The 60,948-nt window shown below is 39.3% G+C and overlaps 3 protein-coding genes across 3 annotated transcripts; 1 reads left to right on the top strand and 2 right to left on the bottom strand.

The window, feature by feature from the left end:
- Positions 1–2,579: 2,579 nt before the first annotated feature.
- On the top strand, positions 2,580–4,315 carry LOC149816285 (putative methyltransferase At1g29790). Its single transcript, XM_089987368.1, has one exon. The coding sequence runs from the start codon at positions 2,613–2,615 to the stop codon at positions 3,900–3,902; it is 1,290 nt and encodes a 429-aa protein (XP_089843494.1). The 5' UTR covers positions 2,580–2,612; the 3' UTR covers positions 3,903–4,315.
- A 21,068-nt stretch (positions 4,316–25,383) lies between these two features.
- On the bottom strand, positions 25,384–28,221 carry LOC149816284 (G-type lectin S-receptor-like serine/threonine-protein kinase At5g24080). Its single transcript, XM_089986864.1, has one exon. The coding sequence runs from the start codon at positions 28,219–28,221 to the stop codon at positions 25,801–25,803; it is 2,421 nt and encodes an 806-aa protein (XP_089842990.1). The 3' UTR covers positions 25,384–25,800.
- Positions 28,222–41,514: 13,293 nt separating this feature from the next.
- LOC149816283 (G-type lectin S-receptor-like serine/threonine-protein kinase At5g24080) lies at positions 41,515–44,162 on the bottom strand. The gene has a single exon (XM_089987187.1). The coding sequence runs from the start codon at positions 44,128–44,130 to the stop codon at positions 41,671–41,673; it is 2,460 nt and encodes an 819-aa protein (XP_089843313.1). The 5' UTR covers positions 44,131–44,162; the 3' UTR covers positions 41,515–41,670.
- Positions 44,163–60,948: the final 16,786 nt, after the last annotated feature.

Genomic DNA, 60,948 nt, shown 5'->3' with positions numbered 1-60,948 from the left:
TATAGGGTCAGATTGGTGGTGGCGAAGGTCACAAAGCTTTCATATTTGAGAGGAAGACTATTCAAAGTTATTTGAACTAACTCTTTATCTTCTACGGGGTGATTGGAGGCGGCAAGAGAATTGGCTAGGAACTTTATGTAGTCTAGATATGACAACATATCCATACTTTCTTTCTTAATAAAAGTCAGGTCTTTTTTTAGAATCATGAGTCTTAAAAGAGATTGAGATCCATATGTTTTTTCCAAGACAAGCCAAGCTTCAAGGGTTGTTTTTGTTCTCAAGATTTGACCAAGAACAGTTTCAGAAAGAGTAGCTTTGATCCAGCTGCTCAGAACGAACTCAAATAAGATAATTCAGATTCTCTATCTTACGTTTGTCTGTCACGACAATAAAGAGATCTGGTTGAAGAGAAGAGTTGTCGACAAACATGAGAAGATCCTGACTAATCATGACCAATTTGAGCTGAGATCTCCACAAAAAGTAGTTGTCTCGATTTAATTTTATCGAGACATGGCTGGTGATAGCATTCCACTGGGTCATAAGAAAAGAAATAGATGATGAGAAAGTCATAATAAAATCGTTTGAGCTTGATAGCTTTAATACCATGAAAGAGAAATGAATACAATGATAAACTTAATTTTCACTCTCTTGTCCACCAAGAGAATTGAGTATTCTATTTATAAGTATAACAATGTTTAGAATACACAGTTCTAGAGTACCGACTTACACGGTTAAATATGATAACAAACAACTAACAAATGATAGTAGTTATCATTTTTGATAACTCTATAAAAAATGATAATATCGGATACATGGTTGGCTCATGATACTCCTGATTGAATCCGACTTCTTGTAACTTCATTTGACTTATCTTTCTAAACTTCATTTGATTTATCCAAAACCTGTTTGGTGCATTTGGTTTTTGAGAAACCGTTATCGTCGGGAGACATAACCGTATGAGCATTATTCTTATCATGATTTACATAGAATGTCTCATCTCTAAAAGAAAATTTTAATATTTGAATCATGTTGATGGGTTGATTATTTTTATGTAATAAAATTGGTCCACCATGATGTTTTGGGCCATTTTTAAACCAAATCTCATTTTCATCAATTGTGAGCCCTCTTGAAAACTTAATCTTATGATGTGTTAGAGATGATTAAACCTACTACGATGAATAAATCATGCTGAAAGCATTTGTGCTGCTAGATCCAACATTTAGTGTATGCAAACTTAGGTCATAGTGATACCCTACTTAGGGTTTGTGTCCGTGGGCGAATGAATCACTTGGACACATATGTACATTGTTTTTAATATCTTTAAATATATGTTGATAAAAATATATTTTTATAAATTAAAATATCAAAAAAACAGTTTTTGTATTGGTTAAAAATAAAAATATCCATGTCCTTTTGTCCTATTTTTTTTAAAAAATACTGAACTTGTTTGCTGCATCTAATTAAATCATAAACAAAAGCACAACCACAATAGACTCTCTCTCACATACACATGTATACCTATATATATTGGCTACTAAAGATTTCTTCAAAATTTTTCAAGTTTTTGTAGATCAAATGTTACAGATGTGATCTATATGATTTGTTTAGTAGGAAACTTGTTATTAATCATGTGATTATGACAAGTAATTAAGTTTTCAATGGAGTGCAAAAATCAATGGTTCATAATGTATCAAAATTTCATAACTCAAAAGATCACATTTTTACGTCAGAAAAGCACCATCCATAGCAAACAACCCATGTTGAACACATCTCTGTGGTTAAATTGAATCGATATAACTTGCACCTATGACTTTTAGTTCATTAGTTTCTTACCTTCATTAGTAGCATATATATATATACACAGGAAAACCCATATCATCAAAGGGGTTTTGTCAAAGTTAGGTCAGGCTTGCATCTGTGCCCTGCACGTTAAAAAAAATTTGATTTTTTGAAATGCCGCTAAATGTGACAAAGCACACATATAGCATGTGCTGCTGATCACGTGCACGATCAGTGGTGCACACTGGTTCGACGTTCAGGGTTACTTGTTAACTACTGTAAATATGAGAACTAACGTGTGAACACAATTTTTATGAAATTTTTTACTTTTCTCTTGAATTTAATCGTACGATGTGATCTGCATGCTTGGTTTCATGAGAGCATGCCCTTGAATCATCTGACTTTGATGCATAAATGAGAATTCAATGGCTCATATTCCTCATAAATATTTAAACATTTAAAAATCATATTTTTTCATAAAAATACACAAAATAAGTGTTGACCTTTATTTTCCGTTCTCATATTCTAGTGATTATATATATGAGAGAGAGTATTTAGCTGGCAACTAAAGTCCATTTACCATGTTTCATTTGGCATTTAGCATGTTTTATTTAGCATGTCTCACAAGAAAGATGGTCAAACGTCTTCCTTTCTACACACACAAAAAACACACGGAAAGATGCTCGCAAAGGAATGTGCCCAACTCCCGGATGGCGTCCACCCTTTCGACTTTGGAAGAAGCACCATTCCACCACCACACCAATATATAAACCATCCTCACCCCATCCCCACAAGAAACTCTCAGAAGAGAGAAAATCTAGAGAGAGAGAGAGATGGGGGGAGCAATGGACGCTGCCCCACGATCCTTCCTCAACAATCTCTGCTTCCTACTGCTCTGTATCCTCGTCTCCAACCTCATCACCCTCTCCCTCTTCTCCTCCGACAGCCCCTTCCGCCAGAGCTCCTCCCTCAGCCTCACCGTCTCCCTCTCCCGAGCCGAGGACGAGATCGCCCGCCTCCGTAACGAGATCCGGTCCGCCAGATCCGTCTCGGGGGTCCTCCTGCAGCAGCTCTCCCAGCTCTCCGCCATCCTCCCCAGCGGCACCGAGAAGGCGGTGGCGGAGGAGGCCGCCGATTCCCTCCCCATGGAGTACCTCGAGTTCGTCTCGCCCCACAAGCTCCCCTTCGGTCACAACCCCAACTTCGGCTCCGATCACATCCTCCCCCCCGCCGGCCGCGCCTGCGACCGGTTCCCCGACGACCTCGCCCGATACATGAGCTACGACGTTGGCGGGACCTGCCCGGACGACGAGCTCCTCGCCCAGCGGCTCCTCCTCAAGGGCTGCGAGCCCCTCCCCCGTCGCCGCTGCCGCTCGCCGTCCCAGTTCCCTGCTCGATTCGTCGAGCCGGCTCCGTTACCCGACTCTCTATGGTCGATCCCCGACGACTCGTCCGTCGTCTGGACGGCCTACTCCTGCAAGAACTACACCTGCCTCGTCAACCGCAGGCACCAGAAGGGGTTCGACGACTGCAAGGACTGCTTCGACCTCGCCGGCCGGGAGATGCACCGGTGGATCGGCCCCCCGCCCCCGGAGGGCTCGCTGGACTATGCAATAGATGACGTGCTGGCCCGAAAGAAGGGTACGATACGGATAGGCCTGGACATCGGAGGAGGGACGGCGACGTTCGCGGTGCGGATGCGGGAACGGAACGTGACGATCGTGACGACGTCGATGAACTTCAACGGGCCGTTCAATAACTTCATCGCGTCGCGCGGGGTGGTGCCGCTCTACATGTCCGTATCCCAACGTCTCCCCTTCTTTGACAGCACGCTCGACATCGTGCACTCCATGCACGTCCTCAGCAACTGGATTCCCACCAAGCTGCTGCAGTTCATACTGTTTGACATCTACAGAGTGCTCAGGCCCGGCGGGGTATTCTGGCTCGACCATTTCTTCTGCTTGGAGGACCAGATGCAATCAGTCTACGTGCCCATAATAGAGGGGATCGGGTTCAAGAAGGTCAAGTGGACCACCGGTAGGAAGCTAGACAGAGGCCCCTCGATACGTGAGATCTACATATCTGCTATCTTGGAGAAGCCCATGACTAGTGGGGATCAGTGAGATTTTGGAAGGCAGGAAGCCCTTAGCCCCTTAGTGCTCCCCAAGACATTGAATGCTTGGTGCCCGATTTGGGCAGATTGGGTAGTTTTTTGTGATTTGGGCTCTTGGTTTGATCAAGATAAGGGTGGGAATAAGGTTTTGGGTGGTGAAAGAGTGAAAGGGAGGAGCGTTATATTTAGACATTGGTTTTTTTTTATTGGCCTATTTTGGTTTCCTTTTGGAGATAAGAGATGCTCCTTTAGTTGAAATTTCACTTTGGTAGGCAGTGAATTTTGTTCTGTGCTGCAATAGATTTGAATGGGAGATCGAGATGTAAAAGCTGGGGAAGAAAATGTTTCGGGGATTGTGATGATGATTACATGGTCCCAGGTGATTATGTATCTTTTCGGATGAATCTATAATCTCACTTTTTAAACTTGATTGTCCTTGATGCTTTATCTTTTCTTATGCCATGCCTCTACAAAGAGTTTCAGGGTTTTTGGGGTTTCAAAATTGAGGGTGCAGAGTCTCTCTCTCTCTCTCTCTCTCTCTCTCTCTCTATATATATATATATATATATATATATATATATATATATATATATATATATATATATATATATATATATATATATATATATAAGTTGGGCCATTGGGATTCGAACTTGCATCGTCACAAGACAAGGTAACGTGCACTAACTGCTCCTGCCAGACAAGATAGCCCCGATGGTTCTAGGTTCTCTCTTTTTTTTTTCTTAATGACTAAGAAACCTGTTCAGGTAGGCCGAGCATCCCGGGTAAAACTTTTTGCTCATTAGTAAGATGCTTTCAACACTTTAATATTAATGCACACACAAAAGCAAACAGTCAGAAATTATCCTATCCTCGAAGCAGATCCCGTGTTAGGGGCCAAAACAAAACAAGGTGTGTGCCCAACCTCTCCTAACCTTGTGAGCAGGCTCACAGTGGGACGAGTGGAAGTTACATGTTAGCACTTAATTAGAAACATGATTGACATAACCAAAGTTAGGTTGCTTAACAGGGGACTTGAGTTGGGCAAGAGGTGAATTGATTCGAGCTAGCTCAGGTGTTTCTTGTAGCTAGAGTTAGAGCGAGGGAGGATTAGGTGCAATGTGATTGCATACTTTCAAATTCAATGTGCTGATACATCTGATCATTCACCATCTTTGGGATACAATCTGTCAACTGTGGGGCTAACAGCAGATGCAGGTGATCAGGTGCGGCAGCGCCCTGAAAATGTGCCGTCCGCTAGAGTGGGTCTCAGCTGCAAATGGACTGATGAGGAATACCATCAACCCCATAAGCTGCTGTGTGTATCATAATCAGCTTGAACGTTGGTTTTGAAAAAAAAAAAACAATTTGAAATGCACCTTGCGGATACGACTTGTGAGCAAGTTCCTGAACTGCAATAAATATTCATTAGAATTCAGGAACTTGGTCACATTCTTACGCATACCCTACTTCAATCGTCAAAGCAAAGGGATAGCCCACTGATAACAGGACTCGTCTCTGCTAATATTCTGGAACTGTGCTGCGTCAATGCAATCAGACGTGTGCACCAAGATGGGCTCGGTGTGGCAACCACGTCTTCTTTTATGAAAAGCGTGTGGGTCCTCTCAGCCATTGACTGTGTCGAGACTCGAGTCGTTGACCCCTCCCTACAAATAATAAGCCAAAAAATAAAAATTATTGGACTCCGCCTGGACAATTACCGAGAGGGAGGAGAATGGAAGCAGAGTCAGAGTTGCAGGAGAAGGGATCCAAGGAGCGGCTATGTGCCATGACAGCATTTTACGTGGGGTCTGCACTCTGTAACCGTGGACCCTATGCAATGCTGAATGCTGTCTTGTGATTAGCTATGGCACTTAGCCATGTCAATTAACCGCTCCTTTGATGCGGAACTGAGCCTAGCTGGCCTCCAACTAGTAGAGACGTGCCCCCGATCTGATCAAGAGAACGAATGACACACCATTGCCATCCGGGAATGCCCCTTCGTTTGGAGGTTCAGTCCACCGTTCTCATTTCGGTTAAGGTTGGTAGATCATCACTGTCCCACCGTTCTCATTTCTGCTACTTGACCGACAGCTTCGGTATTCGATCGTCGGTGTCATTAGAGCCGCTTCCCCTGTTACAGTTCTTTTTTCTGAACAGCAGGGAAAATCCGACCATGAGTCATCGACCGAATAAGGCTGCCCTGGTCGGCAGAACAACATCCTCGTTTGGTCGCCGATTGTGATAGAAATCCCTATCGACAAACATAAAACAAAAAATCATATCTAGGGACTATTACCTGTCGATGGCTCGCCGTCTGCTTTCGCCGGAGAGGGGGCTGATGAAAAACCAACGGCCTCACAGGCGCCGCTGGCTACATCATGCGCTTGTCGGTATGTAGCCGGACACCGAAACCCCAAAAACCTTCTTCGATTAGGGTTTCTTCCAGAGGGGTTCCGACCATGAGTTTACGTCGGCTGCCGTCGCCACACACGACATCAGGGGTTTGATTTTTGCCGATGGCATGGATCCACGACGAACTCTGGCTGCCGTCACTGGGGAGCCGGCGATGGCCAATGTCACCGGGCATCTCCTGGCGCCGCCGGCCAGCGTTTTTTTTTTTGTTGCTTCTGTGCGAAAGGGTTTTCCCCCTTTTGGTTAGGGTTTTTCTCAGAAACCGCAAGCAGAAAACGAACCCCTTTGTTGGTAGGGGTACTTGCTGAGTTTCCGGCCATAAACAGTCCTCAGGGAGCCGGCGAAGGCTTGTGTCGCCGGGCATCGCCTGGCGTCGCTGTTTCACCGACGGTTTTGCTGCAACTAAGAGAGAGGCGAGAGGGCATTTGCGATTTCTGAGAAACTGAGACGGTTTCTGAGAAACCGAGATGATTTCTCAGAAGCTGAAAACCGTTTTTCTTATGTTTTTGGTAACATGGGCCAGACCGGGTATTCTGACTTAGTGGAGGACCCGATCCAGACCCATTTTAGGTGGATGGGGGTCTGCTGAAATATCGGATCGGTCATGACCCAGGACCAGACCCGGACCTATTAGGGATCCGAGTCTGGGTCTGATTTGATGAGTTTAATCTAGAGTGCTCGGGTTCGGTGGGTCAGACCCGAGTCATTTTTGGACAAGGTCAGACTCGGGTCCTATTTAGATTGGGTCCTATATGGATCAGACCCAAACCCATTAGAGATCCGGGTTTGGGTCTGATCTATAGGACCCAGATCTTGTTTGGATCAGGTCCATCCCAAATCTTGTTTCGATCGGGTTCGTCCTGGGTCTAGTTTGGATTGGGTCAGACCCATGTTTCTGTTCGGACCAGATCAGACTCGGATCCTATTTAGACCAAATTGGATCCATTATAGGATCCACTACTATTTGAAACTGGATCGGATCTATGACCAATACGACCCTGTTCGAGACCGATTTGGAGTCATTTTTTACCGACTCCTTGCATTTTTTCATCGGATCTGAGATGTAGAGACTCTATTTTTATACTATTTTTATGGATCTATAAAAATACATAGATTTTCTCGTTCGGTTATAGGGTTTTATGAGCTTTTGTTCATGTTTTTATACCAGTTCATTAGGTTCAGAACCGGTTCAGATCCTTGAATGACCGGTTTAGAGCTGTTTCAGACTGGTTCTAGCTTGAGGACCCCGGGTTTTACCCATATGGGTTTATTTTTGTTATTTTTCATGTTTTATAAGTATTCATTGTTAAGAAAGCATGACTTATGCATATTAATTTATGTGTTTTATGTTGGTTAAGTTATGCATGATGTTTTAAGCATGAATTATAACTAAATTCATGACATTTTATCATCAAAGTTAGTTTATGCATATAAGTTGAAGCATAAACTTGTATTTTGATGGTATAAAGTATATTTTGTCATGAATATACATACATTAACATGTGTGCATGGTCATGCTCCATAATATATGTTTTTGAAAAAAGATCTTGATTGACCGATTTGTGTAATCACCAAAGTAATCTGAGTTGTGTTGATTGGGGATTCTTTGGACCATATGAAGATTTGTTATTATGATTGTGTGTAAGTTTATGAAACAATGATTCTACCCAAAGGTAGGTAGTTGTGTTTCAAATTTACACAGGCGGTTATAGTAGATATGTATTGCAGCCCATGAAACATGTTCATACCCAAAGGTACAGTGCTGAATCATCTCTAATTACATGATATGCTAGTTTCACCAACTGAAGTCAATTCTTTATGAATTGAAGAGATAGAGCAATTAAGAGTATTATCGTTTTCACCAAAGTGGAACGATACTGACTCAACTATGCTTGTCTCAGAAAATGTGAAAATAAAGGGTTTCACTTTTACCTTTTCATCACAAGTCTCGTCTGAGCAATAATAAAATTTTATCTTTCATTCCTTGTTGTATCAGGTTCTTTTTTTATCGACGATTCTAGTAACATTCTCCTTTTAGACGGATCTAACTTTTCAGATTAAAAAAAATAGTGTTGTTCACTCTGGGTTATATAGACCTCGATTTGACACTTAGAACTGAGGAACCTCTCGCTCTTACAGAGCAGAGCACAGCCAAATAGAAGGCTGCCTCTGAGAAGTGGGAGCGTTCGAATAAACTTAGCTTGTACCTTTTGTAATCAAGAGTAGATAAAAATATTTGAGGCATTATTCCTCACTATAGGACAATGAAGGAATTTCTGGGAGCCATTGAGGCTCAATTTGTCAGTTCTAATAAGGCTAGGGCCAGTACATTGATGTCCAAGCTAGTATCTATGAAATATATCGGTGACAGTCACATTCGACATACATTCTGGAAATGAGGAATATTGTATCTCAATTAAATGACATGAAGTTTGTCATTTCTGATTCTTTCTTGGTCCATCTAATTTTGACTTTGTTGCCAACTGAATATGGATTCTTTAAAATCTCTTACAACACACATAACAATGAATAGTCTCTTAATGACCTATTATCGAAGTGTGTTGAAGAAGAGGAGATACTGGAGGGAGAGAGAGTGCCTAGTGCACAAATGACTTCTCATAAGAAAAAACAGAGGTCGAGGTTAAAGAAAATCTCCTTCAAGAGAAAGAATCAAAAGAAAGTCATTGGAGAGAGTTCAAACTCTCAGGCAAAAGCTAAATCCTAGTCAGGAGGCTCTTTTATAAAGTGTTTCTTCTGCAAGACGAAGGAGCATAATAAGGTGAACTGCTTGAAGTATAAGAAATGACTAAAAAATAAATGTAATAAGTCATTTGTTTCCCATGAGTGCAATTTGATTCATGTTCCATTGCATAGTTGGTGGATTGATTCTAGTGCCACGATGTACATTGTCAACTCCTTACAGGCATTTCTGAACAAAAGGGAACCAACAAAGCATGAAAGAAGCATCTTCTCAGGAAATAAGATGCGTTCACATGTCAAAAACATTGGGACCTGCAGAGTAGTGTTAGAATCAGGATTCATTTCAGATTTGGTTGATACATTTTATGTTTCATCTTATGGTCGAAACCTGATTTCAATTTCAAAACTTGATAAATTTGGTTTCAGTTTTAAATTTAAAAATTCTAAGCTTGCTATTATAAATTTTTTTGTTAATGTGGGTTCTGCATATGTGTGATGGTTTGTATCGATTAAAAATTGAATTTCAAATTTAGGAATCCCATTCTATTGAGAATACATTGATTGACAATAAACGTGGCTTAAAAGAAAATGAATCTTATTTGCTTTGACATTGGAGGTTAAGACACATCTCGAAAGAGAGAGTTCAAGACTCGTGAAAGAGAAAATCCTTGGATCCCTTGATTTCACGAATATAAAGCCATGTGTTGACTGCATAAATGCTAAGCAGTCAAATACGCATAAGAAGGATGCTAAAGGCAACAATGGAAAGTTGAAGATAGTGCATACGAATGTGTGCGACCCTTTTTCAACGTGTTATATGGGTGAAAAATATTTTCACATTTATAAATGATTACTCATAGTATATGTATCTCTACTTATTATTTAAAAAACCAGAAGTCTTTCAGGTTTTTAAGGACTTCAAGAAAGAAGTATAAAAATAAACTGTGACGTTATTAAGGTTGTCAGGTCTGATAGAGGTGGTGAATATTATGATCGTTTCACTAAGATTGAACATGAGGAAGGGCCATTAACACGATTTCTAAAAGATTGACGATCCTTTTAGTTTTTCGATGGATTGTAAATCCAACAAGTTCATAAAAAAATTCACAGCTTCATAACCCACGTTGTGCAAGATGAGTTTTCTTCTCCAAGAGTGCAGTCTAACCATCATCCATAATTTTTAGAAAAGGGGCAAAAGCCCTTTCCTGATTTTGGGCATTCCCTTTAAAGAGAAGTAATGAATGCACATGGGCTCTCATTAGACACCAATGAGAGACCCAAATTAGAATTTAGACTCTTCATTGGACCTCTTGATTGCCCAAACACAAGAGGACATGAGTGTTTTCAAATCAAAATGAATCCAGATCTAGATCCAAAAATCAAAATCTACCCAATTATCCTAATACACCCTCTAGTACCACAAAACAAATCCTACTGAACATTAGAACTATTCGGATCCATAGGATCTGACTCCTAAAAAAATAAATAAAATAAGATAAAAAATACAAATGTTTTTATGTATGTGTCCAAAAATTACAAAATTGAAACCATACATCAAAATGAGTTTTCTGAGATGCATAAAACAAAAATCTTAGAAAATAAATATGTATGAAGTGATGCTTTTACTCTTGAAATTTGTTTGGACCCAAATGGATCATCTTGGATCTTCTTGAGTAAGTTTTCTCGTAATAGGCTATCAAAGGCGGATCATCCTCTAGCTCGTCGTATATGTTGGGTCCAGATGCTCTGTATCAGTTTGGCTGTTGGCTATATTGAAGTCACCTCTTTGGAATGTGATAATATTAAGAATATGTTGAGATGAAAACCAATATGAATGAGTATTTGATATGGCCAGCAAAATTTTTAGTATATGTTGTCTATTGATTATGAGATTTTTTCTCCTGTCTCAACTAAGGAATCATTGAGGATAATCATGACCCTTGTAGCTCATTTTGATTTAAAGCTACATCAAATATATGTGAAAACTGCCTTCCTGAATGGGGATCTGGAAGATGAGGTATACATGCAACAATTTCCTGGTTTTAATGTAGATGACTCGAATCATTTGGTTTGCAAATTGAAGAAGTCAATTTATAAACTTAAATAGGCTATTCGCCAGTAGTATAATTAAGAAGTTCAATAAGGTAATTATGAACTTTGAATTCACTGAAAACAATGTTGATTAGTGCATTTATGTTAAGACTAGTGGGAGTAAGTTCATAATTTTGGTTTTATATGTTGACGATATTCTTCTTGCAACTAATGATTTGAGTCTATTACATGAGACAAAAAATTTCCTTTCTTCTCATTTTGATATGAAGGACATGGATGCGGCCACATATGTCTTTGAAATTGAGATCCGGCGTGATATAACTAAGGGTGTCCTTAGCCTCTCTAAAAAATCATATATCCTTAAGGTTCTTAAAAGATATGAGATGGAGAATTGTTCTCATGGTTCGACACTCAGTGAAAGAGGATAAAATGAACCTAAAGGACTGTCCTCAGGATGATAATGAAAAATCTTATATGACAACTGTCTGTATGCTTCAGTGGTTAAGAGTTTGCAATACGCGCAGACCTGCACACAACCTGATATAACATTTGCTGTGGGAATGCTTGGTAGATATCAGTCAAATCCAGGCATTGTGCACTGGAAGGCCATGAAAAAGGTCATCCGCTATTTACAAGGAACGAAAGACTACATGTTGACCTATAAAAAAGCTGACCACTTAGAGGTTATTCCATAAAATATTAAATTTTTTTATTTGGGGTACCGCCTAGTCCGCCTAAGCCGTACCTAGGCCTCACCTAGTCTTTTTAGGGACTCACCGCCTAAACTCCACCTAGCGCCTTTGATAACTAAGCTTTCAACTAAAAAACAATGTATTTTTTCGGTAAACAAGCCAGCTCGAACTTTATCTCATTTAACTTAGACTCATTATGAGCTCGAACTTGTATTGACTCGCCACAAGAATGAGCCAAGCTTGAACACTTCGAGCTCGGCTCGATTACCGACCTTATTGCTGAAAAACTGATTTTATAGGAATGGACTTATGTTGTGAACTTGTGATGCATGTGGCTGTATATAGCTGTTGGAACTTCTTTTTGAAATTCAATTGTTTAGTCTCTGACCTATGTCACCTGGGTATAGGTGTGGGTGCGGGTGGCACGACAATTCCAAAAAATGTGGGTACGGGAACGCTGCTCTCTCTCTCTCTCTATCTATCTATCTATATATATATATACATATACATATTAAATATCACATAAATACAAAATAAACTGACTATAATTTAAATACATATGCTATATCAAAAATATATAATATATACTGAAAATATATATAAAGTTATAAACTAAAAATATAATTATAAATTATAAATTAAATACAAACTTGTATGTACGGAGGATAAAATGGCGTGTGTCTGAGTGTCGATGCATGTCGACAAGGGGGATGCACTTGTCAACACAACACAGGTACATGGAGGAAAAAATGGAGTCTCCAGGTACCATAGTCACAGACTTATTTTCTTTAGAATACACTAGCTTACTATGAGTAATTACAATTTTAGGTGATGCTAAAGAAGGTTCTACCTCTATTAGTTTAGAAGCGTTAAAATGCATTCACCCAAGGGAGTAGCCTAACACAAATTGTCTTGCTATATGAGGGTTGATTTCATGTATAAATCATATCTTCTCTTTAGAGCTGCTTTGTCTGCTTGTATTTGTAGCTTGTTGAGCGTAAGACTTCTGGCGATGTACTATTCTATATGTTGCTCCAGATTGGATAAGTTTAACCACTGCAAGGTAAGAGAGTGGCATTTATCCGATATTCTATTATCTAAGGTGTCATGGTTCATCCAGTTAGACTTTCAAGCTACCACTGTTACATGGGAATTTAAAATTACTGCTATTTACTCTTTCTACCCTATGATGAAAAGGATAGCCACTGATTTTTATCATGCACATCAACCATGCAATTTGACAGAGGAGAGGAATTATCATATCCAGTATTCACTGACCAGCTTTTGTGGCATTCAAAATTTGAAAGCTGTCCAATAATTTATGAAATTTCGCTTCTTTTCTATGTTCTTTACTTCTAAAATTGTGTCTATAAGGGAGAAACAAAAAAGCAAAAAGGAAAAATCTCGAATTGCAAGTGGAATGAAAAATAGCCAAACTGCAAACTTGAACCCATGGAGGTTTTGTTAAGCATGTCAAGCTTTTTCGTTATATTTTGCTGGCTCATAGGAGGAAAAGAAAAAAAGAAGAAAAAAAGGGGGGAAAAGAAAAGATGAAGAAAGGGTAAGAAGATGAGGTTTTGCAATAATTTTGCATGTGCAGCTGTGTAATTACATCTTCCGAATTCCCTAGTTCCACTTCTCTCAAGTATCATCTCCTTAACTCTGTGCAAAGCCAAAACCCGGGATCTGATTCTTTTGTCTTTCCTTGTAAGATATACACGAAGAACTCTTTATGTCTTTGAGTTTTGGACATTATTACCCATTTTCCTTCGTTTTCTAAGGTTTTTGGTTCTTAGGCTTAGGCTTATTTATTTAGGTTTTCATGTCTTTTCTTTAGCCTTTTTATGGTTTCATGTCTAGTTTTTTTTTTGGTGCTTTTTTTTTTTTGAAAATTAGTTATGTGCTTATGTATATTTTCATGCTATTCTTTGTAAAATGCTCTATAGACATCTTAATATAGCTTACAGATCATTGATGTCTATTTAGTCTTTTTCTTCCCTTGCTTCAAGTTACTTCTTACATGAATCCTGTTTCACTTTCCAAATGGTTCCTCACATGTTTCCTTTTTCTTCTCAGCTTCCTAAATTCTCTTAAAATTTAAACATTTTTATTTCCCTTTGTGTTTCCTGCATTGCTTCCTACTTTTTCTTGCTTTTTTGGCAACCGTAGTTCAACCATAACTTGAAGAGGCCTTCTTTGTCTGAAAGTTGTAACGACCATCATATTTTTAGTCTTGTTTACTTAGGGGATTTAAGGATCAAATTAAACTGATCTAATCATCGACACTTGTATGCTTTTTGTTAGAGTTTTTCACTTGACCTGATTTTGGTGTTTCTCTTGGCAAATAAGGTGGTTCCCTTGCTGCTTTCTTTGCTTTGGATTTCATGATTCCACTGAGTCAGTATTTCTTTTTCTATTTTTTTTTTCTGATCATCATGCTTCTAGTTTTTTATCATATCCGTGCAACTTTAAGAGATTCCTTGCTTTTCATAACATGTAATTCTATTAACCTTGTTGTACCCCACATGTAGCTGTGGAAGGTTGGAATGTTTTGGTTACTGGGGTTCGTGAAGAGGCTCAAGAAGATGACCTACATGCAAAATTTGGAGAGTGCGGAGAGATTAAGAACTTGCACCTCAATCTTGACCGCTACGTGACTACGATTCTTCTTTTCTTTTGCTTGTCACAATGTACTTACATAATGAAAAGAAGTTGTTATTGGATCTTGGATCCAAGTTGGGTCTGTACAGTACCAGACCCGACTTCTATACTAGATCCAATTTCTGTACCAAATCGGATCAGGACCCAAATGTAAAATATTGTATTTCTCCTTGTTAGAGGGTATTTTTGTACCCTAAAAAATTGTATTAGTTATATACTTATAACCTAATACTATGAAAAACACGCTGAGACTTTCATACGTGAAATCTTGCAGTCCTTTCTTCTATGTTGTGCTTTTTTCTTTTTGCGCAGGTGAACGTGGAGGTCATTGCGTTTTAACATGGTATCAGAGCAACATTAAAATTGGGGCCTGAGACTGTTTTCCAAAAGGAATGACCAAGGAGATGATCTGAGCCTTCAAGTCAAGAAAATTCATTCTTCTTCAAATCTCGATTTCTGCATCTTCTTCCTTCTTTTCTGATTTTTGTTCTGGTAAGGACGTCAACATCTCATCTGTCTCCTTTCTCAAATCTGATCCTCTTCTTTAGGATCAGATTTCTTTTCTTCTCTCTAAAAGTTTAGAATCGGTTGATTGATTCTAAGAGGCTGTCGTCAATCTAAAACCTCTTTCGTTAACCCAAAAAGGATTCTCGTCTATGTCACATGGGTGTGGGTATAGGTATGGGTGCGACACGGGTGCAAAGCAATTTAAAAAATTTTGGACACGGGGACATGGCTATATATATATATATATATATATATAAAATAAGATCTGACCCTGATACTGTCTTGGATCCGGGCCGAGTCCGAATCTGGAACCGACCCGAGTCCAAATTAATTTTAATAAATAGACAAAAATAGACTCGGTCAAAGTTGACCGAGTCCAAAAATGTGAACGGACTTAGCCCTGGTGTGTTGACCGAGTCTGACACTTAGTTAACCATGTCCGCCCCGTACGTGTTCGAAGCCACACCCGTGTCCGCATCGGTGTCGGGGCGTGTTGACGCGGGTGCGTCGAACTTTTAGTCGAGTCTGTGTGACTTAGATTCTCATTTTTTTTTGTTTCTTGACGTGAAAAGACATCAATCTCTTCTCTATTGTCGATCTGAATAATCTGTTCTCCAGAATTAATTCTTGTGCTGTCTCAATTTACACAGAATTAATTATTGTGTTGTCTCAATTTACAAAATCGTTCATCTCGAAATATTCATATCTTTGTTTCACGTTTTTGCTTAATCTGGAATGAATTTTGCGTTGATTCAGTTTTTGATCAGATTTTTTCTTAATGCTTTATGATGACTCCCGAATATAATATTTCTGTCATAATTTCTTGAAAAAAAGGACAGAATATTCGAGTGACTGATTTCTTTGTGAGCAAAATTTTTGGTTCAGAATTTTTTTTCTTCTTTTGAATGGATTCATCTTTTCCATATTTAGGCCTTTCTTCTAATTTTCTTAGTCAATTGGTCTCCGAAAAGCTAAATAATTCTAACTTCTTGACCTGGCAAAGACAGATCGTTTCTTTTATAAGGAGCCAAGACAGAACTACTATTAGCAGCCTTGGTAGGGTTGAATATGAAGCAAAATGATAAAGGCATTTGGTACGCCGACTCTGGAGCAGCGACCCACGTCACAGGTGATGTGGGTAAGCTCTTGAATCTTACTCCTTATATTGGTAAAAATAGCATAGTCACAGGAGATGACTCTCATCACTCCATCTCACACATTGGAAATGTCATTATACCCATGTCTAAGTCTCCTCTTAATCTTTCAAATGTTTTTCATGCTCCTAATATTCAGAAGAACATCATATCTGTCTCAAAACTGTTGATGATGTTAATGCCTCAGTTGAATTTACTCTCTCTTCTGTTTATGTCAAGGATCTTCACACGAGGGAGACATTCGCTGAGGGAAAGAGAAGAGGCAACATGTACATCTTCCAAGAAGATCCATCTTCCTCTTCTCATTCTGCATGTTTGTCCTTGAAGCCTCATCAGTGTTCATCATTGGTCTCTTCCGAACATGTGTTTGTTGTCTCTGAATGTACTAAGCCAACTCTTTGACACAATCGTTTGGGCCATTATGGTCGTCATTTTATTAAAAAACTTGTCTTGAATAATTTCATTCCTAAGTCCAGACTAGAGTTACCGAAAGCTTCTTAGGTAGGTGGGAAGCTCACTTCGAAAGCACGATACTCCTCGCTTTTGAAACTTCATGGGAAGCTCAATTCTTCACGCTTCTTCTATGCTTCTCATACACATGGTCTATGCATACTATATACTTTTCTCATGTTTCTTTTCATCTTTTTCATGTATTTTCTCTCACGTTTTCACTCACTTTCCATGTACTTTCTTTAAATTGGTAACCATCATTGTTAGATTTTAACAAAAAATTTAACTCTTTTACAGAAAAATCATGAAATATAAGAATGATCAATTTTATTTTAGTTTTTATTTGTTTCTTATTTGATTCCATATTGCTTCATTTTCTATTCATATTTTGTTTTTAAATTGAAACTTCGCTTCCCGCTTCGTATAAATTTTAAAATGCCTCGCTTCCGCTTTCCGTATCGTTTCCCGCTTCCGCTTCCTAGTTTGGCAACCTTGGTCTAGACTGAGTTCAGAACCAAGTGATATAAAGTGTCCTAGTTGTCATTTATGTAAGAGTCACATTCTGCCTTTTAATTCAATTAATAAGAGAGCTTCAAGGCCCTTTAAGGTCATATGTTCTGATGTTTGGGGTCCTGCCCCAATTGCTTCTATTTTTGATAGTAGATACTACCTTATTTTCATTGACAGTTATTCACACTATACTTGAATATTTTTTTTGAAACACAAATCAGAAGTTTTTGGGTTGTTTAAAAAATTTCATTCTTTTGTCAAAAATCATTTCTCTACAAACATTCTTAATTTCCAATGTGATGGAGGAGGAGAATTCTCTTCTAGTGACTTTGTTAATTTCCTTCAACATAATGGAATAAAGAGAAGAGTGTCTTGTCCACATACACCTCAACAAAATGGGATTGCTGGGCAGAAGCATCGACATATTGTTGAGAGTGCAATGAGCATGATGCACGACAATAATCTTCCTATCACTCTATGGACAGAAGCTTTTCATTTCACCATCAATGTGATAAATCGGCTGCCCATGGCCATTTAAAAAATAGGTCACCATATTTCTCTCTATTTGGTATACATCCCAATTATCACGAATTGCGTGTGTTTGGATCTGTTTGCTATGTTCACATTGATAGCTCATTGAGACATAAGTTTCAGGATAAAGCCTTGAAGTGTAGGTTTGTGGGATATGCCGAAGACTACAAGGGTTATAGGTGCTATGATCTATTGAACAAACGAGTCAAAATATCGAGAAATACTGTTTTTGATGAGATGGATTTTGATAACCAGCCTGCTAATCCAAGTCCCAATGTTACTAATCAAAGTCCCAATGTTGAGGTGTACTATCCATGGTTAAATTCAGAACTCTTCTCCAATAGTAGCGATGGTTGCCCCATAGATTGCAGTATGAGACGTGAGGAATCAACAGATGCACTTCAACCAGACGAGGTTACTACTCAAAATTTGGAATCAGGAAGGTATAAGGGTGTTGTCTACACTCGGTGAGAGAAGGAACCTCCATCTATTCCTTACACAGACATTGGTTCTCCTACCTCTGTTCCACAGACGTTGGACATTAGAAGATCTACTCGGACCCGAAATCCACTTGAAAGGTGGGTGAGCTATAAAAAATTTTCTTTGGATTTTCAACTATTCCTAACATTCGTAAATAAAGAGGATGAGCCTCTCACATTTTATCAAGTTGCAAACTCTAGAAAATGGATTGAAGTGATGAATGAGGAAATGAAAGCCTTATATAAATGTGGTACATGAGAAGTTGTGCCTAGACCACTAAATAAAAATGTGGTTGGGTTAAAGTGGGTGTACAAGATAAAATATAAACCAGATGAGAGCATCGAAATGTACAAATCGAGACTTGTAGCCAAAGGGTTAACACAAGAATAAGGACATGACTTTGATGAAACCTTCAACCCTGTTGTTAAGATGAGGACCATTCATATTGTATTGAGTCTAGCCATTGAACATAGATGGACATTAAGCCAGCTAGATGTCAAAAATGCCTTTTTGCATGGGGACCTAAAAGAAGAAGTTTATATGGAACAACCCACTGGATATGCAGAACAAGATGCCAATCGGTATGTATGCAAGTTGAAAAGAGCACTCTATGGATTGAAGCAAGCTTCTCGGTCTTGGTTCGAGAGTTTTTTGTTAGAGATACAGAAGCATGGTTTCTCTCAATCTCTTCTAGATCACTCATTATTCATCTACAAGGAACGATATGTCACTACTCTTCTATTGATATACGTATATGACATTATTATCACAGGGCACTATAGCGACCATATTGAGAAAATAAAGAAGTTATTAAATCAGAGATTCAAAATGAAAGATCTGGGAGATCTGCGCTATTTTCTTAGAGGTTATTCCATAAAATATTAAAAAAAAATTATTTGGGGTACCGCCTAGTCCGCCTAGACCCTACCTAGGCCTCACCTAGTCTTTTTAGGGGCTCACCGCCTAAGCTCTACCTAGCGCCTTTGACAACTAAGCTTTCAATTAAAAAACAATGTATTTTTTCTGTACACAAGCCGGCTCAAACTTGGGCTCATTTAACTTAGACTCATTATGACCTCGAACTTGTATTGGCTCGCCACAAGAATGAGCCAAGCTTGAACACTATGAGCTCGAATGAAACTTTGGCTCATTTTACTTCTAAAATTGTGTCTATAAGGGAGAAACAAAAAAGCAAAAAGGAAAAATCTCGAATTACAAGTGGAATGAAAAAAAATCCTAATTTTGTTTAGCCAAACTGCAAACTTGAACCCATGGAGGTTTTGTTCAGCATGTCAAGCTTTTCGTTATATTTTGCTGGCTCATAGGAGGAAAAGAAAAAAGAAGAAAAAAAGGAAAAAAAAAGGGGGAAAAAGAAAAGAGGAAGAAAGGGTAAGAAGATGAGGTTTTGCAATAATTTGGAATGTGCAGCTGTGTAATTACATCTTCCGAATTCCCCAGTTCCACTTCTCTCAAGTATCAACTCCTTAACTTTGTGCAAAGCCAAAACCCAGGATCTGATTCTTTTATCTTTCTTTGTAAGATATACACGGAGAAATCTTGATGTCTTTTAGTTTTGGACATTATTACCCATTTTCCTTCATTTTCTAAGGGTTTTGGTTCTTAGGCTTAGGCTTATTTATTTAGGTTTTCCTGTCTTTTCTTTAGCCTTTTTATGGTTTCATGTCTAATTTTTTTTTGGTGCCTTTTTTTGGAAATTAGTTATGTGCTTATGTATATTTTCATGCTATTCTTTGTAAAACACTTTATAGACATCTTAATATAGCTTACGGATCATTGATGTCTATTTAGTCTTCCTTTTTCTTCCCTTGCTTCCCAGTTACTTCTCACATGAATTCTGTTTCACTTTCCAAATGGTTCCTCACATGCTTCCTTTTTCTTCTTAGCTTCCTGAATTCGCTTAAAATTTAAACATTTTTTTTTCCTTTATGGTTCCTGCATTGCTTCCTACTTTTTCGTGCTTTTCTGGCAATCATAGTTCATCCATAACTTGAAGTGGCCTTCTTTGTCTGAAAGTTGTAATGTCCATCATATTTTTACTCTTGTTTACTTAGGGGATTTAAGGATCAAATTAAACTGATCTAATCATCGACAATTGTATACTTTTTGATGTGGACTCGGTGAACACTGTTCTAAGATTCAAGATCCAAACGGATCTTAACACACACAGAAGCTTTCACGAAGATGAGTCTGAACATGACTCAGGAAAATAGGGTTTTCAGAACCCGTGTTCTTTGTTTTGATAGAGGTGGTCCAAAGGAAAGTTGTGCATGACTCACATGTCTTTCCAACAAATTTGAAATCACTAGATTCGGATCAGAGGTGTCTGTTCCATAGGCTCGAGACTGGAACGGATAGACACGTCTATGACAGACTTCTGGACTCTGTGGATAGTCTGTTTTAAGAGTTTTTTGACATGCCAGACAATAGAGTTTGCAAAAACCACCAACTGAGAAAATGTAGGTCAGATCTAGACCTTTCCAACGAACTAAGATATTGATTTTCTGAGTTTGCTATGAGTCACTACGAATTTTTGAATTCTGGAAATGGTATGAGATATTGACTATTGAATTAAGTTTCCAACTATTCGACCGCAACAATAAAAATTGATATTTTCGAGATACCTAAACTAAGATTCAACTAGGTCTTTGAACACAAAAGTTTTAGATATAAATTTTGGCTTTCCACAGAATCAAACAAATTGATTTTTCATGCAGAGAATCTTAAGATAATTGAAAAATACCGAACACCACCAGGTATGTTCTGAACCAAACCGGTGATAGTGAAATCCTATCAGACTGAGACTTTGTCAGCACTTTTCAAGGGTTCAGAAGACCGATTCATGCAATGACTTCAACTACAAAGTTGTATATAATTGTCTTAGATTTTCTGAAAGCTAAAGAACCCCAAAAACCGATCAGTATCGAGGCCAATTCGACCATTTCTTTTGAGTTTTTCCAGACAACTCAGGATTCGGGAATCCGGGTTTTGACAGGAAACCAAATTATGTAATATCACAACAAACTGGAATTTCTTGTGAACAATAGAATCAATCAACATAAATATTTTAAAATATTCATTCCAAACATTCAGCAAATAATCGACTTGCAACTACAAGCAACAATCAACAAGAAACATAGAAAAATAACAATGGACTCTAACTAATGAACAAGTGATTTAGTTATCCGGATCAAAGTAGCAATGGATGTCATTGGGAAGCAATCGACACCAAACTGAAATACCGCGAACTGCAGCCTGAACACCCAGCAATGACGAACCCAAGTGCTTACATAGCAACACATCAAGGTCAATCTTCACCAAAAGGATTTTTGAAAAAAAAACTCACAAACTCGAGCTTTCCACCTGTAAAAGGGCTTGATGCTGTTAGCAAAAAACTTGCTAGGGATTTTAGTGGCTTAACCGAGCTGAATCACACAAAATGGTAAACAGTAAAGTTGTAGGATACGATCTTAGTTTTCCAATAAGCTAAAGATCATGCAATTTAGACCAATATCTAGGGATATACGGTCAAAATGTTGAGACTGTTTTCACCCTTCAAAACACTTCTTTTCCACCTAGAAAATTTTGAAATTTTTAGAATAGAAGCCCCCTTCCCTTGGTCGACCTCTATTGATTAATAAGCTTGAGAAAGAGCCACATTAAAGAGGAAAATGACCTTCCTAAGCATAGCACAACCCATGATTTTGACTAGGCTATTTTTGGCCAAAGGTCATTAAGTGACCAACAACCATATTGACTTGGACTAGTCAAGGCTGAAATTTGAATGAGGACCAAAATGATTCACTCCAAATGGCGCCAACTAGGGATCCATTGAAATGGATTGAGATCCAGATCCAGATTGAGCGGCGAATTAGATCCTCCAAAAAAATGCATTAGAAAAATATAATTACGAAAAATAAAAAACTACCTGCGATCCCCATACACCCTCTAGTGCCACAAAAGAATCCTATAGAGTACCAGAACTATCCAGATTCATAAAATCCGACAACTAAAAAAAAATAAAAAAAATAAAATTTTAATTTAATTCCGTAACATGACAAAATAAAATTGAAATAGAAAATTATAATATCTGAGAAAGATACAAAATATCTCAGATATTGCAACACGATATTAAAATGGATCTCAGACAAAAGGTTTTCTTTCCTCTCATTTTGATATAAAGGACATGGGTGAGGCCACATATGTTCTTGGAATTGAGATCCGTCGTGATAGAACTAAGGGTGTTCTTGGCCTCTCTCAGAAATCCTATATTCTTAAGGTTCTTAAAAGATATGAGATGGAGAATTATTCTTCTAGTTCGACACTCATAGTAAAAAGAGATAAAACGAGCCTAAAGGTTTGTCCTCAGGATGATAATAAAAATGCTCATATGGCAATTGTCTTATATGCTTTAGTGGTTGGAAGTTTGCAGTACACGCAGACATGTATACGACTTGATATAGCATTTGTTGTGGGAATGCTTGGTAGATATCAGTCAAATCCAAGCATTGCATACTGAAAGGCAACAAAGAAGGTCATGCATTATTTATAAAGAACGAAGGACTACACGTTGACCTACAAAAAAGTTGACCACCTAGAGGTCATTGGATACTCTGATGCGGACTTAGGAGGATGTCTCGACAGTAGAAAATTCACTACTAGATACATCTTCCTACTAGCAGGTGATATCATTTCATAGAGAAGTATAAAACAGTCTACAACTGTTGTTCATACCATGAAGACAGAATTTATTGCTCTATACGAGACTTCGTCTCAGGCCATTTTGATAAAAAACTTCATTATGGGTCTTGGTATTGTGGACTCTATTGATAGACCACTAAAGATCTTTTGTGATAATGAAGTAGTTGTGTCCTTCTCAAATAACAATAAGAGCTCAACCTCGTGTCGACACGTGGAGTTAAAATATTTTGTTGTTAAAGAAATGACTGAAAATCATCTGATATGTATTGATACAATTGAAACGAAGAAAATGACTGTAGATCCCCTTACTAAAGGGTTGACGCCAAGATTGTATTCTCAACATGTAAAGGGGATGGGTCTTTTTTTATTCCTTCTGATATATGATAATACATTATATGTGATTATATTTGTTAAAATGAATCAATTCTCTATTGCTTTGTATATTCTTGATTGTGTATAAAGGATCTCTCATTTGATTAGAGAGAATAGTAGAATAACAATATTAAAGGACCAATAGAATGAGTTAGAGACCAACCTATTCATAAAGGTAATCATAACATGCTAAAATACTAATAATGAATTGTATTTTAGTATATGAAAATATGACATTTCATAAAAAGGTGTTCATTTTTATGATTCATATGATTCATTCTTGTGATACAAGATGGCACGTGAATCCATTAAATTGAGATAACAGTATAAACCTCGATTTATAACACTTTTAGTGTCTATGGGTCAAGTGGAAGAATGTTGGATATTTTGAGTTTGTGTCTAACCCATATGTGACCCGGTTTGACACATTGAAAGTGATGAGTTAATGGCTAATAGTGAGGAGTTATTAGTTTTAAGTGAGTGGAGGTTACGTGAATGTGGAGAGACCACATTCATGTAACTGCCCACTGCTCCCTTTATAAAAGAGAGAAGGGAACTGTATGTTTGATGAGAGCAATCAACCCCTTAGCCCCATACAATGCCCACATTCTGGTATTTACTCGGTTTTGCTCACCGTTGACCTAAGGCGTGAGCTCATTGTGAGCATCAACCGGCTGAGGAAAACACCGAGCACCCGTACGTCATTTTAATGGCATCTAGGGGTACACATTTACATTTCGGTTCTGTTTATACGAATACGCCAACAAAGATATCCCCACGTTCACATTAAGTTTCCTCTTGTTGTTTCTCTGTCTTCGTAGATCATTCCTTTTAAAAAGTTTGTTTTTTGTTTTTTTCCTCCCACGATATGTGGGATCCTACTGTAATAGTTTATAAATAGGAGAGTTGTGAATACAAATCATTAAGTTCTCATATTCAGCCATCGTCTTTCCTTATCTCCATATTCACAAAGAATAAGCCAATTTTTTTTTAAATTCACTTGTGGCATTTTTTCAAAATTTCTAAAGCTCACGTAAGTTTAAAATCCAGTTTGTCTCGGGCCTATTCACCTAAACAGTACAACATGGATTCCTGTTTTCTCATCTCTCTCCTCCTCTTCAGCTCATGCTTCCTCCAGCAACATCTCATCCCCAAACCTTTTCCTGACTTTACATGCCAGGAAACAAAGACCACAAGTGAGCCCTTGTCTTCATTAGTTGCACTTTTGCTGAGGGTGTCTGCTCTTTTCAGGGTTCCGGATCACCGAAAAAACCTGTATACGGGTCCGATTCTGGTGATCCAAAAGCAGGTTTCCACTAAACAAAACCAATAGTTCACATCTATGGTGTTAGATGTGAGAAAAAATACAAAGAAAACGCGATTTTGAGAGGGCAGAAGGGGGGCAAAATGAGAAAGTGGGCAGCATCAACACATTACTCTCTCTCTCTCTCTCTCTCTCTCTATATATATATATATATATATATATATATATATATATATATATATACCCTTTTGAATAAACGGACCCCTGCCATTTTCGTCTCTCTCTCTCTCTCTTGTCACGCGCACACACACACAGACAAACCCACACATGCACTTCCATGTCTTTAACTCAACCAATCTTTGCAACTTCTCACCATTAAACTACAATCTTTCTTGTTGGAGCTCACCACCATTTTCTGTGCCAGTACCTGGAAACTCACAAAATCTCACTGTCTCAAACTCGTCATCTTTCATTCTCACTGCTGCTTTGTTTTTGTATTAAAATGGGATTTTGTGCTGATCTGTTAAAACTATTTTTTACCTCTTCTCAAAGGCCGGGAAAATCTTTTTGATTGTCTGTATATTGGTTCTTTTCCACAACACTTACCATATTAATAATTATGTTTAATGACATACATTTTGCTTGAATGTGATATCAGTAAAATTGTTTTTCAAACAGGGTTATGCATTGGTTGAGTATGAGAACATAGATGAAGCCTGCGCTGCCATAGAGAACCTGAATGGGACTGAACTCACACAAACCATCTCTGTTGATTGGGCTTTCAGAAATGGACCCTTCAGGTGCAGGAACATGAGGAGGAGGTTGCTGCCCTAATGCATACTCTTTCTTTTGTAGCTACTTGTTATAGTTCAAGCTGAACAGCACCTTCCCTGTGTAGCTTTCGTTCATTATGAACCTTGTATTCACCTCTACAGGTCACCACGTGGTCATCGTTCTAGGACCCCTCCCAGGAGAAGATTCTGAGGCAGCTCTTTCTTTGTGAATCAATGAAAGTCTTGGTCGGATGTTGGGTGCATGTGCTAATTGGGTAATCGCATTTTCTTTGCATGAGTGTAGACCTTGGTGTGTTACTACCATTTCATTTTTATTGCGAGTTTGATCATCATGGTTTTCTCATGCTTTGCTTTGTGTGGTGCCAGATCATACTCTGTATTTTGGAATGTGTGTAATTGGTTCCCTAGTGTTCTCCATCTAAACTGAAAACTGCGTTGAAATGAAAAATATGAAAGAAATGATATGATATATTCGAATATGGAATCAGTTATTTCATGATTATTCTTTCCATTGAATGTCATGGTCTTGGAACAATAGCCTATTAAAAACGGGTTTTGTGTTGGAATCTCACAAATGCAATTCCCTGGAAATGAAAAAAGGGAATAGTTATATACCCATTTTTTGTGGGGTTTTCATGCCCGATTGATCTTCAGAATCGGCTAAGTAGAAAATGGTGGGTCTTCCTGGTTCTGTGATCTCTACTGTCCCTTCCAGCATCTTGGCAACCTTTCCCATTGAAGGCCTCAGTTCGGGCCGGTCTTGCAGGCACCACATTGCTGTTTTAACCATTCTGTCAATCATCACAAGGTGCTGCCGGTTGTCATATGTCTGCAGAAGCTTCGGATCCAGAATGTCCTCAATATTCCTCTCTTTGTACACCTTGTCGAACACCCACTGTGGAAGGAACCAGTCATCACTTGCTATCGAATGTCGCGGCGGCTTGAAGTTCCGAATCCCGGTCACTATCTCGAGCAGCACCATCCCAAAGCTGTAGACATCTGCTTTCACTGTGATTGGTTCTCGTCCAATCCATTCTGGGGCCATGTATCCACGTGTCCCACGCATCCCGGACATGCTCAAGATTTCTTCTTTGTTGGTGAGCTTGGCTAATCCAAAGTCTGATACTTTTGGACAAAAATCGTGCTCTAGGAGAATATTTTCTGGCTTGATATCACAGTGAAGCACCCACTCAAGGCATTCTTCATGAAGGTAGGCAATTGCCCTTGCTACACCCACTGCAATCCGGTAACGTATGCTACAGTCAAGCATTGGCTTCTGGGGGCTCGAAGCTGTCTGGTTTTGATGCCTGACTTCAGCAGGGAACATGTGCTTGTCCAGGGAGCCATTGGGGACGTACTCAAAGACCATCAGCCTTTGCTCCTTCTCTGTACAAAATCCCCACAAACGAACAAGGTTGAGGTGATGCATTCGGCCGATGATTGCAACTTCTGCCCAGAACTCAGCCTCATTGCGAGGGGATGTCTTCAGGCGTTTCACAGCCACCATCCGTTGGTCTGAGAGCTGGCCTTTGTAAACAGTGCCGAATCCGCCTTCACCGATCTTGTCAGAGAAGTTGTTTGTAGCATTCTTGAGCTCGGCATAAGAGAAGTGCTTGGGTCCTCCAGCTGGAAGGAATTCAAAGCCAAAAGCGTGTGCTAAGCTGCTCTGTTTGCTGTGCTTCCGTAGGAAGGTCCAGAAGAACGCCACACCGCCAATGAGTTCGATGGCGAAGAAGGAGCAGACGATGGCCAGATTCCTGGCTTTTGTTTGGGATTGCTTTGGGGGGACTGGAAGGCGGATGTGAAGTGGACATGTTCTATCAAGCAATGTGAGCAGCCCTGTGAAGCTTGGAGTAGCCGACTCATTTACAGATACACGCAGATACATTGCAGTTAGTGTACTTGGAGACCAGTAGCCATTTAGGAGACGGTTAATCTGGTGGACGCAGTACTGATTGCCATCATATTTGTAGGCGAAGCCGAGACACCGAGGATTGGCTAAGCACATTGATTCACATGTGGTAAAATTTTGGGGTCTGAGGTTGGTTTGGTTTGAGCCGCCGGTGAAGTTCACAAAATCCAGTCTGAGGAATTTGCTTTCTTTGGAATCTGCTGAGAGTGGGATTTTCAGATTGCAGCTGCCTGATGGAGTCTGCTGGTATCCAGGTGGACAGATGCAGTAGGGGATGTTGGTGTTGACATCGCTCTTGCACACAAAATTCGGGCCACAGGTGCCGTGAATGCTGCAAACTTCTAGTATGGCTTGCCAGACTATCGTCCAATTCCTTGAGCCTGGGTGCAGGCTATAGATCCTTAGGTTCCCATCGAAGTCCAGGGTTAGTCTGCGCAGCGTGTTTGGGCTGCGGAGATCTGCCGATATCAATTGACCGTTTTGTGTGTACAGCACTCCATCAGATGTTAGGTTAAGGAATGTGCTCTTGCTGGTCCAGTACTGACCTGAGTAGATGAAGGCCAGGACACTGGAGTTGATAAACTGATATCTCCCAGATGCATAGTTGGTCGCATTTTGACGGGAGGTGAGTGCAAAATCGCTCGGTGGGAATGGCTGGTTGGGGAGGATGGTGTCTGTTGGATTATTGAAGCTCATCCAATTGTCAAAATGGAGGTTGCCATCCTCACCTAGGACCAACTTTGTTGAGTTGGGTTTGTTGGTTTTGGCATTGGGCCAGAGGTTATGGCCTGTGGTGGAGTCATTGAGGATGAGTTCTCCAGTGGGGGAGAAGACCAGAGAGGATGAGCGATTTACAGGTGCATCACGGTTGAGCATCCACACTATGGTCTTGTCAGCATCATTTTGGTACCAGATCGCGAAGATATGGAGCTGCGGTGAGGAGGGGAGGGGCCGGAATCCTGCGGCAAAGGTGCTGTTGAGGGAGACGAGTTCTTGGTTCTGGTCTATACGCCATGGGGAATTAAGCAGAGAGAAGGAGAAGGATTGCTGTTGTTGGGAGGATGTTGCAGAACAGAAGCAGAAGATGAGAAGAGAGATGAGAACTTTGGTAGCCATGACTTTGTTTTGGTGAATTAGGGACTATGGACATTGGTGGTTGGGGAATGGTTATACTTATAATCAGCCTTGGGTTCTTTTGATGGTGAAGGTCAACCCATGTGTTCTTGGAAAGAAAGGGATATGGGTCGTTTTTTATTGTTTATTGACTTGGGAGTTCAGGGAACTCATGGTCCTTATACTTTTGTTCTTATTGAGTGATGGTTGGTTTGTCCTTATAAAGTCTTTGTGGAATGAGTCCGCCCTTTAATGTTGACTGTATTAGGGATGTCAATTGATTGGGTTTAGTTGGAATACCTCTACCTGACTGATTACCATTTAGTTAGTCAATAAATAATTCTAGATCTGATTAATCAATGGATTGGATTCTATTTTAGAGTTTTACATCCGAATCTGCACCTGATTAACGTCTGAAAGTGAATATATATCACAGTTGTGTCCAATTAGCTTAAATAGCCAATCAAATCTGGATTTTGTAATGACCTTTTCAATCTGTCTCTGATCTGGTTCACACAATCATACTGGAGCTGCTAATAAAGGCTCCAATCTGATTTACATACAAACGGAGCCTTACCCGACTTGTTGAAGCCCTAAGCTGTATCTACCCGACTCATTCTGTCTTTCATATCCGGCCTGGTACTAACCTGATGGCCCATATGGATATGACAAAGACAAAGTCTGACCCAGCTGAACCGAACCCAGTTTATACTGGTTCAGTTTTGAATCCAATTTCAGACCTGATTCAAGATTGGGCCCCAAGACCGAGTCATTTACACTTCCAGTTGGCATTGCCATTATTGGACTTTATGTAAGCGAAAGTTTATAATGAAGCGTGTACACTACGCTCTCCCTCCCTCTCAATCGATTTTCACTAGATTGCGCATATAGGCTATGAATATCAGAGTTTCCTTGACTTAGGCTTTGTATGTTTCACCCGTTTTACACATGAAAATGAGAGGTTTAGGTACGAAATCCCGGATCCAGATTCTGTACCCACATCTCAAACTCAGATCCGGGTTTGGTCCCGCTTAGGTCTGGATCAGATCTGACCCACTGACCCCTACTCGTCACCCATTACTTATGGAAAACCATGGAGAGAGAGAGAGAGAGAGAGAGAGAGAGAGAGACGAATCAAAGATATCAACATTATGACAGGTTCAACAGACGTTGAAACCGGCAAACAAAACACACAGGAGAGAGAGAGAGAGAGAGAGAGAGAGAGAGAGAGAGAGAGAGAGAGAGAGAGAGAGAGCCGAAAGAAGATCAACATTAATACTCATGAAGATCAACAAAATGTTGAACCCATGAACCGAACACAGAGGAAACAAAACTAAAATATAGAAAAAACAAAACAGGAGAGAGAGAGAGAGAGAGAGAGAGAGAGAGAGAGAGAGAGAGAGAGAGAGAGAGAGAGAGAGGTTCCAGAAGAAGTATTTGTGATCAGAAACCATACCGAGTAGTGTTTGTTTATTTGGTGTGGAAGGACTTAATTGGATGAAGTTTCCACTATACGGTAAGATGCAAATATTTGGTTAACTTTGAACCAATGTGAAAGATGAAGTAGCGGCCGTTTCTCAAGTAGTATGTTGAAGGGAAACCACTTAAGTTAGGATAATGAGACATTTAATGCTTATCATCATTCATAGTTTCAATTAGTGATTTACAGTTCTCTCAACATGGGAAGCTTATCATCATTCATAGTTTCAATTAGTGATTTACAGTTCTCTCAACATGGGAAAAACATAACTTTATTCCATTATGTATACGTACAATATTCTTCTTAAACTTATGATTGGAAAAAAAGAAAAGCAGAGTGATCGAGTTTGTTAAGAAAGGAATGAAACTAAGTGGTCATACAACAATTCTCAATGTAGCTCGACTGTAAAGGTTAAGCTTTCCTTCTGTCTTACAATCTTGATTTCTCGGTCACATTAGCCTCTCTCATTTCCTTAATGACATTATCGATGCTTTTCCCCAGTCTTTATATTGGCAGGTTATCACTCAAGAATTCTTGATGAATCTGCAGATGAAAATGTCACCTCCATTCATTTTTTTTCTCATGAAACCATTGTAAAACATCACTTTGGAACCTGTCACGCCACTGCTAAGGAGCTCGTTTTAGGCCTTATAGTGACTCTTATCAGCTTTTAAAGACCTCATTTCAGGAGTGATGAAAAGGTCAGAAAGCAAGACTTAAGCACTAAATGAAATGCAATGGATCTTCCTTGACTTGTAGCTCTTTTGGACAGTGGGATATAAGTTCAATATACTTGATGCGCTTGTTGAGGGTAAGTGATGCAACCGACTTCTTGGAGTCGGTTGGCGAACGTACCTAGACCTTGGTTTCAAATGCAGAAACCATTTGATTTTTGAAAACATATAACTTGAAAACAAATTCAGATTGGTTTTTAAATATATGCAAATCAGATTGGGATACGGGCATATATATATATATATATATATATATATATATATATTTGACAATAATACCCAACTTCCACCAAACACCCAAAATTTCAAACTTTAATATTTGAAATCTCAAGTATGATATGTTCCCTATGACAACGAACAAAACTTTCAGCAAACAAACACTCGCAAGCAAAATTCTGATAGCCAGGATTCAGCCAACATATACTCGCAATAGCAACTCAAGAGGGGGACGTCAACTGGGTATTACTCAGCTGACATCTTGGGCAAGACTGGACCAGTTTGGTTCAATAGTCTGTGTCCGATAAAACCAAAGAATCAGGCATACATCCTGGATGTGTCTAGTTTGATCACGTCTGGACCAAACAGGATTCAGCACAACATACCTAACGAACTAAAAACAAACAGTTAACACAACAGATTGTGTTGTCTTCACAGTGAAGGTGATCACAGAGTCAAAATGCTAGCGTTTTTCTCAAAACTGTAACGATAATTTGCAAGACAATCAAACACGCAACAGGTCCATTCAAGAAAATTGTAATAAATTTTTTTTCGCAGTCCTTAAGAAACTAACACGATTGAGAGCGAATCATGAACGATAATCATGCAACAATAATGATATCCAAAAAAATCAAGGGCAACGATTGGCAAAGTTTCAACACGACAAAAATATCAACTGCAAAAGTTTCTAGTATTCCAGACGAGAGGGTCGAGAGGCAGCAACGTCGTCCTCGTCAGTCAATCACCACCACGATCCAGCCAGACTCTCAAGCCTCAGTGCCATATTATTTTTGTTGTTGGCGGCGATGATCTGTCATGATCGTGTTTAAAGCGCAAGCAATGAAGGGCCGATCGGCTTTTCTTCTTGCGCCCTCTGGTTTTTGGCCCGAATGTAAGGAGGGCCGATCGGCCCTTCCCTTAGGACTTTACAGCCGGGCGGGAGGGCCGATAGGCCCTTTTCCCTCCTATTGTTCGACAACCAGTTTTTTTTTTTGGGTCTCTCTGATGGCCGAACGACGTATGAGTAAGGGCCCTCTATCTTCTCAGATTGTCGGACGACGCAAGAGGGCCCTCTCTTCTCTTTTGGACGGCAGGCGTGTGGGTATTCTCTGATGGCCGGACGATAGAGGGTTTGCCTTTTTCTTGATCACCGGCTATGGAGGATGTGCCACCATTCAGATCGCTGGCCGACGAGACCAGTCGTTTTGCCGGATGGAGAGAGGCTCGGCCGACTGTCGGTGACTGACCGTGACTTGGGGGCATGCGGCTCGCCCCAAGCCATCGCTAGTGACCATACGGGGCCGGCCATGACCGACGACAGTGTCGGAAGGGGGTTCGGCTCGCCCTTGTCACCGTCACCGGCATTGTTCTGGCGAAGGCTGCTGGTAGCATATGAGACTACCGACTGTCGGGTTCGGTTCCGCGTACACTCGATTCGGCGACCCGGGTCGAGCCACTTTGTTAGCTACTGTGTTTGGCTGATTCAGCCCTCGACCCGAATGAGTCGGGTAAGTTGATGCGGCTATCAGGACTAGATAGAGTCTTCAGCTGATCGAACCAGTCTGATTCGGCCTATGATCCAGGGCCGATTCATATTGGGACAAGTCGGTTTGGCTATATGGCATAAGGCGGTTTGGCTGTATTGCACTGGATCAGTTTGGTCCACTGTATGTTGGGTGCTGGCTTCACCAGCAACCCGAGCCGGTTCGGTACCCACTCAGGGGGCTGGGCCGGCTAAGGTTGCATTCCGAGGTGAAAGGGTATGATGATCTGGTTCAGCCCCATTCGGTTGAGGGGCTAAACTGAGTCAGGTGGGACACTGTGCGGGTCGGGTCTGGTTAGACCCAACCCACTGCACAGGCTAGCGTCCGACTATAGATTATTGAGTCTGACCCAATCTGGGTTAGACCAATTTTGGACCCGTAGGTGCGTCCGACCAGGTCCGATTGGCCAGACCCGTGCACAAGCCTTGAAATAATAAATTTTTTATATAAAGATTTTATTATTTTCAAAGGCTATTTGGTGTGCATTATAGATTCTTTTAGAGGGCCATTTTCAGTAATTTTTTGGGCCTCATGTGTATTATAATTGCATTTTATTTATATTCATATGCATAGATCAACATATTTGAACTATGGTATTCTTTTCAGAATTTAGGGTCTGATATTCTAAATTGAATTAATTAAAATAATATATTGTCAATGTAATCTCTATTGTATAGATTAGCTCATTTTGAAATATTGTGATGTTTATATATTTGAGGTTCATGCGAACAGTGATCGGACTAAACAAAAAATACTATTTTGCAGAACCCAAATACATATTTTTAATAATAAATATGGGATGATTGTACGGTTTTTCATGTGAATAATGAGTCGGTCCAAAGAAAGGCGTGTTGTTTGACATGATTAATTGTTTATGTTTAATTACTGTTTTGAAAGTACCACTTAAAAGTTGACATTTTTGTCCAAAAATTAAATATCAATATTGTGTTGGGTATCTTGTGATGGGGTTCAACACAGTTTAAATATGTTATTTTATATTAAAGCATATGAAATTATGTATGTTAATTATGAGCTTGTTTGTTCTTGATTCAGTTAATACTTTTGCTTCTACGATATCTGCAAACATTAATTTTATTCCTGTTTTGATCGGTTCTAATTTCAAAAATTGAAAAGAGAACATTATGATTATTTTCAGACATATGAATTTGGATCTTGCACTTCGAGAAGATCAACCACATGCTCTTACGGATTTGATTTTCGTTGAGAATAAAAGAAACTCTGAGCAGTAGGATAGATCTAATCGCATGAGTCTCATGATCATGAAGCATGTGATTCCTAAATTCTTCAGGTGTACTATGTCTGAAAAGGTAAATGTCAAAAGGTTTTTTGAAGAAATAGAAAAATATTTTGTTAAAAATGAAAAGGTTGAAACAAACACTCTTCTTTTGAGTCTTGTTTTTATGAGGTATAAAGAAAACACGAATATTAGGGAGTACATTATGAAATTGTCCCATCTTGCTTCAAAACTAAAGTCACTTAAGTTAGAGCTATCCGAGGACTTGCCCGTGCACTTGGTTTTGATATCCCTTCCTGCACAATACAGTCAGTTTAAGGTCAGTTATAACCGTCAAAAGAAGAAATTGACTCTTAATGAGCTCATTTTACACTGTATACAAGAAGATGATAGGATAAAACAAGAAAAGACAGAGAATGCTCATTTGATAGTAACCTCTAAGGACAAGTTTAAGAAAAAGAAAAGGACTAAAGAAGATGCAATGGACCCTCAATCGTAGAAGAAATACAAAAGGCATCGGGACCCAAAGTCTAGTTGTTTTTTTTGCAAAGAAGAGGGTCACATGAAGAATGATTGTACCAAGTATCATGTTTGGCGTGAGAAGAAAGATACACTCCTTACTTTGATTTATTTTGAGGTTAATTTAACTTCTGTGCTCGAACATACTTGGTGGATGAATTCTGGTGCTACCACTCACATAAGTGTGTCTATGCAGGGTTGTCAACCGCCAATTGATGTTGAAAGATTCGTCTATGTGGACAATGACAAATCAATTCAAGTTGAGGCAATAGAGACATTTAGGTTACTTTTAAAGACTGAAAATTATTTATATTTGAAAGAAATATTTATTGTGTCATCTTTTAGGGATAATTTGGTTTTTATTTTCACTTTAGACAAATACGGTTATTCTTGCTTATTTAGAAATAATGAATTTAAATTGTTTCTTGATTCAAATCTTATTGAGACTAGTTTTTTTATCTACGATTGATAACTTTTTTTTGCTTAATATTGTTGTCTCATATAATGAAATCTTGTATTTAAGTTCTCATGGCACAAAGCGAAAATTAACAAATGAGAATTTTGCTTTATTATGACACAAGCGGTTAGGTCATATTTCTAAACAAAGAATTGAAAGGCTTATGTCGAGTGAGATTTTTTATTCTCTTGATTTTACTGACTTTCAGGTTTGTATTTAGTGTAGAAAAGGGAAACAAACAAATATTAGGAAATTAGGTGCCGAAAGAATAACATACGTCTTAGAATTAATTTATACAGATATTTATGAGTCATTCCCTATGGTTTCTTAGAATAGTCAATAATATTTTATTACATTCATAGATGACTATTCTCATTATGGATATATATATATATATATATATATATATATATATATATATATATATATATATATATATCCATAACAAGAATAGTCGTCTATGGATGTGTTCAAATCTTTTAAGGCTGAAGTTGAAAACCAACTTGGCAGAACAATTAAGGTCGTCAGATCTGACCATGGTGGTGAGTACTATAGCCAATATGATGGATCAAGTGAACAACGTCGAGGGCTCTTTGCTAAATTTCTAGAAGAATGGGAGATTGTTCCTCTGTATACCATGTTAGGCACTTCTAGTATGAATGATGTTACTGACAGATGAAACATGACCCTTGAGGATATGGTAGGAAGTATGATTTCTCATTCTATCTTACCAGAGTCCCTCTAGGGAGAAGCATTAAAGACTACAACCTATGTATTGAATATGGTACCATATAAAACAGTAACCAAGACTCCATATGAATTGTGGATAGGTAAAAGGCTAGTGTGAAACATTTTCATATTTGGGGATGTCCAGTTGAGGCTAGGCCATACAGGTCACATGAAAAGAAATTGGATTCCAGAACGGTTAGTTATTACTTTGTTGGGTATTCTGAAAGGTCAAGGGATATAAGTTTTATGACTCTGTGAACAAGATATTTTTTGAAATGGGAAACACTTGTTTCTTTGACGGTGTTGAGTTTAGAAGGAGTGATAAGGTAAAAGACATTGCTTTTGAAGAAGAGTCACTTTCTCTCCTTACAATTGTGGTTGACAATGATCAGATTGTTATTCCTAACATTGTTCTCACAAATCCAGATCAAGGCAATGCTTTAGATTTTTCTATTCAAAATCAAACTTTTACTTCTGAAGTACAAACTTAAAAACCTCAAGAAACACCTTAAGAACAAGTGTCATTAAGAAAATCCACTAGAGAGAGGAGAAGGGTAATTCTAGATAATTATATTATTTTTCTTCAAGAACATGAGGGTGATACTGACTTAAAAGAAGATGATCCAATCAACTTTCATCAAGCTATACAGAGTTTTAACTCTCAAAAGTGGATTGATGCAATGCATGAGGAGAATAAATCCATAAGGGACAATGATGTGTGAGATCTTGTTTCATTACCTAAAGGTGTGAAACCCATTGATTGCAAATAGATATTTAAAACTAAAAAAGATTCAAAGGGTAATGTGGAAAGATATAATGCCCGTCTTGTTGCAAAAAAGTTTACTCAAAAGGAAGGCATTGACTACACAAAGGCTTTCTCTCTAGTTTCTACAAAAGACTCTTTTAAAATTATGATGGTACTTGTGACTCATTATGATTTGGAGCTGCATCAGATGGATGTAAAGACTGCATTCCTTAATGGTGAAGTTGATAAGGCAATGTATATGGTGCAACAAAAATATTTTGTCTCAGGCAATGCTAAGAAAATGGTTTGCAAATTAAAGAAATTCATCTATGGACTTAAGTAGGCTTCCTGTCAATGGTATCATAAATTTTATCAAGCTACCATCTCATTTGGTTTTGACATGAATGTGGTTGATGAATGCATATACCATAAGTTCAGTGGGAGTAAATATATTTTTCTGGTTTTATATGTTGATGACATATTGCTTGCTAACAATAATATAGGCATGCTGCACAAAACTAGGAGATTTCTGATAAAAAAATTTTAAATGAAAGATCTTGGCGATGCCTCTTTTGTATTAAGGATTCAGATAAGTCAAGATTGTTCTTGAGGGATTCTCAGATTATCGCAAAAGAGTTATATCAAAAAGATTTTGGATAGATTTGGCATGAAGGATTGCAAACCAGGTGATACTCCTGTTGCTAAGGGAGACAAGTTTAGTTTCGCTCAGTGCCCCAAACAGCAGTCTGAAATTAAGTATATGGAACTGATTTCTTATGCTTCTACTTGGGAAGTCTTATGTATGCTCAGGTGTGTACGTGTCCGAATTTAGCGTACATTATTAGGATGTTAGGCAGATATCTTAGTAACCCAGGTATGGATCATTGAAAAGCAGTCAAATGGGTTATGCAGTATTTATAGAGAACAAAATATTACATGCTCACATACAGAAAGTCAGATCAGTTGGAAATCATTAGGTATTCTGATTTTGTCTTTGCTGGATGCCAAGACAGTCACAGATCTACGTTAGGTTATGTTTTTTTGTTGGCCGGGGGAGCTATTTCCTTGAGGAGTGCCAAGCAGATACTCACTATTTCTTCCACTATGGTAGAAGAATTTGTAGTCTGTTATGAGACATCCAATCATAAAATATAGTTATGTAATTTTGTCATAGGGCTGCAGATTTTGGACAATTTTGAGAGTCTGCTAAAGTTATTTTGTGACAATAATATGACAGTGCGATATTTCAATAACAATAGGAGCTCGTCGAAGTCAAATCATATTGACATTAAGTTCTTTATTGTTAAAAAAAGAGTGCAGAATTGTCAGATATCGATAGAATATATTGGAACAAACTCCATGATTGCAGATCTGCTTGCTAAAGGTTTTCCATCCAAGGTCTTTTACGAGCATACTACTCGAATGGGTGTTTTATCATTTTATGATATACTGGTTTAGTGAAAGTTTGTATTTGGATGTTCTATGATATAATAAAGTTTCTTTTACCACTTTATAATAAATTTAAAGTTTCGGTTGCATTCTGTACTTATTTGTTGTGATCTCACTAAAGTTTAATGAATGATCAGTTTGAAATAGGCATGTTTGATCGCATTACATGTAATTTTCATGCTTCATATCCATACTTGATCAATGTCATTTGGTTATGTCAATATACGTGATCATTGATGGGTGCAATTATCTTATTTGTAATGAAGACCGCTTTAGTTCTATGTTAACATGATCAATGGACCGGATTGGTAGATATATCAATTGATAACACAATGGTTTTGAGCTCATAAGGTTATAATGTGTGATTATAAGGTTACATATGTGGCCCAAGTGAGAGATTGTTAAGAAAAGTCGTGTGGGCCTACATATAACAAATTGCACATTATAGGTTGTCTTAGGTTTAGGCCCTCTTTAGGGGATCCAATTTGGTTGGGCCTTATGGTATCTCATATGATATGATATTCTTATTTGAAGAGACCTCTTATGCATTTATCTGTCATTTTATGATTCTATAATGGGCTGAATTGAAAAGAAACTCCTAGGTGGTTACAATTAGGTTGGTCCACAAACCTTACATAGTGACCATCTCTTTAGACTCCTCATTAACAATAAGAGAAATCAGTTCCTCTCTCATTAGGCTTAGAGAAAGGAGAATGAGTCACGTATACAGGTTCTAGAAGATCAAACCCGTCAACGATCTATCGAAGCGCTAATAGATTCAGGTACGCTTTTGCATTGTGATTCGATTTTGTTTTTTATTTTAACGATTTAGCGTGGACAAGATTGACTATCCTTTTAGTTTTCCAGTGGATTGTAAATCCAACAACAAGTTAATAGAAAAATTCACAGCTTCACAACCCACGCTATGCAAGATAAGTTTTCTTCTCCAAGAAGGCAGTCCAACCATCATCCACAATTTTTAGAAAGGGAGCAAAAGCCCTTTCATGATTTTGTGCATTCCCTTTAAAGGGAAGTAATGAATGCACATGGGCTTTCATTGGACTCCAATGAGAGACCCAAATTAGAATTTAGGCTCTTCATTGGACCTCTTGACTATCCAAACACAAGAGGACATGAGTGTTTTCAAACCAAAAGGAATCCAGATCTGGATCCAAAATTCAAAATCTACTCAATTACCCTAATACACCCTCTAGTGCCACAAAACAAATCCTACTGAACTATCCAGATCCATAGGATCTGGCTCCTAAAAAAAATAAAATAAGATAAAAAATACAAATGTTTTCACGTATGTGTCCAAAAATCACAAAATTGAAACCATACATCAAAATGAATTTTTTGAGATGCATAGAACAAAAATCCTAGAAAATAAATATGTATGAAATGATGCTTTTACTCTTGAAATTTGTTTGGACCCAAATGGATCATCTTGGATCTTCTTGAGTAAGTTTTCTCGTAATAGGCTATCAAAGGCGGATCATCCTCTAGCTCGTCGTATATGTTGGGATGATCCGGATGCTCTGTATCAGTTTGGCTGTTGGCTATATTGAAGTCACCTCTCTGGGATGTGATAATATTAAGAATATGTTGAGATGAAAACCAATATGATTGAGTATTTGATATGGCCAGCAAAATTTTCAGTATATGTTGTCTATTGGTTGAAATGCAGCTACCAGATTAGATTTAGAAGTTCGGTTTTTTATTTCTCTGGTTTCAAAATGTCGGTGGTTCAACTTTGAAGATACAAAAACTAGCTGCAGAGTGCTGATTGTTAACAAAACCAACCTAACTTACAAATAATGTTATTGGCTAAATAAGTGATACTGTTTAAGTAGCATTGAAGACTTGGACATTCTTCTTTGTGTTTTAAGGCTTTTGGGGCTTAATGAAAAGTATAGCTGATTTTTTTTGCAAAACTGGTCAAAATGCTTTGTGATAATATTCCCTAGGTCTAAATTTTATGTGTGAAACTCCCTTGTTTGCTTCAAGAGGAGCCCAGGCATTGATTATTCCATGGAGAGATCTTGAACAATTTTGTAATCTTTAGTGGTAGCTATTTGCTTCGCTGAGCCAATCACTTTCAAGGCCATTGGATCTTGAGTGGCAAAGTTGATAAATGGGTTATACAAAATCATTGCCCTTGGACTACAATGACATTGTTGGGATGTAGAATCATGTACTGCTTAAAAGTCGCTAAATCAATTCTGATCAGCATGCAGTTTTGCAGGTTGTTCTGTTGGTCGTTATTTGCTTGTCAAGTTTAAATTCCATCAAGACTAGTTAATAGTAAGTTTTATATGGAGAGAAAACAAAACTCCATCTTGTTATCATTTGAAGGTTGTTTTTAATCTTAGAGGGATAGATAGATAGACATATAAATAAATAATGCTTGCATGCTTTTTATGAAAGCTTGTCACTTGACTTGATTTTGTTGTTTCTATCGGGCAACTACAGTGGTTCGCTTGCTGCTTTCTTTGCTTTGAATTTCTCAATTGCACTGAATGTCCGTATTTCTTTTTCTTATTAGCAATTACCTTTTCTCCTCCTACGCTTCAAGTCTTATCGTGTCTGTGCGACTTTGAGGACTCCATGCGTGTGAAGTTATTTCAACAGAGACACGAGAGAACTTTCACCTCAATCTTGACAGCCACACTGGTTTCATCCAGATGTTTATGATTTTTCTCTTTTTTTTTCTTGTCACAATGTACTCGCTTTTTCCATTAACTAATTTTTACAGCATTAGATTGTCATTTGTTATCTTTGACATACAGAGGTCAGTGCTTATTGTGTATGAAGTGATGATACTAGAAGTTGCCATTGTACGGATGACTGCATACCTGATAATTGCTTTTAGATGTATTTAATATAAAGGAGCAGAGAAGCACATGAGCTTCAAACAATTTGACCAGTAAAGATTTATAGTTCAGCACTAATATTTTGCAAAAAAAAAAAAAAACAAAGATCCAATGGCCTTCCAGGTTTTTCTAATGTCCCTATGTATCTGTTCTTTTCTTGAATTGTCCAACCAAGTTTGCATTTATTCATCCAATTAAGAGACCAAGCTGATGGCACAGAAACATCTTGCTTTGTCCTTAAAAACATATAGGAGGCCCAGGCTGCCATAATATGCATTGATTGTTTAATGTCATACATTTTGCTTGAAAGAAACCAAACCCATATTAAAAAGTGACTGTTTCAAAATGGTCAAAATACTTCAGACGTCCCCTCACAGTGATTGCCTAATGCCATATTAAAAGTTGTGTTTAATATCATACATTTTGCTTGAATGGAAAATCAGTGCTTAAAATTATTTTTGAAACAGGGTTATGAACATAGAGGAAGCCTGGGCTGCCATAGATAATCTGAAAAGGAACTGAACTTCTCACGCATAGCATCTCTGTTGATGGGGCTTTCAAGATTGAGTTCCTTTTCTCTGGCCATGCTATGCGTGAGAAGTTATTTCATGATTGTTCTTTCCATTGATTGTCTTTCTCATGCTTTACTTTGTGTGGTGCCTACTCGTACTCTGTACTTCGGAGTGTCTGTTGGTTCCCTAGTTTTCTCCATCTAAACTGGAAAATGTAGTGAATGTTGAAACACACAATGCAAATGAACCATACACAACTGTATTCACAAATGAAATCAGCCATGATTATTATTTCCATTGATTGTCATGATAAAGTTGCAGCATATGAAACAGGGGTTGTGTTTGGAACATGAGGAGGAGGTTGCTGCCCTAATGCATACTCTTTCTTTTGTATCTACTTGTTATAGTTCAAGCTGAACTGCTCCTTCCCTGTGTAGCTTTCGTTCATTATGAACCTTGTATTCACCTCTACAGGTCTCCACGTGGTCATCGTTCTAGGACACCTCCTAGGAGAAGATTCTGAGGCAGCTCTTTCTTTGTGAATCGATGAAAGTCTTGGTCGGATGTTGGGTGCATGTGCTAATTGGGTAATAGCATTTTCTTTGCATGAGTGTAGACCTTAGTGTGTTACTACCATTTCATTTTTATTGCGAGTTTGATCATCATGGTTTTCTCATGCTTTACTTTGTGTGGTGCCAGATCATACTCTGTATTTTGGAATGTGTGTAATTGGTTCCCTAGTGTTCTCCATCTAAACTGAAAATTGCGTTGAAATGAAAAATATGAAAGAAATGATATGATATATTCGGATATGGAATCAGTTATTTCATGATTATTCTTTCCATTGAATGTCATGGTCTTGGAACAATAGCCTATTAAAAACGGGTTTTGCGTTGGAATCTCACAAATGCAATTCCCTGGAAATGAAAAAGGGAATAGTTATATACCCGTTTTTTGTGGGGTTTTCGTGCCTGATTGATGTTCGGGATCTGCTAAGTAGAAAATGGCGGGTCTTCCTGGTTCTATGATATCTACTGTCCCTTCCAGCATCTTGGCAACCTTTCCCATTGAAGGCCTCAGTTCAGGCCGGTCTTGCAGGCACCACATGGCTGTTTTAACCATTCTGTCAATCATCACAAGGTGCTGCCGGTTGTCATATGTCTGCAGAAGCTGCGGATCCAGAATGTCCTCAATATTCCTCTCTTTGTACACCTTGTCGAACACCCACTGTGGAAGGAACCAGTCATCACTTGCTATTGAATGTTGCGGTGGCTTGAAGTTCCGAATCCCGGTCACTATCTCGAGCAGCACCATCCCAAAGCTGTACACATCTGCTTTCACTGTAATTGGTTCTCGTCCAATCCATTCTGGGGCCATGTATCCAGGCGTCCCGCGCATTCTGGACACGTTCAAGATATCTTCTTTGTTTGTGAGCTTGGCTAATCCGAAGTCTGATACTTTTGGACAAAAATCGTGCTCTAGGAGAATATTTTCTGGCTTGATATCACAGTGAAGCACCCACTCAAGGCATTCCTCATGAAGGTAGGCAATTGCCCTTGCTACACCCACTGCAATCCGGTAACGTATGCTACAGTCAAGCATGGGCTTCTGGGAGCTCGAAGCTGTCTGGTTTTGATGCCTGACTGCAGCAGGGAACATGTGCTTGTCCAGGGAGCCATTGGGGACGTACTCAAAGACCATCAGCCTTTGCTCCTTCTCTGTACAAAATCCCCACAAACGAACAAGGTTGAGGTGATGCATTCGGCCGATGATTGCAACTTCTGCCCAGAACTCAGCCTCACTGCGAGGGGATGTCTTCAGGCGTTTCACAGCCACCATCCGTTGGTCTGAGAGCTGGCCTTTGTAAACGGTGCCGAATCCGCCTTCGCCGATCTTGTCAGAGAAGTCGTTTGTAGCAGCCTTGAGCTCGGCATAAGAGAAGTGCTTGGGCCCTCCGGCTGGGTGGTATTCAATGCCGAAAGTGTGTGCTAAGCGGCTTTGCCTGCGAAGGAAGGCCCAGAAGAACGCGATACCACAAATGAGCTCGATGGCGAAGAAAGAGGAGACAATGGCAAGGTTCCTGGTCTTCATTTGGGACTGCTTTGGGGGGATTGGAAGGCGGATGTGAAGCGGGCATGTTGTGTGAACCAATGTGGTCAGCCCTGTGAAGTTTGAAGTAGCATTCTCATTTACAGATACACGAAGATACACAGCATTTTGCGTATATGGAGACCAGTATCCATTTAGGAGTCGATCGATATGGTGGACGCAGTACTGATTGCCGTCGAATTTGTAAGTGAATCCTAGACACCGAGGGTTGGCCAAGCACATTGATTCACATGTAGCGAGATTCTGGGTTCTGAGGATGGTTTGGCTGGAGCCGCCGGTGAAGTTAACGAAATCCAGTCTGAGGAATTTGCTTTCTCTGGGGTCTGCTGTGAGTGGGATTTTGAGATTGCAGCTGCCTGCTGGGGTCTGCTGGTATCCAGGTGGGCAGATGCAGTAGGGGATGTCGGTGATGGAATTGCTCTTGCACACGAAATTTGGGCCGCAGGTGCCGTGGACGTTGCAAACTTCTAGTATGGTTTGCCAGACTATGGTCCAATTCCCTGAGTCAGGGTCCAGACTGTAGATCCTCAGGTTCCCATTATACTCCAGAGTTAGTCTGCGGTGCCTGTTTGGGCTTTTCAGATCTGCTGTGACTAATTGACCATTCTGCAACTGCAGCACTCCATCGGATGTTAGATTCATGAACGTGCTCTGGCTCGTCCAGTACTGATCTGACTTGTTGAAGACCAGAACACTGGCGTTGATAAATTGATAGCTCCCAGATGCGTAGTCAGTCGGGCTTCGGCTGGAGATGAGCGGGATCCTGCTCGGAGGGAATGGCTGGTTGTGGAGGATGGTGTCTGTTGGATAATTGAAGCTCAACCAATTGTCAAAATGGAGGTTGCCATCCTCATCTAGGAACAACTTTGTCGAGTTGGGTTGGTTGGTTGTGGCGTTGGCCCAAAGGTTCTGGCCTGTTGCGGAGTCATTGAGGATGAGTTCTCCAGCGGAGGAGAAGACTAGAGCGGATGACCGATTTACGGGCGCATCGCGGTTTATCGCCCACACTATGGTCCTGTCTGCAGCATTCTGGTACCATATTGCAAAGATATAGAGCTGCGGCGAGGAAGGTAAGGGCCGGAATCCGGCGACGAAGGTGCCATTGGGGGAGACGAGGACTTGGTTCTGGTCTATGCGCCATGGGGAGTCAAGCAGAGAGAAAGAGGAGAAGGATTGCTGTTGTTGGGAGGATGCTGCAGAGCAGGAGCAGAAGATGAGCAGAAGAGAGATGAGAATTTTGATAGCCATGGCTTCCTGTGGTGAATTGGTGGATATGGTTATAGCCGCCATGGGCTCCTTTGATACTTTGTGGGTCAACTCATTGGTTCATGAAAAAGTAAGGTGATTCGTCTTTTTCTCATTGTTTATTGATTGTGGAGTTCGAAAAAGTAAACTGCGGCCTGGCCTATTGGCCCAATTGCCCAATGTGAAGCGAGCTGGGTCTGCCTAACCTGACCAAAATTCATTTATAAATACTAATAATTAAAAAGTTTTCAACTTCTCATGCACCCAATTAATATTTTTTTTAGTTTTCATAAAATTAACCTAACTAATTAGGTAAATAGTAATAGTTACCAAGTTACTTTTTTTTAAATTTTATATTATTAAAAAATTAATAAATAACTCAAGCTCATCAAGCAAGCCGGCCCGGTAGCCCGTGGACTGACCCAAGCTCGGCCCACGTATATAACGCACCAGGTTTTGGCCAGACACCTAATGGGTCCGAGCTTAACACCTTGGCCCAAACCCGGCCCATGGTGGGCCGGGTTGGCTTGGCTTGGCCCGTCCAACAGCCTGGCCCATTGGCACAAGTTGTTTTGATTCAATTGGACCTCATGGACGGATCAAAATAGTAGGGATCGACATTTGAATTATGTTTTTTTTTATTAAAAAACACAATTTTATATCATGGGAGAGTGTCACATCCGTTGATTTTTGAAACATTATAAAATCTATGTGTCATAATTGCATGATATAAGAGCTGATTTCTACTAAAAAAAATATGTATCATGAAAAAACAAATAGAAAAAAAGGCGTTGGTACCCACAGTCTGTAAATAATTCAAGATATGATCAATCAAAATATTGGATTCGGTTTTTAGGATTTTACATCCGAATCCACGCCTGATTAACATCTGAAACTGAATATGTCACAGTTTGTCCAGTCAGCTTAAGCAGCTAATCGGATCGGGATTTGGTAATTCATCTCTATCTGATCTGCTTCATACTGTCATATGAGAGCCGCTAATAGAGACTCAATAACGGAACCTTACCCGAATTGTTGAAGCCGTCATTGGGATCAGGTACAATCACATTGCACTGCACTTGATCACCATCTATCTCCTGTTGGGCCCCACTCTACCAGGCTGTACAACATGCCGATCAGGTGCAGCGGCACATTGCATTTGTGCAATGTGATTGCACCTGATCCTGCCTCAACTAGATGCAAATGAGTCAGATCCATGATAGAGGTTTTGCAATTTTTTGGCTGATCCGGAATCAATTCTGATCCAAAATCGCGTTACTACTAACTAGTATCTACTCAACTCATCCGGTCCTCTATACACAACCCAACACCAACCGTTGCCCATATGGGTACGAGTACGACCCAAACACATAGTCAACCCAGACCCGAACCCACCTTGACATTGACATTAATGACCAAATACAGGAAGATCATAAAAAAACTAAAACTAGACGTCTCATACTAAACAGGGTAGTGTGCGCCTTATGAATTTCTCTTTCTTTTTCTCTCTTATTATCTGACATGAGATTTGAGTGTTAGGTTTTCTTTTTTTCAAAAATAAGATATGGTGACCCAGTTTTTTCAATTTTGAATCAATAAAATCTGTTTTTGATCGAAAACTATTTTTGTTTTTAGCATATAAAAATATATTGTTACGAAAACATAATTAAAATTTATTAAAAAGATACTAGCATAATATTAAAATAATTAAAATTTCAAAATCATAGTCACAAATCTCATTCTTTGGGATTTTTTTAGGCAAAAGAAAATCTAGGGATAAATTCAAAATATTTGTTTTTCTATAAAATCTTGAGAAAACATCGGTATATTTAAATTGCAACATAAAACATAAGAAAAACATTGAAATATATAAAAATATGTATGAACAAATATTACTATTCTCACTAATAACATGATAATATCACAATAAAACCAAAACATTTTTAAAAATAAGTGATATTTTGAAACCCTCTTGTTTTTCTTGGGATAATATCGGTTTTGTGATAAAATCAGGCCATTTTCAAAGAAAATGGCCGATATTAATTAGTGATGGTACCAGAGTTACGTCGATACCCACTGCAACAAAGTACAATTAATTAAAGATGGTTATTTCTGTCGCTAAAGACCAGGATGGTTGTCACTTATGCATTCATTGACCATCACAAGATATCTGGTTGCTAAAAGATTTGGTAACAACAATAACCGTCACAAGGGAAGACCTATAGTGACGGTTACACCTGTTGCAAGGGAGAATGCTATAGTGACGGATATTTCTGTCACTAATGGTAATTTTCAAACAAACTTCAAAAATATTTATTTAAATACACATTAATCGATCATTTCCTAAATTATATATATATATTGATTTGAATACAAATATATTGCAATATAATTATATATATGTAATATAGACATAGAAATATAAATAAATAACAGATGTAAAAATAAAGATTATAAATATAACACAAAAAAATTCTCTTTGCAATGCTAGCATCCACAACATTTCAAGAATGAGGTAAAAACTAAGAAAAAAGATTGTCAAATTTTCAAAGATATAATACACCAAAAATTGATGTTTAATTTGCATCGGTAGAAGGGAGCAACATGTTGAGTCCGGCGAGGATTTTTCGGCGAGGCGGCAGACCAGAAGCCGTCACTGTATGGCAGTGACCCTGCAAAAACAAAACAAAAGAAAAACAGTAGACAGCGTACCTGATGCTGCCATTTACGGAGGTCGGAGGTCGCCGGAATTTCTACTCAGCCGGACTGCAACCCTTCACGAGCCCAGGCTACCAGATGCAGTCGGTGAGTAGACCTTCGATCTCCTTTTTCACCGTATTTTTCTTCACCTGGGTCGCTCATGATACCCAGCCTTTTATATGCATAAGGTGGGAACGGTTACGCACCGTTCCCCTTTATCTCATGCTGATTTATCGGCATGATCATCCTTTAATAGGGATATATCCACATTGTGGATAACCACCACGTTAATTGTGGTGGTTAATCCAACATTCTCTCACTTGATCCGACGATAAATCTTTTTAACCAGAAAACCTTATGGAAATAACTTGATGAATAGAATGGCCTTTATATTCTATTCTAAAGGTCCTTAGTTGAATCTCTAATCCTTATGAGATTAACAACAACCATAATGAGAATCAAAAGACTGAAAGTGATCACTTTATTTACATGCATATGTCAAAAAAAGTTTAACAATCTCATCCTCATTACATGTTCGAAATATAATCCCGGTGCTAGCCCTTTAGTAAGAGGATCAGCGATCATCTCTTTGGTACCAATATTGACAATATGCACTAAATGATTCTCTGTCATTTCTTTAACAACAAAATACTTCAATTCCATATGCTTGCATGACGTAGTACTTTTGTTGTTGTCCGAAAAGGACACTGCAGCTTCATTATCACAGTAGACTTTCAGTGGCTTCCCAATGGAATCGACCACCTTTAACTGTGATATGAAGTTCTTTAACCATATAGCCTGCGAAGTAGTCTCGTACAATGCAATGAATTCTGCCTCCATGGTGTGGGCAGCAGTGGTCGTCTGCTTTCCACTCCTCCAAGAGATCGCTCCCCCAGCAAGTAAGAAGACGTACCCAGTAGTAGACTTTCTACTATCAAGGCATCCTCCTACATCCGTATCTGAGTAGCCAATGACCTCGAGGTGATCAACTTTATGATACGTTAACATATAGTCTTTTGTCCCTTGCAAGTACCGCAAGACTTTCTTGGCAGCCTTCCAATGGGGTAAACCTGGATTAGACTGAAATCTGCCAAGTACCCCTACTGCAAAAGAAATATCTGGTCGAGAACATGTCTGCGCGTACTGCAAGCTGCCAACAACTGATGCATATGGATAAGCATTCATCTGTGCTTTGTCAATATCGTTCTGTGGACAATCCTTTAGGCTCAGCTTGTCACCTTTTGATATGGGTGTAGAAGTAGGAGAACAATTCTCCATCCCATATCTCTTTAACACCTTTTCTATATAGGATCTTTGGGAGAGGCTTAGAAACCCTTTTGCTCGGTCTCGACGAATCTCAATGCCAAGTACATAAGTTGCCTCACCCATATCTTTCATATCAAAATGTGATGCAAGAAACTGTTTTGTCTCTGAAAGTAACTTCATATCGTTGGTTGCAAGTAAGATGTCATCCACATACAACATCAATATAATGAACTTACTCTCACTTTCCTTAAGGTATATACATTGATCAATAATGTTTTCTGTAAACCCGAAAGTCACAATGACTTGGAAAAATTTAATATACCATTGTCGGGAGGCCCGTTTAAGTCCATATATTGATTTGTTAAGCTTACAAACCAAACGACCATTTTCAGAGAAACCAAGAGGTTGTTCCATGTATACCTCTTCATTCAGATCCCCGTTGAGGAACGTTGTTTTCACATCCATCTGATGTAGCTCTAAATCATAATGAGCTACGAGGGCCTGAATAATGCTCATTGACTCCTTAGTTGAGACAGGAGAAAATGTCTCATTATAGTCAATGCCCTCCATCTGGGTGAATCCTTTAGCAACCAATCTTGCTTTATGTCTCTCTATGTTACCTTTTGAGTCCTTCTTGGTCTTAAAGACCCATTTACACCCTACGGGCTTTACTCCTTTAGGTAATGTGACAAGATCCCACACTTGATTTTTAGCCATAGAGTCTAACTCTTCTTTCATGGCTTCAATCCAGTGCGAAGATTGTTTGCTCTCAACAGCTTCCATAAAATTCAACGGGTCATCATCCATATCTATGAAATCACAAGGCTCCTGAAGGTACACCACATAATCAGGATGTATGACAGATCTCCTAATCCTTGTGGATCTCCAAACAGGTCGTTCCTCAGGCTCAGATTGAACTTGATCATCCTGTTCGTGCTCTTCCGCATTGTCCACAATGTGTTCACTTTGGATTTGTGCATTAACAATCGAATGATCAACCACACCATCATTAGGAATAACAATGTGGTATCTTTCGATGTTTTCCTTAACAGGTGATAAAACTGGATCCTGTATTTCCTCAAAACCAATGCTTTGAAGTGCACTTAATCCTACTGAACCATCTTCTAGGAATTTAGCCTTATCCGTTTCAACAATCTGTGGTGAGTGAGATGGGCAATAAAACTTGTACCCTTTTGATCTTTCTGGATAACCAATGAAATATCCACTGGTTGTTCTTGGATCAAAGGCTTTAATGTGGGGGTTATACAGTTTAGCCTCTGCAGGACATCTCCATATGTGCATATAAGACAGTGATGGTTTCCTACCTGTCCACAACTCGTAAGGAGTTTTAGGCACAGATTTCGTAGGAACCTTATTCAAAATATGCACAGCAGTCTTTAAGGCTTCACCCCACAACTTTATGGGAAGTGTTGAATAATTCAACATAGCCCTGACCATTTCTTTAAGCGTACGATTTCTCCTTTCAGCTACACCATTCTGATAGGCACTACCAGGCATGGTATATTGAGGCATAATGCCTTCCTCTTTAAGAAATCGCGCTAATGGTCCTTCCCTTTACCCCATCTCAGTAAACCTACCATAATATTCGTCACCTCTATCAGACCTGACTATTTTGATAACCTTATCAGTTTGTTTCTCTACTTCTTTCTTAAATTCTTTAAATATCTGAAAAACATCAGATTTTTCGAAAATCAAGTAGAGATACATATACCGAGAATAGTCATCAATAAAGGTAACGAAATATTTTTCGCCTGTGTAACATGGGGAAAACGGTCCACATACACCCATATGGACTATTTCTAATATCTTACTACTGCGTTTGGCACCCTCTTTATATGTGTTTGTATGCTTAGCCTTTATGCAATCAACACATGGGTCATTGTCAGAAAAATCTAGGGATTGCAAGATCCCTTCATTTACCAGTCTCTTTATTCTCTTTTCAGAGATATGACCCAACCTTCGATGCTAAAGCATGTAAAATTTATCATCTGTCATGCTACGTTTATTTCCAACCAATGCGTATTCAGAAGTCAAAGACTCCTGAGTTTGGTTCTTCACATTCAATCTATATAAACCATCATAAACAGATGCAGAACCAATTTCAATTGAATTTCTGAATATGAACAATTTGGAATTTTCAAACTTAAAACAATATCCAAATTTATCCAACTTTGAAATTGAAATTAAGTTTCTACTATACGATGGAATATAAAAGACATCATGAAGATCTAAAACTACGCCCGTATCCAGAGTAATCCTGCAGGTTCCAACACCCTTCACATGTGAACGCATCTTGTTTCCCGAATAGATGCTTTTCTCATGCATTGTTGGTTCCCTTCTACTCAGGAACAGCTGTAGACAGTTGGAAATATGAACAGTAGCACCAGAATCAATCCATCAGCTATTTTCAGGAATTTGTAATAAATTACATTCATGAGAAACAAATGACAAATTACCTCTCTTTTCCAACCACTTCTTGTACTTTATGCAATCTGCCTTTATGTGTCCCTTCTTCTTGCAAAAGAAGCACTTTATGGGAGCAGAGTTGGATTGCTTATCTTGGGATGACTTATCTCCAATTGGCTTCTTCCTAGCATTTCTCTTAAATGCATTCTTCCTTGGTCCTACTTTGGACGTATGAGAAGCCATATGTGCACTCTGCACCTTCTCACCTTTCATCCTCTCTTCTTCTTCAACACACTTGGACATGAGTTCATTAAATGTCCATTCATCATTATGTGTGTTGTACGAGATTTTGAAAGGTCCGTATTCCAAAGGTAAGGACGTTAGAACTAAATGCACTAGGAAAGAATCAGAGATGGTGAGCTTCATATCATTCAGCTGAGACGCTATGTTTCTCATCTCCAAAATGTGTTGGCGAATGTTTCCCCCTCCAGTATATTTCATAGATATCAATTTTGACATTAGGGTACTGGCTCTGGCCTTGTTTGAACTCACAAACTGTGCCTCAATGGCATTCATGAATTCTCTCACTGTTCTGCATTGTGGGATAGCACTCCGAATGTTCTTAGCTACTTTAGATTTCAAAAGCAACAAGCTAAGTCTAATCGAGCGGTTCCACTTCTCAAAAGCAATCTTTTGATCAGCAGTACTCTGATCAGTGAGGGCAGCGGGTTCATCTATCCTTAGGGCCAGATCTAGATCCATATACCCTAATGCAAATAAAACATTTTCTTTCCAATCACTAAAATTGGATCCATCTAGAAAAGGTATGAAGCTAGAGCCATCTAAAATCACAGAACTAGAAACTGCATGACAAAAGACATGTATCAGGAAGCATTCATAAAAGACTAAAACTTTATTGGAAAAAGCAAAAATAATAAAGGCCTTTGATATGCTTCTTTCCAGACGAGTGAAGGGGGTCATCAGAGTCCTACTTTGGTAAGAGCTCTGACACGCGAAACCACTTCGCCTACCGACCATTTTCGGTAAAACTAAGGTTCTTGTGAAGATAGACCATCAACACAAGGTATCTTTGGATACTCATGTGTGATGTATCTCGACACATTTACCTTATTCTACCCTACTTAAATTCCAAACACGATAAAACTACCTTTGGGTCGTCTATCGTTTCATGAATATAAGTACAATGTGCATATCGGCTTAGGAACTGTATGATAGTATAAAAATTCATTCATGACTCACGTGTATTCAGTCACTTTGGTGACATGAAAACACTGATTCATTTAACTATCCTTAATGCTAATATGTAAAATTATATCTTAAAATAGTCCGTAAACCGAATGGACTAGACATATGACCCTCGAAATGGTTCTTAAACTGAATGAACTAGTCATACGTATCATGAACCGGTCTTAAAGCGCTTTGAACCGGTCTGAAACAGCCCTGAACCGGTCATCCAAGGGTCCGAACCGGTTCTGAACCTTATGAACTGGGTTAAATGTGAACAAAAGTTCATTAAAACCCTATACCCGTATGCCAAAACCCCTATATTTTCTTATGTTTAAGAAAACAGGGTCTTAGCATTTCGGAACCGGTGAGAAACTGGAAGGAACCGGCCAAAAACGGCTCTGAACCGGTCCCGGAAGGGGACTGAGTCAGTCATTGATCCGGTTCAGGCCAAATAGTGCCTGGACCCTTCTGGATCCGGGTCAGACCCGGGGTTATCCGGATCTGGGTCGGACCCGGTTACAACCGGATCCGGGTCTGACCCGGTTAAGACCGGATCCGGGTCGGACCCGGTTAAGACAGGATCCGGGTCGGACCCGGTATTACTGGATCCGGGTCGGACCCGGTAAGGACCGGATCTGGGTCGGACCCGCTAACCGCTGGATCCGAGTCTGACCCGGGGTTTACCTTATCCGGGTCTGACCCGAGCGGGTCCCCACCCGAAACCTTGATCCGATCCGGGTCACCTTATGGATCGGATTCGGGTGGGCGGGTCCGGTTCAAAAAATGAACCCGACCCGAAAAACAAAAACGATAAGAGTCGAAATTAGGGTTTTTCCAAAACCCTATTTCGCCCTTTTCATTTTGTTGCAGGGTTTTTCCGCCGCCTGTCGGCAGCCAACGCCGGCGCCTGCTGGCGATCATTGCCGCCGTCCGCCGGCGACCAACGCCGCCATCCACCGGCGACCAACGCCGCCATCAGATGGCGCCCTTCTCCGGCGAAAGCTCCCATCCGCCAGCCAAAAACCTGATGCCGCAGAAGCACTTCCAGAAATTCGGCGACTTAATAGTCGTCGGCGACGGTCCCAGCTGCTCTTTAATGCCGGATGAAAGAGTGAAACGCCGATGCAGTCCTCGCCGACAGAAAACCCCCAAAAAATACAGAGGTAAGTGGATTTTTTTTTTTTAATCTGTCGCCCAACGGCGACAGTCGCAGGTGCCGGCGACAGTCGCAGGTGCCGGCGACATACGCCGGTGACCAGCAGCAGGGTCACCCCATGGTGACCTGCGTTGCTGGTCTAACCGGAGCACACCCCGCAGCGGAAGCGGGGTGTGGGCCCATAACCCAATGTAGAGTCGGGCGAGGATTTTCCGGCGAGGCGGCAGACCAGAAGGCGTCACTGTATGGCAGTGACCCTGCAAAAACAAAACAAAAGAAAAACAGTAGACAGCGTACCTGATGCTGCCATTTACGGAGGTCGGAGGTCGCCGGAGTTGATCGCCGGAATTTCTGCTCAGCCGGACTGCAACCCTTCACGAGCCCAGGCTACCAGATGCAGTCGGTGAGTAGACCTTCGATCTCCTTTTTCACCGTATTTTTCTTCACCTGGGTCGCTCATGATACCCAGCCTTTTATATGCATAAGGTGGGAACGGTTACGCACCGTTCCCCTTTGTCTCATGCTGATTTATCGGCATGATCATCCTTTAATGGGGATATATCCACATTGTGGATAACCACCACGTTAATCGTGGTGGTTAATCCAACACAACATACTGCTCTGAAGGCCTACAAATGTAAGATGATACAAAAAATAAAAATTGGAATCAACTACATGCACCCATCTCTGAATTCAGCATGAATGACCATTGCCATCACAAACGTAATCTTAACCAACCATATGCAATGTCATCCTGAAAATCATAAAATGCAGATATTGAATGCAAGATGACCAAAATGCAGAAATTATATATATTTATAGCAGAAATCACAATAGCAGTGCACTCCAGTGTTGTTCATTGCTGTAGAAAAAGAATCAAAACATGAAATTGTTGGTCACAAATGACCATGAATGGCCATGTTCAGGCATGGATTCATGGGTTGGGGAGAGAAGTGACCCACTCTCTCTCCAACGCATGATAAACATGCAAAAAAGGTGAAAAAACGGTCACCTCTCCTTCTAAAAAAGGAAAAGTCGATAGTATCCTGATATTGCTGGGCAACAGCTACCCAGGAGAGGCGCAGTTCAGCAAGCATCTCTCCTTTGTCAAGGAGAGGCTCCTTCAATAAGATACAGAAAAAGAATCCCCCCTTTGGAAGGCCTTGTTCCTACCTTTGCTCTCTTCTTCTATTTTCATCTAAACTCTACGGGGTTCCTCCAACCTTCAGAAGATTGGTATGCTGTTCTGCTTTTTACTCTCCCTATGGTGCTGCAATAATTAAAGCTTCAGACAATTAGCGAGTTTTTGTTTCAAGCAGATGGAAAGTTCCAATAAAAGTTCAATTCTTATCCCAGAACATAATGGGACAACGCACTGTTATTCTGGAGTAGAGAGAAAGGTGCTGGAAACAGTTTTCAAATTTTATTTCAAACATATAACTCGTATTCAGAATATCACAATTTTATCGCTATGTTAACCTGTTATTAACAGTTTTCAAGTTTTTTATTTATTTTCTTGTATTTTTACAATATCATGTACGCAAACATTTTCTTGAGATTTTCCCAAGAAAAACAAATTTCTAGCTTACGATTCGATCTTCCATGCTGAGAAATTCTCGATAATGAGATTTATGACATCGGTTCAAAATCCTCCTGGCTCACTACTCGTGTGAAAGAGGAAAGCCCCCTCTAGGTGAGCTCTCTATTTATGTGCCTTTTTCTTGGCCGACTTGGTGTGTGCACTGAAAGTGTGACGTTTGAATAGAGATTGGTAGGTTCCTATGATCTTTGAATGCATGCTCTTGCACTCGCACACGAGTGCAGACACTTGAGAAATGATGTGTATAAAAGGTTTAGCTTGGCTTTTGCAGTTAGGGTCTGCTACTACTTATCAAGAGGAGGACATTGGGGAGCTCGTGAGGTTTATCCCCCCACCATACATTGAAACCATGTAAGGAAGCATGCGATTCACCCAAAGGGGGGTTGGCGTAGTGGGGTAGGGCCTTGGCAGCTAGACAGACAGTCAAGGTTCGATTCTCATGGGAGCATCGGCCCCTCTCCGCAAGCCAACGCTTAGCATAGGCCTTGAGATCAGGGGTCCTAGCCCCAGAGTTTTACGCTGCAGCATAATGACCGTAGGTATGGCAGGCTGAGCCAGCGCGACCTAGTCTCTTACAATTTTCCCCATATTGTAGGTTTGCTTAGAACATCTCCGTGGTTGATGATGGATTCATTAGCTTTGTATCATTTTGATCCCATCATTGCTTTTTTCCTGTATGCATTCTCGGACTTACTTCCTGGTTTATCTATATATATATACATGGTACTTTATTATATATTTTACATGGTGCTGGGTTCCACATGCCCGTTCGTCACTTGTGGGTAGGGGTGTCAACCGTTCGTGTTTGGTTTGGATCCAGACAGAATCATACCTGGTCCCAATTTTTTAGTATGCTAATGGGTCCAGACTCGAATCTAATCGGACTTACTATACCCAGACCCCATAAGAACGACATAAATCAGAAACAGGCCATACCCGATAAAATAATTTTTTTTTTTCATTTTTACATTAAAAAATTATGAGTCAGTCAAGAGTCTGGTATAAAATTTTACAAACTATAGTCACATCCATGTATTAATCAGACCTTCAAGTCGGCACCCGGGTTTTAATCAAGTCTTCTTATTTATCACCGTAGCGGGACCCTATAGGGTTTTGTATGGGTCAGGTCCGGGTAAACCAGACCCGTTGATCACTTGTGGGTGTGATTTGTGTAGACCGTTCCTATCAGTCTATCATTCAGAAGGTGGATCCTGCACTTGTCGTCCTCTTGCTCCTGCTCTGGACGGTGACGATCATGTTCAGATTAAACCAGTCTAAAGTGCTTTGTGTCACATCAAATTAAGCTGACCGTATGTGCAGAAGAAATGGATCCAGTTCCGGGCAGGAGTTAAAAAGAGAAGGGATGTGGTCATATTCAATATCACCGAAATTCGGTAATATTGAAAATTTGGCAATGTCACACGTTCACTATTTATGGTCCCTTGAAGGAAAAAAGAAAGGGTGATTTATTAAAGGTTATATTCATATAAAGTGGGGACCACAAGTAGCGGTAGATCTAGTCCACGGTCAATATCACCAAAAATTGGTAAAAAATGAGCTGAATCAGCCGAGTCTGACTCTGTTCACTTTGGATCCTTTTTGCTCAATACAAGCTCAAGCTCGAGCCAAATTCACCCCATCACGAGCCCAAGCTGAGTTAGAGCTGACTCACTATGAGAATGAGCCAAGCATGTGGTAGCTTATTTGAGAATTTTAAGGTCAAGCAGAAACATTGAATTCTAGGGCTCGTTTTTCTAATGTTTAGGGATGGCAGTGGATGCCCTGTCTCAAAATCCTGCCTTCCATCTCGGCCTTCATCCTTGCACGGGTTTTGATTTTAACCTCCATCCCCACCTTCATCCCTATTTCATGTCCCCCTTCCCCGGTTCAAACGGGGCGAGGCGAGCTGGGGCGGAGCCCGTTTTTCCTCGGTCCATTGCCATCCCTAAAGAAGGATTGGGGTTTACATAAAAATATGATTTTCTGAATAGTGCAATTTTAATGGTCAGGGTTCCATTCTTATGGGCATCAGTCTCTCGGCAGGCTTAGCCAGCGTGACTAGGTCTTTGATTCCAAAGATTTCCTCGTCCTTCATAAAAAAAAACAAGTTGAGTCTAACCGCCCTTATTCAAGCTTTGCTCATTTAAGAAGCGGCTCGGTCCGTTTATCTGCCCTTCTTTAAGCAGACTATTGTGGATAACAGTGTCAAAAATACATTTTCAGGATTTTTTGGGGAAGAAAATTTTATAATATTATAGTATCATCTATTTAGAGAAAATATTAAAAAAATGATGAATTTAAAAGCAATAATATATATATATATATATATATATATATTAACAGAAGGTGTTCAATTCACATTTTTTGAATTAAATCTGTTGTGGCTTATGGTGGTTTTCACATTTTTTTTGAGCAACTTATATTGCCAAATGTAGGAAATTGTTATGACATATAGGTTCCTAAAAGGTGCTGACTGTATCCGGGAATCATGATGGATCTGGCAATGGGTGGCCTTCTATAATTTGATATTGCCAAGATGTGAGATGTGGTATCAAAGTTTTGTTCTTTTCGACCTTTTCCCAGCTAAAAAATAAAGAAATTAATTTACACCTACTCACTAAGGGCTGTCTGAAGTAATGGCCCAACAACCTGCTTTGTTTATTTTTCTTTTCCTACAGCTGTTTGCTGGAATGATTTTCCACCGTTTCAACCATGGTTGTATGTTATGGACTGGACCACTGCTGGCACATTGCTTTTATTTTATTTTTGTAATCTTATTTCTTCGAGCTCTGAAACAATGTATTTTTCTATAAACAACCCAGCTCAAACTCAGCTAGTTTAACTCGGGCTCATTATGAGCTCAAACTCGGCTTGGCTGGCCACAAGAATGAGCCAAGCTTGGAACATTTCAAGCTCAGCTCCTTCAGCTTGTTTACCAGCCCTACTTTCATGCCTTGTGCTCTCAGTTTCCGTTTTCACCTTTTTTCAAAAACATAAAAGTCCTAGCAGTGAATCTCAACGTATCAGGTTTGGGTGGGACACCTGACTGAATATGAATCTGATCAGGCAGATTTGATAAAGAAAATATAGTCCTATTCATAATCTGATTCAGATTATGTATGCAGTTTTTCATCCAAATTTGAGCTGAATCTGAATCCAACTGACAATGCAAACCTGATTATGTATAAAATATATCAGATTAGCTAATCGGATTCATTATTATCTTTTCTTCATCCAACTCTGGATCCCAACAGAATATGAATAGGTTAATTGGATTCAGTAATGCCTAGATCCAAACCAAGTCTGATCCCTTTACATCCCTACTGGATGGGAACATATTTTTGTTTCCTACTCCCTTTTGATCATCAACTATGAAAGGGAGAACACACACACACACACACACACACATATATATATATATATATATTCATTATCTTGTCACGGCTTGATCTATCTTTATTTTATGTCCTCTTCTCATTGGAGCCAACTCAATATATTCTTGAAGACAGCAATGCTTGCATCTGTGGGATATTCTCTTTGCTCCTCTAAAAAAAGACTACCAACTAATTGCTGGTTGCTCTTTCAATTCATCATTGCCTAACCAGTCAAGATTGTTATCCAACTCCAAGTTTTCCTGTACATGTTCGGTAGCCTCTTAACATTAAGAAAATTCCCAGAGTTCATTTATTTGGGATTCTCATTGTTATTTTGACTGATACAAGTCGCATATGCATTGTGTATTTCATGTGAAAACTAACCTACCTTATGTAAGCTGTAATGGGCCGGCATCTGGTGCAAACCACTACGACCAGTTTTGGACATGGATCCACCCAGTGGGTCCAATTGCTTTACTGACGAGTTTTATAGGTTTCTCTTCTTGGTTGAATGTGGATCCAGTGCTGCATGTTTTCTTACCTGTTCTAAATCAAAACCAAGATTTGAAAAAGTGTGATCCATTCTGTGCACAATTTTGAGAATTGAAAGAAAACCCTAGGGGTTTGGCGTAGTGGGATGGGGCCTAGACAGTTTGGGTTCAAATCCCATGGGCGTCACCCACCCTGCGTAAGCCGAAGCTTGGTGACTCCCTGGGGTCAAGGGGTAAGCCCTCGGAGTTTTACACTGATATGGACAGCGACCATAAGTATGGCAGGATGAGCCAGCATGGCTATGTCTCTTTGCCTAGAGCAGTTTCTCTGAGTAAAAATAAAATAAAATTGAGAATCAAAATAAATAAAGTTGGGATTTGCAGCACTACAACTTGATAAGTTCAGATTTGGGTAAATCAAATGGGATCCTCATGGGAAGCTGCCTACAGTAGTGGGACATCAGATGTAAACGGTTCAGATTCAGATCTGATGTGGCCAATACCTTATTTGACTAAGAAGATGTTGGTTAAACAGACTCGAATTCAGATTCAGATTGGGATGGTGAAAAGATAATACCAGTTCCACTTTTTTAAATGTAAACGGATTCGGATATCCATAAAATTAAGATATTTGTTGGGGCTCTATAGCAAAAAATAAAAACCATATATGCATCCGATTATAATCGGATATGGTTTTGGCTTACCAAATGCAACTAAACTGAATCAAATTTGGTCAAATATAGGATAAAATCCGATTCATTGACATCCCTAATTGGATGGACTAAACTTGGGTCAGACATAGGATGTAGTCGCATGTATAATCAGGTCATACCCTAATGAAAAATTTACACCCACGACCGAACCCAGACTGACACTCCAAGGCCTGTCTTGATTGGGCTCAATCTCAAAATCTGGGTCTATGAGCTCAGGCTGGCCTGAGCTCTACACAGAAAGCCCATTTGATGCCAGTCTATTTATACTACAAGAAAAATGTTAATTAGCGATGAAAATTTGTGACAAAAATAATTCGTCGCCAATTTGCGATGGATTAGCTAGAGAAAACTAGTTGTACCTAAAATTAAAATTAGTTGCAAAATTAGTCACGAAAAAAATTTGTCTCAAACTCCGTCATAACTTAGCGACGGATGAGCGACAAAAGTTTTTTGTCGCTAATTAACGATGAATTTTGAGACAAAATTTTTCTATCGCTACTTTTTGATGTAAAATGGCCCATCTAGGGCACAAAATTCTCTCTTTGCTCTCTCTTTCTCTCCCATCTTTCGTCGATCTACCTTCCCTCTTCCGCCGATAAACATTGTAATATACAATTTATCATGAATTATATTATTATAAATATTGTAATTCTTAATTATTAATTCATAGTGTAATCATTACTTTGTAGGAGTCATACGAGCAATAGATGGTAGAGCGATATGACGATGACTCCACTCAGCATCCGCCTTTTGATCATGCACCATGGATGACTATAATCGGTGAACCCAAAAAAAGTCGTGTGTTCGGGTTTGAGAGTAATATGAACACCACATCAGTCGTTGCTTCCTTCATCCAAAGCTCTCAGAGTTCTACCACCAGCATCAACTCCCAGCGACCGATTGACCCTGTTATTTCTTGGGATGGTGTCCGCCAACTTCTTCATTGCACAATACGTGACTTTTAACATGAAGTCATTTTCAACCTTTTCCATAATGAGTTGTGCAACTTTTTTTGGGACAGGGGAACTTCGTCTGCATTTAACATGAGCTTCGGTGCCTGTCAGGTATAAAGTTTTATGTCATTAATTTTATGTTGTTAGCTTTCAATACATATATGCATGATTGAATCACTATAAAATTTTATTGATAGCATTAGAATACATGTATGCATGATTGAATCACTATAAAAAAAATTGGCAGCCTTAGAACACATATATGCATGATTGAATCATTATGATTTTTTTTTACAGCCTTAGAACACATATATGCATGATAGAATCACTATAGATTTTATTTGACAACCTTAGAATACATATATGCATGATTGAATCACTATAAATTTTTTTGACAACCTTAGACTACATATATGTATGATTGAATCACTATAAATTTTATTTGACAACCATAGAATACATATATGCATGATTGAATCACTATATTTTTTTTTGACACCTTTAGAATACATATATGCATGATTGAATCACTATATAATTTTTATGACAGCCTTAAAACACATATTTGCATGATCGAATCACTATAAACTTTTATTTGACAGCCTTAGAACGCATATATGCATGATTGAATCACTATAAAAAAAATTTGACACCTTTTGAACACATATATGCATGATTGAATCACTATACAATTTTTATGACAGCCTTAAAACACATATATGCATGATCGAATCACTATAAACTTTTATTTGACAGCCTTAGAACACATATATGCATGATTGAATCACTATGAAATTTTTTTGACACCTTTTGAACACATATATGCATGATTGAATCACTATGAATTTTTTATGACACCCTTAGAACACATATATACATGATTGAATCACTATAATTTTTTTTTTACAACCTTAGAATACATATATGCATGATTG

The sequence above is a fragment of the Nuphar pumila genome, chromosome 14, assembly GCF_984573655.1.
Source record: "Nuphar pumila chromosome 14, dmNupPumi1.hap1.1, whole genome shotgun sequence".
In the NCBI taxonomy this organism is placed as follows: domain Eukaryota; kingdom Viridiplantae; phylum Streptophyta; class Magnoliopsida; order Nymphaeales; family Nymphaeaceae; genus Nuphar; species Nuphar pumila.
Note: the sequence above shows the minus strand (reverse complement) of the source record. Positions and strands in the feature narration are given on the sequence as shown.

Excerpts from the sequence above, each read along its gene's own strand:
- LOC149816285 (XM_089987368.1), top strand. The coding sequence starts at position 2,613 with ATGGGGGGAGCAATGGACGCTGCCCCACGATCCTTCCTCAACAATCTC.
- LOC149816284 (XM_089986864.1), bottom strand. The coding sequence starts at position 28,221 with ATGGCTACCAAAGTTCTCATCTCTCTTCTCATCTTCTGCTTCTGTTCT.
- LOC149816283 (XM_089987187.1), bottom strand. The coding sequence starts at position 44,130 with ATGGCGGCTATAACCATATCCACCAATTCACCACAGGAAGCCATGGCT.